The 72,089-nt window shown below is 36.7% G+C and overlaps 1 protein-coding gene and 1 long non-coding RNA gene across 5 annotated transcripts; both read left to right on the forward strand.

Moving 5' to 3' along the window:
• Window positions 1-5,190: 5,190 nt before the first annotated feature.
• Window positions 5,191-45,489, forward strand: FAM241A (family with sequence similarity 241 member A). Of its 4 annotated transcripts, none has more exons than XM_035030287.1 (2): window positions 5,191-5,538; window positions 44,593-45,489. In XM_035030287.1, the coding sequence occupies exons 1-2, from the start codon at window positions 5,377-5,379 to the stop codon at window positions 44,836-44,838; spliced, it is 408 nt and encodes a 135-aa protein (XP_034886178.1). In that variant the 5' UTR covers window positions 5,191-5,376; the 3' UTR covers window positions 44,839-45,489. The 4 variants fall into 4 exon arrangements, 1 of the variants encoding a protein (XP_034886178.1); XR_004683751.1 differs by lacking the exon at window positions 44,593-45,489 and adding an exon at window positions 39,029-40,592 and having other exon boundaries at window positions 5,460-5,538; XR_004683749.1 differs by lacking the exon at window positions 5,191-5,538 and adding an exon at window positions 38,884-39,168 and having other exon boundaries at window positions 44,593-44,740.
• Window positions 15,036-23,324, forward strand: LOC118027098. Its single transcript, XR_004683752.1, has 3 exons — window positions 15,036-15,046; window positions 19,737-19,739; window positions 22,587-23,324. It is a non-coding gene; the product is annotated as an uncharacterized LOC118027098 (long non-coding RNA).
• Window positions 45,490-72,089: the final 26,600 nt, after the last annotated feature.

Consider the following 72,089-nt stretch of genomic DNA (forward strand, 5'->3'; position numbering starts at 1 on the left):
AATATGTATGACCAAAAGAATGTTAGCAGTTTTCTGTGCTACTAGCAATAACTGAGTTTAACAGTTCCTTAAGGCATTGTCCTTATTAGGTTCAATTCAACATTTAAAAAATTTTTGATATATATTTAGTGGTACTTTTTAATTATTTGCTTTGCTTTTTTTTTTTCCCCTCTACTAGTGAGTTGGAATAGCATTCTCAACTTTTTTTTTTTTTTCTTTTTTTAAGCAAAACACAAGTCTTAATCTGCATTTCTACTGTAGGGAGAGAACTCAGCAGTGCATGCAGATCTAAAGTCACACCAAAGGAAGAGAATAAAACAGTGTTAAAGTAACCAAATTAGGCCCTAGTTGGAGCCCATTCATGCTAAGCTCCACGTTAGCAAACCAAAACTTAATTAAGTTTGTATGCCAGGCTCTCCCAGGAAACGAAGGCCTAGCTCAACCAGTCAGCACTTGCCTGCACAACACAAGTTACCTAACCCAGCTCCAAACTTCTCTTTGCTCCAATCAGCAAATGCCCAGTATAACTCCCCTGCTCCTCCTCACTTTGGTCTATAAAACCCTCTCGAATCGAACAATTCTTTGGAGCTCGCTTCTACCTGCTATACTGGATGTTGCTCAATTCATGAATCACTGGACAAAACCAATACGATCCTTAAAATCTACTCAATTGAATTTTGTTCTTTAAAAACAACAAGTATAAAAATTAATTCCAAGAAGAAGGGCAAATCAATTTCTCCTCTGAATCAGAGTGGTCTCTCTGGGAAGGCTAGAGAACATTGAGCAAGCATTGGTTCAACATCTCTCTGATACAGCTTCCTGAAACTGAAGGAATGCTAAAGAAAGTGCAGGTTCTCCAATAAATTCCTTTTCCTTTAAATTCACATATGTTAATCCAGAAACCATACTTTTTCCTGGGATTTGAACAGAAAATTTTAATATATATTTAGTGGTACTTTTTAATTATTTACTTTGCTTTTTTTTTTTTTTTTTTTCCTTAACAAGTGGGTTGGAATACCTTTTTCGACTTTTTTTTTTTTCTTTTTTTAAGCAAAACACAAGTCTTAATCTGCATTTCTACTGTAGGGAGAGAACTCAGCAGTGCATGTAGATTGAACAGATTCCAAACATCTCAAAAATAATTCCCCATACTGAAGGCTCTGCTAAACAGAAAAGCAGATAAAAAATCATATATGAAGCAAAAATTAAAGCACATGAAACATAATAAATTAACATCATAGTATTATGAAAAAAAGCAAATTTTTTTGATTTGCACTTGTTTTTCTAAGATTCGGTTACTAAATGAGTACAGATTGCTCTGATTTGTTCATTTTCCTCTGGAAAGATGTCCAAATAAGAGTGAAAGAACATTAAAAATAAGCTATTAAAGGTGTGAAAGTGAGAGATTAAAAGTTCTTATTCCCACAGCAACTGCACAAGATACACTTGCACTACATAGGCCACTCCTTAGACAGGCATCTATTTCTTACTACTTAACTAATTCCTATGAAAACACAAGGTAAATACACTAATAAAATCACAACTAAACTACGCACAATTTGAGACCAACATGTCATAGTTGCCTAGGTAATAGCAAATATATTTGCCACAGGTAACTAGCAATAATAGCTTTTTATGTATAATATCCATACTGTGCAGCCCAGTGAAAACAGGCCGCCCCTCCCATAAGATGTGGTTGAAAGTGTGTTATCTGGGATGTAACCTGAATAATGTCTTTTTCACAAAATGCTACTATTAGATTTTTTTTTTTTTTTAAGAGGTGATTCCCTAAATCTCCAGGAAAGACCAAAGTCTATGAACAAAAGAATCACAGTTCAAAGAGAAACTCATTCACTAAATGAAAGGTAGACAACACTAAGAAAAGGAAGAAGTTGTGACATCAGTCCTGGCTGAGGACCAGAGGATTCTGGCCACCCTTTGGCGGAAGTTCTTAAATTTTGCCAGATCATCAGATGAGAATTTGAAAGAGAATAAAATGGAAGCTTCTTAAGAGTAGGGACATAGACCTGGGGCTAATGCCTAGTGGTGTTCAATAAATACATGTTAAATGACTGACAACAATTCAGAAGAAGCCTGAATCTCTGAAAGGCCAGAGTATATTCTAGACTAAAGGACTTCTGTAAGACTTGACCACCAAGTTGAACAAAACTAATCTCTATATTACTCTTTTTACCTGCCCTGCTATATATATATTCTGTGCCTTCTGAATCTTCATGTATATAAGCAATTTCTTTTCACTCTGTAGCCTGACTGAAGAGCACGTAACTGCTTGACTTATCAAGTTGTCAGACACAAGCCAAAAGAGGGAGAACTTCAAAATGTGCCTTAAGCTCCATCCAGAGTTGGCAGTAAAAGGCTGATGTTCTCTGTGCCACTATATATAATCATAAAGCTTTTTGTAAAACATTTATAAGGCAACTTTTTATAAGAAACACTATTGAAAGCCAAAGCAAAATTTCAAGAATGAAAATGTTGTCATTAGAGCAAAGCAAAGAGGCCCATCAGGGAATGTTTTTGGCTTCCCATGGTGATATTTGTTTCTGATTATATATATAATATTAAATACTTTCCTCTGGGTTTTAAAAGGCTTTTAAGAAAGGAAATAGGGGCACCTGGGTGGATCAGGTCATTAGGCGTCTGCCTTCAGCTCAGGTCATGATCTCAGGGTCCGGGGATCGAGCCCCACATCGGGCTCCCTGCTCAGCGGGAAGCCTGCTTCTCCCTCTCCCACTCCCCCTGTCCCCTCTCTCGCTGTGTCTCTCTCTGTCAAATAAATCAATAAAATCTTAAAAAAAAAAAAAAAGGAAATAAACCAGATTAATTTTCTTTCTAATATGTGATATCCAAAGACATATCTTCTAGTTTCTATAGTCCTGATTATCAAAAACAGGAAATAGGTCTTTAAAATAAGTCTTTAAGGGGTGCCTGTGTGGCTCAGTCAGTTAAGCATCGGCCTTCAGCTCAAGTCATGATTCCAGGGTCCTGGGATTGAGCCCAGAGCAGGAAGCCTGCTTCCCCCTCTTCCTCTGCCCGCCGCTTCCCCTCCACCAACTGCCCGCCTCCCGCCACCCCCCTGCTTGAGCACTCTCTTTCTCTGTCAAATAAATAAATAAAAATCTCTAAAAAAAAAAGATAAAAACAAGTCTTTAAGTTTCTGTCTATTTTAATTCCCTCTCTGGGCCTGAAGACATTTTAATCAAAGAGTCCAAGTAACTCATTCTTCTCCATACACAGGCATATTTATTTTCCATTGACAAATAGCTTGATATTTTCTCTATACAATAGTCTATAATTTTCTCAAAGAACAGATAAAAGATATAAAAAGTTTTTTTGTTTTTTTTTTTTAAACACTGTCCAACTTCCCTTCAACAAAATGGGTAGGGTAGTTTGATGTGTGTTTTCTAACATCACCAAGCAGTTAACTCAGTTCTGACACTATCCCCTGGAGATAAGATCACAGATCTCACACCTTAAGAGCTCAGCGCCACAGACTGCCCTCCTTCTGATGCCAAGTGCAGGTCCAGGTTGTTACCTGTGCTTCTAACCAACTGGTTCTAAATTGGAGGTTTCCATGACCCCATCCTTGGTTCAGTGAATTTGCTGGAACAGCTCACAGACCTCAGAGAAACTTTTACTAGTTTATATATATAAAGGATAATATAAAGGATACAGATGAATAGCCAGATGTAGAGGTACATAGGACAAGATGTATTGGAAGGAGCACTGAGCTTCCATGTTCTCTGTGCAAATCACTCTGCTTACATGTTCTTGTGTTCACTAACCCAGAAGCTCCAGGAACCTCTGTCCTTTTGGGCTTCCATGGGGGCTTCACTGCATAGACATGATTGATTAAATCATTGACCATCACTGATTGATTCAACTTCCAACACCTCTCTACCCTCCTGGAGTTCAGGCGGTGGGACTAAAAGTTCTAACCCTCTAATCACCAGGCTTATTCTCCTGGCAACTAGTCCCTATCCTTAGTTAACTAGAGACTTTCCAAAAGTATCCTCATCAGCATAACAAAAGACATTTATCGCTCTCCTCCAGTAGGAAATTCCAAGATTCTAGGAGCTCTGTTCCCAGAATGGGATGAAAACCAAATATATGATTGACCCTTGAACAACACAGGTTTGAATTGTGCAGGTCCACTTATACTTGGATTTTTTACGGGACTATTAAGTATTTTCTCTTCCCTACTATTTTTTAGTAGCATATTCTTTTCTCTAGTGTAGTTTATTGTAAGAATACAGTATATAATACGTATAACATACAAAATATGCTAATCAACTATATATGTTATAGCGGTAAGGCTTCCAGTCAACACTAGGCTATTAGTAATTAAGTTTTGGAGGAGTCAAACATTATACACGGATTTTTGATTGTGCAGGTCAGTGCCCCTAACCCTGCATCCTTCAAGGGTCAACTGTATATTTCTTATAAATCACAATATCACAGGTAGTAAGGAAAAGATTCATGAATTAGTTGTATCCCCCTTACCATCCACCGAGAGAGAGAGACATATCCTTGCCCATTTATAGAAATATACACAAAGGCAGATAGATACCCTACCAAATGCTCTCAAGGCTCCAACAACCAACACACACCAGAGGAACACTTAACAAAGACACAAACCTTCAGAGAGACACCAGACAGAAGACAAAAGGGACAAAAGAGACAGAGAAATGTGTATTACTTGCAAAGGATGGACGGCTACTCAGGCAGGCACCCAGCTGCACACCCAGGCACAGCCCCCGTGCCAGGGAAGAACAGAGGTACCCCGCTGGGGTGTAACTGTGTATCACACACACACCCCAGTACACATGCTCTCCTCTCTCCCTCACAAACACACTTTCTTACATACACACAGTCTCTCTCACACACTCCTTTTCTAACACTTTCACACACACAATCTCTTAAAATCTGTTACGTACATAATCACTCTCACGCAACAGTCACACACACACACAATCTCACACACACACTCTCCACATACAATCTCACACACATACATACAGTCTCTCAACGTACATTGTCCTACACACAGTCTCCCAAACGCGCGCGCACACACACATTCGCTCCTCGGTCTCACACACGCCCCCGTTGGCTCCGCCCCCGCCGTCGCCCCGCCCCCGGGCGGGCTCCGCCCCGGAGGCCGGGGCGGGGCGAGCCAGTGACAGGAGAGGCCGGGCCGGGCTGGTACTTCTGGCGCCCTGGCCAGCGGGGCGCGCTCCGGAGGCTCGAGTGTGTGGCAACGCGGCCGATCTCCGGGCGGCCCTCGGGTGGCGGCCGCTGCCTCGCGTTTCACGCTCGGCTCCTCCGGCGGCCGTCCCGGCGGCGGGAGTTGGCGACGGGATGTGCTCGGCCGGGGAGCTGCTTGGCGGCGGCGGCAGCAGCGGTGGGGAGCGCGACGAGGACGGGGACGCGCTGGCGGAGCGGCCGGTGGCGGGGCCAGAGCCGGAGCCCGGGGCGCGCCCGCGCCGACGCGGGCAGCGGCCGCTGGAGGAGCGCGAGCAGGTGAGCGGGGAGAGGCGGCGCGGCCCGGCCGGTTTCCCGAGCCCCACCCGGCGGCGGAGGGAAGTAGGCGGGCGGGCGGAGCCTGCGCTCTGCTCGGCGTGGGGCGCTGGTCGCTGCGGCGTTCGGGAAGCTGCCCCGAGGAGCGGTTAGACGGCGCGCTCGGGGCCGGGCTGCGGGGCCGTGCGTGCGGCGAGGCGAGTGCCCCGGGGCCGCGTGCCTGGCGGGGTCGGCGCGGCCCGTCCCCTGCCGTCGGGCACAGGAGGCTCAGGCCGACACCCGGGGCTCTGTGGCAGTACCTTCCGTAACGGTCACTTACCTAGAGCCTTACATGTAAACACTTTTCTTTCAACTTCAAGTCCATACCCCTGTGCTGTGTTTTGGGGGATAGCTGCTCCCTTCCTGCCCTCCATCTTGGCATTTCCGAACCCACACGTAGCGCCTCTGAAAAGGTGTGGGTGTATTTCCCTAGATAAGCAGTCAATGTCTGAAGGCATGTGTGGGAGCGAGTATTACAATGGATATCTCGACAGGGCCTCTCCAAGAGTAGGTTCTTCACATGAACACAGATGAGATCTAAACTTCATTTTAAAAGTGAAAAAGCAAGAAAATTGCTTTCAGTTAGTAGCAAAGGGAAAGAAGTATTAAGAGGCCAGAGGTAATAAGGGAGAGAAGTTGGGTAATTTTGGAAACTCTCTTTCTTTACAACATATCAAATGTCTTCAAGATTAAGCAAGAAATTTAATAAAAGAAATTGAATTATATGTAGGATGGATTTTCACCAGCAAAAACAGTAATTAGACTCTTGAAAATACCTGAGATCAGCCAACCTTCAGAATCACATTAAGGAGCAGAAATTCAAATGATTATTTGCCTTTGCTCCAGCCTATACTGTTGGGACAATCAGCTGATACCTGTCTCCTTTCATTATTCTCTATCTGTCCTTTTTGTCACAGTTCACAAACTCCAATATCGTCACTAAATGCATTAATAAAGTATAACTTCTAGTATTTCAACATTTTATTTAGAAAACAGAAATACCATTGCATGGCACACACAAAATATGCCTTAGCATTAGGCTGGCTCACCATGTGGAAGTATAATTTTTGACTGAAGCAAATAATTGGTTGCTAGGAGATCTTTCTGATTCCCTTCCTAGTGCCCGCCCCTCCCCCGGCCCCCAACTATACCATGACTCAGTAGCTAAAGGGCTTAGTTTCCTCTTGGTTTAGTTGTTCAACTGGAAAAGTGAAGAAAACAGCAACAGGAACTCCCTGGATGGTGGTGGTGGTGAGGGGGATACATTTGAACCGAGGTTCTCAAAGTAAATTTTCAAATGTTTTAAGGGAGCATGTAAAATATTACTTCATTTACACTTCTGTGGATTTCACATCATCAGTATCTCTGGTCTTACCAAAATTGCTTATGGTACAAAGAAAAAGGATGAAACAAACAAAAATGAAACATATATCCTAGAAAACATATATCCTATCACTTTGCATACCTGCTTCTTTCATTGCCTGTCATGGAAATTTATTTTCCTGTACTCCTTTGAAATGTTTGAAATTTTTTTTTTTATCAGATGATGTATTTATGTACTGTAAGCCTACATAGACAATAATTGAAAATTACACCAGAGATATGCACTTACCCCAAATCCGTACCAAAGAAGAACTTCTTATCAAGAAACCAAAAATGAACAAAAAATTGGGGCAATGCAATCCTTTGGTATAAGAAGCAAGCTTTTGTGATAAATCATTTATTGATAATATTATCACCAAGACTTGTTTTCTTCTTTTTTTTCAAGTCCTGCAAATGAAATTTAAAATTTTTATGCACTCCCTTGCAATGATGGTGACTACAGATATACAAATGCTTGAGGAAGAAGTAAATGAATTTGGTGACTATAAAATACAACCTAAGGATTTGTTTCATCTAGTTTTTCTTTAGGGGATGGTATGTGTTTGTTATTTTAAGAGCGCACCAACTCCAAATTACAAATAGAATATTTTTGAAAACTTGGTTTGCAGACTAGTTATTTAGAATTTAAAGTGAATTTTTTCCACAGAAACAATGACAGAAAGAGAACCAACACTAATTAGCTGGAAATGAGGCAGAGGCTATCTTGCCGGTGTTCTTTCTGCTCAGCACACTCACTTGGTGTTCCACAGTCTTAGCCTTATGGATGTTGAGAGAGAACTGGTGGCATCCATGGGGGCAGCGGCAGCGGCCTCCATAGAGGCTCCTTTATATGTGGATGAAGTTTCTTCAGTTAGCTCACTGGTATGAAACCAGCTCAGAATGTATCTATAGCTTGGTATTTATTTCATGTAAAACTGAAATCGTTATATAGGTATTTTCTTTTCTTTTAAGATTTTATTTATTTATTTGAAAGAGAGAGACACACCAAGAGAGGGAACACAAGCAGGGGAAGTGGGGGAGGGAGAAGCAGGCTTCCCGCTGAGCAGGGAGCCTGGTGCTGGGCTCAATGTGGGGCTCCATGCGGGGCTTGATGCCAGGACCCTGGGATCATGACCTGAGCCGAAGGCAGACACTTAACAACTGAGCCACCCAAGCGCCCCATAGGTATTTTCTTAATAACTAAGATTGTCAGCATCATTTTTTTCTTACTATTTGTTCTTAAATGCTACTCCATCTGAGAGAAAACTAAGGTTCTTTTGTCTCTCCAGGTAGGGTGATTGACAAAGGAGGCCTGGTTAAAATCAAGGATCCTAATAATCTATACCAACAGGAACATTGGGCTGATATGATCCAGATCTATACTCATCTGGGATTATATAGTCCTCCTTGTTTTCATCACTTTGGCCATCTGCATTTTCACTTGTATCTTTGTTGGGATCATCAGCATTCTCAGCAGATTCAGCACCTGGTTCTGTATTTTCCTCATTTTTAATTCCATTTTCCAATGCTGCTTCGTTTTCTTGATCAAGTTCCTCGATCTTGTCCACCTTTTTTAGCTTTTCCTTTGCAGCTGTCGAACTATGTGATACCTAAACCGGGTTTTACTGTAAGCTGTGTTCACTCTTATACAAATGAAGAAGTTGCAAATACTCATTGCAGCAGCCTTCCTCATTATCAGAAATTAAAGAAATTTCTGAATAAATTGGCAGAAGAGTGCAGGCAGAAGAAGGAAGCTTAAGATGTGCAAGAAGCTTAACGATTTCAAAGAAAATAATGGTTCTTTGTTTTTAATGTTAACCTTTTTTAAATACAATACTGATAGAAGAAAACTATTGTACTCTTTTGTTTTAGTGCAAAAATAATAGACGTCTGTTCATGGGTTGAGTTACAGCAAAAAAAAATTAAAAAATTTAAAAAATTTAAAAAAAAAGAGTTACAGCAAAAATACATATACGGTTAAGTTAATGAAGAATTGTTTTTGTTAAGTTAATGAAGAATTGTTTTTGTTTTATCAGAATGGTAACAGACCGAAGTACTTTGTAGAGACTGACTCTCTACTTAAGACAACTTGCACTACTAAGAAAAAAGATGTAGAATCATTCAGAGAAATGAAATTTAGTTCCAAGCTTCAAAGAAATGTCAAAACTTTTGATTCCATTCAATAAAGAACAAAACCAAAAAAAAAAAAAAAATCAAGTATCCTAAGAAAGGAGGACTTGAGGGCACCTGGGTGGCTCAGTTGGTTAAGCGACTGCCTTCAGCTCAGGTCATGATCCTGGAGTCCCGGGATCGAGTCCCGCATCGGGCTCCCTGCTAGCAGGGAGTCTGCTTCTCCCTCTGACCCTCCTCCCTCTCATGCTCTCTGTCTCTCATTCTCTCTCTCTCAAATAAATAAAATCTTTAAAAAAAAAAAAAAAGGAAAGGAGGACTTGAAAGAATAGAACAGGTCCTTTGGATGAAGGAACTGTGTCAAGTTTGAAGTAGGCATCAGGCATCTAAGAGAGATAAGCAAGGGAAAGAGGCAAAATGCCCAAGGGATTGAAGGGAAAGGGCAAAACTATCTCACGTGTGTGTTGTTCATTGTGTGTACGAGAGATGATTCAATTATGTTCATGACTATGAACGTCAGGTGGCTTTATATAAGAGAGTCTCTGATCTACTGCATAACTGAAAAGGCTAAACATCTCTAGTCCTTTTATTATATGCCTACAATGTGAATAGCATCTGCCTAGATGTGGCGGTTCACAACCTGAATAACCTAAGATGGCCTTTCTTACCTCCTAGAGCATTATCCTCAGATTGACTTTAGAATCATTATCTTTAGCTCTAAGATCTTTCTTTATGATTATTGAAGTAATGTACTTTGGAAAATGTAGGAATAAAGAAAACTCTAAGGAAGAAAACAAAAGCATTTGAAATCACACTCCAAGTAACATTCTGTTAAAAAATATCAAACATTTAAAAAAATGTATCTCATACATTTGGTATTAGTACATTCATCTCTCTCTCATATATTACTATACCTGTATATATGTATACACAAATATATTTTAACATTTTTTTTAAAGATTTTATTTATTTATTTGACAGAGAGACACAGTGAGAGAGGGAACACAAGCAGGGGGAGAGGGGGAGGGAGAAGTAGGCTCCCCGCTGAGCAGGGAGCCCAACCCTGGGATCATGACCTGAGCCAAAGGCAGACGCTTAATGACTGAGCCACCCATGCACCCCTATTTTTAACATGTTTTAATGTAATATTGAATTTGCTTCCTTGTTTTAACTACTTAGCATGTTGTGTCATTTTCTTGTGTTACGAAAAATTATTTGTAAAAATTATTTTTACGGCTGCCTAATAGTCCATTTTTCTACTACTGTACATTTACGGTGTTTCAAACTTTCTTTTTAAATAATGCTGTAAGATTGCTTGTAAATCTTCACAGTTCTACCTTGCAGTAGATTCCTAGAAATGAAAGAACTAGGTCAATGAGTCAAACTCATTGAAGCCTCTTGGAACATGCTAAAGGATTGCATTCAAGAAAGGTCACACCAATGTACACTTCCAACATTGGTGTGTGAGAGTGCTGATTGGAAACCATCCGTGCCTGTAATGAATGGTATAATTTATAGATTAATCTTTGCCAATTTAGTGGGTCAAAATTATCTTATGTTGTAAAATATTGCTGGAGAGGTTTACTAAACCTTTCATATATTTATTGAGCATTTGCATTTCTTTTTAATCATGTTCTTTGATCTTTTTTGACACTAAGATGTTAATCCCTTACTTCACATTGATTATAGATATTTTCTCTGCTTGCTATTGACTTTATAATTTTGTTAATGATGTTTTTGATTTAGAAATGCTTTAAATTTTTATTAGCTAAAGGAATTTATTTTGGTTATTTCATTCGCACATATCACACATACACGCATAATATATATACAAATCTATATCTGTTTAGAACATTCTTTCTAACCCTACAATCAGTTAAATATCCTCCAATATTTTCGTGTGTATGTGTGTGTTTATGGTTTTATTATTATTTTTTAAATTCTGTATGTTTAGTCTCTTTAGAATAACTTTATGTATTGTGTGAGGTATGGAACTAATCTGTCTTGTTTTGTTTTGTTTTTTTCCCAATGATTGAATAATCCACTTTCTCCCTGGCTTTACAATCCTTTATAGTAGTTATAAATAGTAAAATCTATATTAAGCTTTTATATTTTTGTTGGTATTGTGAAAGAGATTGTTTCCCCACAAATTATCCTTTTGCTGCTGGTTTCTAGCTACTGGCTTTTATATATTTAGTTTTTAACTAGTTACCTTTCTGAATTGTTTTATTAATTCTAATGCTAGTAACTACCAGCATCTCTTAGACTTGATTCTTATGCATCTTCTTTTGCATCCAGTCTATAGATAAGGTTGACTTTGCTTCCTTTTAAATGGTAATGCTTCATTTCTATTTCTTGCCTTTGTGATACCTAGAACTTTCAGATCAATGCTGGTTCATAGATATGTAGGTGAATAAATGAAGATAGCTTTATAAAAGCATTTGCTTTTGGTCTGGGGTGCCTGGGTGGCTCAGTTGGTCGAGCGTCTGACTCTTGGTTTCACCTCAGGTCTTGATCTCAGAGTCCTGAGATCGAGTTCCCCCTGGCTCTGCACTCAGCGGGGAGTCAGCTGGAGAAATTCTTTCTCTCTCCCTCTCTCTCTGCTCCTCCCACTCATGCATATGCATGCACTCTCTCTTTAAAATAAATAAATTAAAAATAAATAAGCAAAATAAAAGCACTTGCCAGAGTATGTTCCACAGGATTATCTGTTAAAAAAAAAAAAACTGCAGCAAAAGGAAGCCTTAAACTTCCTCTTTGATCTATTAAAAATTTGATCAACAGTATAGATTCTAGATCCAGAACACCTGGGTTTGAGTCCTAACTCTGCACTTACTAACTGTAACTTTGGGCAAGTTAATTAACCTCTCCAGACTTCAGTTTCTTCATCTATATAAAGAGAATAATAATTGTATTACCTTATAGGATTGTTGGGAGGATTACATGAGTGAATAATGTGTGTAAAGTGCTTACAGCAATCCCTCGCACATAATAATCATATAAATGTTAGCTTTGGAGCCTAATTTTCAAACAGAACCGACACTGAAAAGAAATCTAAGAAATACAGTTTTCAGGTTTCCTAGCCTCTGCATTTAGAGAGTCACCATAGGAGGAAGGTGCTCCTCAGTTTTAATGTGCATACAAATCATCTCTTGTTAAGAGCAGATTGTGATTTCCTTGGTCTGGGGTGAGGCCTAAGATTTTGCATCTCTAATAAGCACCCAAGTGATGCTAATCCTATGTCTGTGTACTGTACTTTGAGTGGCAAGGGAATAGAGAGGATAAGGAAGTCAATCCATAGTATCACCATATTTGCCCTTAACATAGTAGATATATGTAGGGAAGTCATTTAACTATTCCCTAGAAGGAGATATTTGAACTCGTGGTGAGGTACAAGAAGCCAACAGTCATTCCTCAAGCCAGTGATTTGTTCTAGGTCCTACAACTAACTAGTCCTGGAGAAAACCAGAACCCAGGTCTCCAAATTCTAGTATATGTGCTGCCGAAGTGAGCACTAGGTCTCCAGATTCTAAAGCCAGTGTTTTTTCATATATGCAAAGAGGCCTCCCACATAATGGGAGAACAGTCCTGACAAAAAGCTGCTGCTCTCCCTTAGACTGTGTAGTTCAAAACTAGATATCTGTTTATACCTACTTCTTTTCACACTTTTATTTATTTTTTATATGTGTATTATTTATCTAATAGAGGAATTCGGTCTGAAGCAATTGTGGGAACTGGTTAAGCAGTCTGTAAATCTGTTGAATTTGGATTTGATTTGAAATCAACCCACTGTTGGAGCTTGAGGTCCCCTGGGCAGGCAGTTAGGAGGAAAGATGGATATAAATAATGGGGAGAATCAGGAGCAGCCTGGAACCCATAAGCATGTGCTGAAACTCCATGAAAACTAACTGGAACCTTGACTTTCACTGCTTCCCAGCTTGCCAGTGTGGATGACCTGCTAGAGCCAGGGCCTTTTCTCAAGTAGCTAAACACATACAGCTGGATGAGGAGTTGGAGAAGCTGGAGGAGGATCCGGGGAAAGGGAAAGCAATTGCAGGCCCAGATGCTGCTTTGTGCTGACCAGGTGAGGCAGCAGATCAGCAAGGACACATGAGCTACAGAGTGGTTACTGCTTCCCTTCCATCCTCCAATCTTCCAAGAATGCCATGGCCACCCTAACTTTGTGTTGTGAAAGAGTCCCTCAATCATGAAGATTTAAAGCCAGGTTCACCACCATGTCTTGCTGAATGGTGTGTTCTAGAAAGTGGTTCAGTCAACTGGGGGGGTGGGGTGATGCTGGGGAAAAGGAAGCCCCAAGGTGGGGATTGAAGAAACTGGATGATGTTTGCCCAAGATTTCCAGGGCCATGAGTCAGAAATCATCACCAAAAAAAAAAAAAAAAAAGTGCCTCTTATTAAAATGCAGGTTCTGATTCAGTAGATCTGGGATGAGGCCTGAGGTGCTTCATTCCTCATAAGCCCCCAGATGATGCTGATGACACTGGTGAAGGGACACCACTTTGAGTAGCAAGATCTGCTCCCTTTCATGTTTTTTTTTTTAGATTTTTATTTATTTATTTATTTGACAGAGAGACAGGGAGAGAGGGAACACAAGCACGGGGAGGGGCAGAGGGAGAGGGAGAAGCAGGCTCCCTGCTGAGCAAGGAGACCTAGGTGGGGCGCGATCCCAGGACCCTAGGATCATGATCTGAGCCTAAGGCAGACACTTAACGACTGAGCCATCCAGGCGCCCCCCCCCCCCTTTCATACTTTTAAAAGCAGTTTCCAAGCAATAACTGTAACAAGTGTTATGAGCTTAGTGAATTCATCCCTAAACTTAACCTCATCTTGTTCCCAAGGACATCCAGTCTTTAGAGTAACTCAGGGAATAATTTTGCATATGGTAGGCATCTTTTGTTTGTTTTTATCGTTATTCAGAGTGAAACCTCTAAATCAGTGGTTCTTTACTGGGGCAGTTTTGTTCACAGGAGACATTGGCAATGGCTAGAGACATTTTTCATTGTGAAAACTAGGGGGATACCACTGGCATCTAATAGAAAGAGTCCAGGGATACTGCTAAACATCCTATAATGCACAGAACAGTCCCTTACAACAAAACATTATTTGGCCCAAATGTCAATAGTGCCAAAGTTGAGAAACCCATCTCAAAATGTATTAGGGTTACAGCAGTTTGAGTTGTCAAGAATAATTACTCTGCTAATAGATATTTCAATGGATAGTAAAAATTGTTTATTTTCTGAAGACTATGTGCCAAACAGGTTGTCCCTCAACTGATCATTTCTCTTATCTCTTCTTCCAACAACATCTCTTAAACAATGTTCTCTATTTTGCTCTCTCTCTCACATCCTTTTTCCTCCCTTCTCTCTCACTACCCATCTCCTTTCTCTCTCTTCCTATCGAGTGTCTCATTCTCCCATTGTCTTTTATTCTTCCCTAACCATCTCAGCTACTTTCTCTTTTTCTCCATGCATCTCTCTACTACCTCCTCTCCTCTGTAGAAGCTAAGCATTATGGAGCAATGAAAAGGAGTTTGGAGTATGACAGTTCTAAGTTTGAATTCTGGCTTTTCAATTCTATAGCCATGTCATTCTAATCACTTAATCCCTCAGAGACTCAATTTCCTCATTGTGACAGATATTTTGCTACCTACTTCTTAAAGTTTGTATGAGGATTCGGTGACATTTTGTATTCAAAATACCTAGCATATAGTAGACTTTCAATGAATATTAGTTCCTTATTTTATCTTTACCTTTCCTCTCATTTTTCCCTCTGGTTCCCTTCTTTTTATTCCTCTCAACTAATCACATCATAAAACTGTATTTTTAGTATATGTAATATTTAGGTTTATATAATAAATATTACTTATGTATTGAATAAAGTATTAAGATTTACTAATCTAAAAACTGTTTAATATTTCTCTAAAAAAAATTAATTCACCAACCTAAATTATGTTGCATTTTGTGGGGATCTTCAGTTGATTATTTTTTCAGTTGTGAGTCACTGATCCTTCCTAGGAAAAAGAATATCCACTTTTCTGTGTACAAGTTATTCTCAATTTCCTATTCAACAAAAGTGGTAAAGCAAGGTTAAAGGGAAAAAAATAAAAGTACCATGACGTTAGCTTGTCCTGAGAGGCCTAAGTAGAAACTCTTTATCTTTATCCCTACCTTCTTTTTTTTTTTTTAATGCTTTATTTATTTATTTATTCATGAGAGTCAGAGGGAGAGATAGAGAGAGGCAGCGGCAGAGGGAGAAGCAGGCTCCCCGCCTACCAGGGAGCCTGATGCGGGACTCGATCCCAGAACTCTGGGATCGTGACCTGAGCCGAAGGCAGACGCTTAACCATCTGAGCCACCCAGGCGCCCCTATCCCAACCTTCCTTAAGCCTCAGGACAACTATCTTCATTTTCTGCCTTCTTCTCTGGAATTGCAATCTTATCTTGCTGTAGCGGCCTTCAAAAACATTAGGAGTCCCTACTGGTCATGTTTTGGTTCATTAAGTGTGTTGTGTGTTTGTGTGTTATGTGTGGGTATATTTAAGGGAAATGCTAAGTCAAGCAAAGACTAGTTTCATTTCAGCAGAGAAACTGAATTTCTAGTTAACTTGATGCAAAAGATATGTTCTGTCTTCTGATCTATTTTTCCCCCATATCCAGTGGGTTTTTTTTTTTTTTTTCCATTTAACCTCTTTGGCAGCTACACCTTATCTTGGCAAAGGAAGAGGAAATTATTGGCTTTATTTGTTGTTGCTGTTTTCTTACAGCATCAACTATAGTTTATCGGTGTTCTGATCAAAGAGAAAGCAGAGTGCAAATGTTTTGAACTTTATGTTCAATATAGGATAAAATTACTATTAATACTTAATATCTAAACACAGTATTAAGAAAAACTTCTATTTGTGGTTTTTACTATATTCTCTTTGATATTTTCTAACATCTCTGAGATTTTTTAATTCTTTTTCAATTAATCTGAAAAAATTGATTTTTTTAATCTGCCTGATCAAAATTTTACTTGAACATATGCAGACCATCTACAGAGGCAGGGAACTTACATTTGATTTCCCATGACCGGCAGATTTCATCAGTCTGATTGAATTCAGAATTCCTTATTTATGGTGCTCAGAAGTAATAACATATAACGGAAGCTATTGTCACTTCCCCAAGTTGAGAGTTAAAAAGGAAAGTCAGGGTGCCTGGGTGGCTCAGTCGGTTAGGCATCCGACTCTTGGTTTTGGCTCAGGTCATGATCTCATGGGTTGTGGCATCAAGCCCCTCATCAGGCTCCATGCTCAGCAGGGGATCTGCTTTGGGATTCTCTCCCTCTGCCCCTCCCCACGGCTCATGCATGCATTGTCTCTCTCTCTTTCAAATAAATAAATCAATCTTTAAAAAAAAAAAAGGAAAGTCATTTTTAAGGAAACATACTTGATTTTGACTACTTTCAATAGATAAGCTATTCCATCTTGTGGTAACATCTAGTGTACCACCCTGCACATGTAAGATACTCAAAGTCACCAGATACTTCATGTCTTAAAAAATATGTAGATTTTAGGAAAAGTACAAAGTGTAGAAATTTTTAACCTACAGTTTGAATTAATCATATTCTTCACTTCATGGCCTAATACTATCTCTCATTAGTTCATGCATAGCCCTTTTTTTCTTATTTAATTATTTTTTCATTATGTAACAATTCTCTTCCTCTACAATAGGCAACTTTTTTTTTTAAGTAATCTCCACCCTCAAGGAGGGGCTTTAACTCATGATCCTGAGATCAAGAGTCACATGCTCTACTGACTGAGCCAGCCAGGCAGCCCATAGGCAAATTTTAAGCATGTTTAATAGCTTTGGCTGAAATTGTGTTATCTTTTGGAATACTTGATGGTTTCATTTGGGTATGTTTGCACATGTGATTTAACACATTGGATCCTAACTCTTAACTACAGAGAACAAACTGATGGTTACCAGAGGGAAGGTGGGTAGGAGATGGGTAAAATAGGTGATGGGGATTAAAGAGTACACTTATCATGATGAGCACTGGGTAATGTATAGAAATGTTAAACCACTATATTGTACACCTGAAACTAATATAACACTGCATGTTAACTACACTGGAATTAAAGTTTTAAAACTTAATAAAATAAATAAAATAAAATATTGGATCCTATTGGTTAAAATGGAAATGAATACAAATTTTCATATTTTTCAGTTTACAATAATTTGACAGACCAATTCAAGAACTAGCCAATAGTACACCTGAAACTAATGTATCAATTATACTTCAATAATAATTTTTTAAAAACAATTTACAGTACTGTATATTAAAAAGGGTTACTTGAACTATATTTAAATTATACTTTAATAAACCAAACCAACTTAAAATAAAACAAACAAAAAGAACTAGCTGATATTCTCATTGATTTTCTCCTCAAAAAGTTTTTTTTTTCCTTTACTGGTTCTATGTAATTTTAGGAGATAAGTGGAAATAAATAATAAATGCTCTAACTTTGCATCTAGTTAGAAATGGCAAACAAGGAGCACCTGGGTGGCTCTTAATTTCTGCTCTTGATTTCAGCTAAGGTCATGATCTCAGGGTCGTGAGATTGAGCCCCACATTGGGCTCCGCACTCAATGGAGAGTCTGCTTCTCTCCCTCTCTCTTTCTCTCTCCCCCTGCCACTCCCCTGCCTCTAAAATAAATAAATAAATCTTAAATAAGAGGAAATAGCAAACAAATATAAATCTAATAATAAACATAAGTTATAATATACAATGCTGTAGTTAGGTGAAGCTTTATATGGTTAGTAAATTTTTATGTTTAACATATTATTTTTGTACATTTTATAGGAAATGAAAACTGCAATTATATTTAATATCCAATGAACAAGAAAAATGTCCAGCCTCACTAGAAATAAAAGAAATGCAAATTAAAACTATTAGGAATTATTTTTCACCCATCCAGTTGTTAAAGATCAAAAAGATAAGTGGTGAGGGTTTAGAGAAATTATATGACATAAGAATACACTACAGTTAAAAGTATAAACTGGTTCTGTGTTTCTGGAGGGAAATCTGGTATAAGATCTCATGAGTACATACTATTATTGCCCCCACTTTAAAGATGTAAAAAATGTAGCACAGAGAAGTTAAGTAATTTACTGAAAGTATCACAGCTAGTAAGTTGTGAAGTTGAGATTCAAACCCATGCTTAAAGCCTGAGTTTTTAACCACCAAGCTAGTGTTGGGCCATGAAACCAATTTAGTGGATTGTGAACAGGATAATATAGATAAAAAGTGTTAGAATGTATCACACATGGTATTAGTGTCATTTTGTAGAACTTTAGTTTATATGTACTGAGTCAAGATATAAAATATATTTCTAATGCAGATCATAGTCAAGATCTCAAGTCAAGATCAAGAAAATAGCCAGCTCCTTTCTGTCTCAAGATTTTTGCCTGGACTCTTTTCCCCAGATCTTCCCTTGATGGATCTTATATCATCAACCTAACTGTTACCTCTCTGAGATCCCAGCTCTGCTTACCACGTAGAAAGAACCTCCAACGCATCCCAACTTCTTCTATTCCACTATTATGTTATATTTTCTTCATAGCTCTTCTCATTATTTGAAATTATCTTAATCATTTGTTTGTTAAAGTATTTATTCTCTGCCACTCTCCACTCCCCCCTCACAGGCTCACAGAAGAACGTGAGAGCAGAGATCACATTTTGTGGCAAATGCTTCAATTATTTTGGCATCTCTGAGGTGCAATATGGAGTCTGTAAAAACTTCTATCCAAAACAACACTGCTGGTAAAAACTCAATTAATGTTTTGGCTGAAGTAATGTGGCTTCCCAGGGGTAATTATGACAAAAATTAGTTTTGAAAGAGAGAGGACTTTGTATATAACAGGAACATTCTCTATTGTCAGAATCAGCAGAAAAGAAACAAGTAGTGTTAGTTGTGAATTGATCTAAGGATCCTTCTAAGATACTTGTAAGAATGTAGGCAAGGATTGTGTTTCTTGATATGCTGTATTTTAAAACCACCCCATTATCGAGAAGGCGAAAGGCTAATGAACATAGGATCTTGAAATACTAACTGGTATTAACTTATGTAATTGGTCTAAATTTGCAAATTTAATTTTTAATTTTTCTTGAGCTCGACATAGAAAAGATAGTAGATAAAACCAAGAGCTAACATAAATTAAAATTCAGATCAGTCATTTTAATAACAGCATTGTTAAAGGATAATTTTCAAGAAGAGGTAAAAGTATAGTGTCATTAAATATAAAATGATCACATGTTAAGGATTTTACTTAACTCATCATTAATGAGGAAACCAAGCAAATGTTACAACTGATTCACAGGTGAAATCAAAAAATCAAAAATGTATATGGGAAAAAGATATGTTAAAGTAAACTTACAAATGTACTCGAAACTGGCTTTTTCCCATAGGCAGGGGAGGGAAGACAATTGAACTCCACTGGAACAGAATTTATTTGTGTGTCTATAGATAAGAATTATTTTTCATTGCTATTGGTTATCTGTAATTATAGATGTAAAATACCTCAAAAGCTATGAAAGCTAAACAATATCCTCAACAAGGCAGAGTTTCCATAATTTTTTTACTTTTTCTTAATTTCCTTATAGTAATAAAGAAAGTAATTTCTAAAATTTGCTACATGGATAGATTAATTTTTGGATAGTGAGGGTACTTGATCTCTCCTATTATAATGTTTCATGCTGCTAGAAAATATTAATTCTATTCTAATCTTTTCCCATTGTAATATTATATGTATATATTCAATGTGCATATAAAAATACATGATTTATATGTATGTGAAAAGCAAGGACTGATTTATATTTGAAGTTCTTTCTGTTGGGTTATATAGCTAAACTTCCCCTGATACTAAGATAACTACTGAAAAATTTTGATGAGAACAGGATTGCTGCTTTCATATCTATGTTGAGTTTTTATTTAGCGCACAAATTCCAATTGCTTGCTTATATCATCCTGGCATGTGTCAAATGGTTATTGGTTTCAAAGACAATTTTGTCAACTCAAGAGTTTCACAGGAATGTAGAGGTACATTAGTTTAAGTTTTTAAATTTAAAGAAGGGTAAGAACAAAGTGATTTCTTCATAGAGAGTTAACCACTTAGTATGACCATCCATGGTATCAAATTACCCAGTGTAATACACTGGAGAATAAATATCTGAAGAAAAAATTAAATACCAAACTTCTTATTTATTCAGTATGTAGGCATAGTCTATTTAACAGTAATATAATTAAAAGGATATAATGATTCTGCTATTTCTGGATAATAATATTTTCCCTTTGGAGTTTAAATGATTAACTATTTGGAAATCTGTCTTTGGACACTTCATACTTAGGCAGTGTTTTAAGACCTCAGTTGCTTTAACAACCTGGCCATAGATTGAAGATATTTTCTTTTTCCATTTGGTTCATACTAAACATGAATTGCTTTAACAACTGATTATCGTTATTGTATTATAGACAGTTTTCTGTATTTGTTTTTCCTTATTTTTCTGTTAAGCATATACTTTCTCGATAGCTTTTTATTCATTCATTCATTCAAAAAATTTATTGAGCTCCTCCTATTTTCCAGGTACTGTTCTATAAACCCAGGATACAAAGAAACAAACAGAAATAGGCCCAAATTGCTTTCCTCATTAAACTTGCATTGTAGTAAGGGGAGAGACAATGAATAAATGAACAAGAAACTGGGTTATAAGTGCTATGGAAAAAAATACAAGGACGGAAGGTGGTAGGGAATGTGGGCATGGCGTAAGGTTGCTGTTGTAAAGAAGGTGATCATGGAAGGCCTCACTAAGGTGATATTTGAGCACAGAACTAAAGGAAATGAGAATTACGTGGCTGTGCCCCTTCTTTTGCTTTGACTTCCTAGGATGGTAGAATCAAATCTGAGGTTTGGTTTTAGTAATTGTGGTAACTTATCTTTCCCCAATCTAAATTCTCAATCTTTCCCACCCATCCCACCTTCCAGTTCTCTGTTTTTTTAATTACTATTTCATTTATTCCTACTGTAAGTAAATTCAATCCTTTGTGGAAAGAAGAGAGGGAAAAGTAAAGGAAATTAATTATGGACTTACAAATTTCATCTCTTAAAAAATACATTTCTTAAGGAGTATCATATAATCACACCTTATAATGAATTTGTTTAAATATTTGCTTTTTAATGACTGGCTCAGTTCTTTTGCACAAAGGTTTGCATCACAGTTTATTAGAAAGAGCTCAGATTTATATTCAGAAGTCTGCCTTCAAATCCTGGCTGGTTCTCTGATTCTGGGGAAGTCACTTGACCTCTAAAGTCTAACAACACCCACATAATGACGTTTTGGAGGACCAAAGGCTTGGAATGTGTGTGTTTAATAAGATTATTGAACAGAGGGGCCTGGGTGGCTCAGTTGTTGAGCGTCTGTCTTCAGCTCGGGTCATGGTCCCAGGGTTCTGGGATCGAGCCCCACATTGGGCTCCCTGCTCCGCAGGCAGCCTGCTTCTCCTTCTCCCACTCCCCCTGCTTGTGTTCGCTCTCTCACTGTGTCTCCATCAAATAAATAAATAAAATCTTAAAAAAAAAAAAAGCTTATTGAACAAATGGCTAATAAGCAAATAAAAATGGGAGGGGATTCCATTTAAAAATGGGGGAAAATAAAATTAAAACTACAGAGATTTTTTTTTTCCTGGAAAGATTAAAAATATTTTGCTAATAGGTTTCTCTTGGCCAGGGTGTGATCTAAAAAGTGAGAGTCTTTAGCATATAAACCACATAAGCAGTAATAAAATCATTAGAGTGCATGAAATCTTCAACGGGAAAGACTATAGAGTAAGAAGAGAAGATGGCCTACAGATAAGTCCCTGAGGAGTTCTAACATAAACTCAGAGGGAAATGAGCCAGCAAAAGTAGACCAAAAAGGACAAAGGAGGTGAAGATATCTAGAATGACTAACGGGTTTCTTGCTTGCACTTTTGGGTTGTGCCATTCTCTGAGGTAAGAGACCCTGGAGGAAGACCAATTTCAGGGCAGATGATTATGAATTTGGTACAGAGCATGTTGATTTTGGGGTTCCTATAAGACATGGAAATGTTGAATATGGAGTTGAGCATACAAGTCTAGAAATCTGAAGAGTTGCCTGAGCTGAGAAGTAATGCTCAGAAAAATTAAAAGAAACTATGAACCTTTTATAAAAGTGCAGGTCATTTTAATTAGTAAGGGAGAGTGCAGCAGTGTTTTAATATGGTGATTTGAGTATATATCCTTCCTTATATATTAAAAACAGCTTAATGGGATGGAATATGGATAATTTATTTTGTGTACCCCATAGCACTTACCTTGCTCATAGTAGGCATTCAATTATTATTTCCTGAATTGAACTAAATTGACTAAAGGGATTATCTTGCGAGGCCAGGCTGTTCTGTGAGTCAAGGATTGTGAATTATTGGAGTTGGAGTTAAGTAATGAGAGGTTAGTGGTACTCAGGGAGGACGTGACACACACCAAGAACCAGAGTGTGGTTTCCTGAAGGTAAGCAGCTGTCGGTCTGGCAAATCAGTCAGGTCTGTGCAGATTTGCCACAAGTAGGGCACAATACATCTTGCATAAAATGCAGGTGCAAAACATGCTAAGAGGAGAGGATCATAACTTTAGAACGTAACTACAGACTTTTTTACAGTGGGCAGAAAACTTATAGTCATTTTCACTATATCACCATTTACCTAACATTAAAACAACTATTATACTTCATTATAAAATAAGGTGGCTTTATGTAGATATACTTTTTTCAAAATATTTCTTCCGGAAGAAACGTAATAGGCCCACATACTTCTCCTTATTTATAAAACTAGATGCCTATAGATTCTTTAGTGCCATAAAAAATAAAGAGCGAACTTTTCCCCCACTTCATCTAAATGGTTGATTAATAATTTAGTAGGCATTTCATTTCAAAAGAATTGCACCATTATGGTTAAATCAGAACTGCAAAGAAAAATATCATCCAAGTCACTGGATTTGACAAAAAGTGCAGTGTATAAAACAAGAAGCTATTATTGTACAAAACACAATAAACAACTCCCAAGCATTGTTATATTAGTGGCATTTTCATAGCTTTTTGAAAAATTGTCGTATTCGTAAGTACTGTTAACTTTGCTATGAGACAAAATCTCATTATAGACCTTAGTAAGAAATTAAAGATAAAGAGTTAACTTTATTTTTTTTTTTTAAGATTTGATTTATTTATTTGAGAGAGAATGAGAGAGAGCACATGAGAGGGGGGAGGGTCAGAGGGAGAAGCAGACTCCCTGCCGAGCAGGGAGCCCGGTGCAGGACTCGATCCAGGGACTCCAGGATCATGACCTGAGCCGAAGGCAGTCGCTCAACCAACTGAGCCACCCAGGCGCCCAAGAGTTAACTTTAAAGGCAACTTAATTCCAATAAGGATGTTTCATATATTTGCATAGTTCTGTTAGACACAACAGTCATGTTTACCTTTAACTCTTCAAATATAATACGGAGAAGATATATAATACCATAAGCAAGTAGAATTTTCAGGTTTTCATAAAGCTATACTTTTGTGGCTTAGGTACACACTTAAACTCCTGTCCTAAAATCTGATTTTCCCCCCTAATGTTTCAAGTTATTTAAATTCTAGTTAGTCAAAATATAGTGTAATACTAGTTTCAGGAGTAGTATTAGTGATTCATCACTTACATATAACACCTAGTGCTCATCACAACAAGTGCCCTCCATAACTGATTTCAGCTCAGGTTATGATCTCAGTGTTGTGGGATTGCCCCGTGTCAGACTCCATGCTCAGCACCGAGGTGGCTTGAGATTCTTTCCGTCTGCCCCTCCCAACCCCCATGTGCGCACGCTCACGTGTGCTCTCTCTCTCTCTCAAATAAGTAAATCTTTAAAAAAAAAAAAAAAAAAATCTCTGGGCGCCTGGGTGGCTCAGTTGGTTAAGCGACTGCCTTCGGCTCAGGTCATGATCCTGGAGTCCTGGGATCAAGTCCCGCATCGGGCTCCCTGCTCGGCAGGGAGTCTGCTTCTCCCTCTGGCCCTCCCCCCTCTCATGTGCTCTCTCTCATTCTCTCTCTCTCAAATAAATAAATAAAATCTTTTAAAAAATAAAAAAAATTAAAATAAAAAAAATCTCTTATGGTTTGCCTCCCTCTCTCCCTTTTTTTTCTTTCCCCTGTGTTCATCTGTTTTCTTCCTTAAATTCCACATATGAGTGAAATCATATGGTATTTATCCTTCCTTGACTGGCTTATTTTGCTTAGCATAATATCCTCTAGCTCCATCCACATTGTTGCAATGGCAAGATTTCATTCTTTTAAAATCTAATTTAAAAGAGGTATTCACAAAGTCATAAATGTTGATAATTCTTTTTTTTAAGTTTTATTTATTTATTTGAGAGAATAAGAGAAAGAGAGCATGGCGGGGGGGGGAGTCAGAGGGAGAAGCAGACTCCCTGCTGGGCAGGGAGCCCGATGCGATGCGGGACTCGATCCTGGGAATCCAGGATCATGACCTGAGTTGAAAGCAGTCTTTTAACCAACTGAGCCACCCAGGTGCCCATAAATGTTGATGATTCTTTCAATAGAATCAAGCAACCAGAACAGTGGCCTTCACTAATAGACCTGGTACTTTAAAGAATCCATCTTCATCTAGTTGGTGCTTTAGATTCTGACCAGTGCCTCTAATTTTGTAATATCTTTGCCTTTCTTGGTTTTGTTTTTAAAGGACGTGTGACTTGCCTAATACATAAGTGGTACAATTCCAATCAGTATCTCTACTTTGCTTCTTTTGTTTTAGGAGTAAAAATGTGTGTTACAGTATAAAATCCATTTTTGTACTTAGATGTATGGGTGAGAGCATTTGGAATTATGAATATAGGTTAACCTTAAAAGCAAATAGCAATACCTCTAAGGAAAGAGAAGAGAGAAGAGTGGGAAAGATTTGGAACAATAAATATGAAAAATTGGATTAACAGTTAGCAAGAAGTAGCTGCAAGGACTTGAGAGTATGGAAGGAGTACCAGGAACACTGAATCAACATGGTTTTATAACAAGGCATCTGAGCACAATTTTTACCTTAACACTTAGCAGCCTAGAAAAAGGAGCAGGGAAATTGGAGGCTACTGAAAGTTAGGGAGTGGGAGAGAACATGAGACTATGAATTCATAGTTGAAATAGTAGGCAGTGGATTCTAAACTGCAAGGAGAAAGTAAAAGCCAAAAGGGCTAAATCTGTAACTAACCCAGAAGTTTTTTTTTGTTTGTTTGTTTTTGGGGCTTTTTTTTATAATTTATAATTACTACTTTCTTAATATATGTTTTCATGTATTTGTTTATCATATGATACTGTGTCTTATTGGTGTTTTAGGAATGTGAGACTCCTGCCCTTTTGAAAGAAAGTAACAAGATCTTTTTTTAAAAAAAAAAGTCTTTCTTTTAGAGGCTAAGTGGGACAGTGGAGTGGATTGAGTGAAAAATAATTACAGTGTTTGGAAGTGAGGGGAGAATTTTCAGTCTAAAATGCCTCTGAAACTGACTCCCAGCTTGTTTCTATCATTGTTCTTCTTCCTTCATTTTTATCTCTCCATAATTATATTTATTCAAAAATTATGTTATTTATAAAGGCAGCCTTCCTATGATAACTGGAGCACATTCTACTATGTTAGGACTGTTGTTTATACTACTAAGGCAAGACAATTGCAAGGGGGGGGAATAAAAGGTGGTTATTTTCTGTCCAAATAAGATACATTTTTCTTTTTTAACTGAATATAGTTGAAAAAATGAAACCCAAAGAATCTGTAGAGTGAACCCAAGGTAAATACCACAAAACCATTTTTAAATAATTTAACATTCTTGCTGAATATAAATGAATCCAGACAAGTGTGACTGTTTGAACAGCTGTTAAAAACTGATATATTAAAACAAATAGAATGTGAATATTTACAAGATTGATTTTTTTATTTATAAGAAAGCATATAGTGTAGGGCTTTAGAACATGGACTTTAGAGCAGAATGCCTGAATGTATGTCTTCACTCCACCAATTACTAGGTGATCTTGACAAAATTACATAATCTCTCTTCCTCAGTTTCCATTATGTTTTGAAGATCAAAGTACTTAAAACACTGCCCAGCACATAATATTCAGTAAATGTTAAGATTTTTTAAATTAATAAATATGTTGTGAAATTCATTAAAAACTTCACTTAAACATTATTTAGTTGTTGTTTATAAGGCTTATACATCTCTACATAGGGCCAGCCTTTAATATGAAGAGAAATAAAAAACAAAAATGAGTCTTTGCGGGTGATTAAATGCTGAAGTAAAGATATTTTTGATAACCACAGAATCAGTTTATAGTACATCAGCTATAACAACTGTTCTATTATATAACAAGACAAAAGCAGTTAAACACACCATATCATTTTTTTTAACATCATTTAACTAAATATTTGAAAGCATTATGTTAATGATTGTTTTTGGTGGTGGTGGTGGTGGGTTTTTTGCCAACTCTCCTGATTTAATTTTTTGACAAAAGTGACCTTTTTTGAACTAAAGGCCAGGCATTTTGCAACTCTTACACACATATTTAGCCTTAAAATATACTTATTTTTACATAAATATTAACCTCCTTAGTAAATTTTTTTAACTTTTTAAAGTTAAGGATATAGTCTTATTTATCTAATACATTACAGGCACCAGAAAAATGTTTGTTTTTTGTTTGGGGGTGGTTTTTTTTTTAAAGATTTTTTTATTTATTTGAGAGAGAGAGCGCATGCATGTAAGTGGAGGGAAGGAAGATGGGGAGAGGGAAAAAATATCAAGCAGGCTCCATGCTGAGCACAGAACCCATTTCAGGACTCAATCCCACAACCCTGAGATCATGACCTGAGCCGAAACCAAGAATCAGATGCTCAACCAACTGAGCCACCCAGGTGCCCCCAGAAAAATGTTTGTTGAATTGAATTGGTTCTATAAATAAAAGTGTTTTTACAGCAAAATTATAGAGCAATTTTACATACAGCAATTATAAATGTTATATTGAATATGCATGATAACTTAAAGTAGTTTTATTCTTATATGTATTTGGGATATTTTCTTCTTTGCTTATTATTTTCTTTTTGGGCTGCCAGGGATTTAATGTGGGGAGGAGGAAGAAGACAGTGATTTTAATGCTCAAAGCATTTTTTTTTTCTTAGAGAGAGGGGGTGGGAGAGGGAGAAGGAAAAAGAGAATCTTAAGCAGGCTCCATGATTAGCAGGGAACCTGATGTGGGGACATGGGCCTGATCTCACAACCCTGAGATCATGACCTTAGCCAAAGTCAAGAGTCAGACACTTAACTGACTGAGCCACTCAGGCGCCCCAATGTTCAGAGAATTCTTGATTTACTCCTGACATTTCTGCACCTTTTAAAAACTTTTTCAGGTGTTATAAATACTAATAAAAAATATTTTAATTATGCTAAAAATTATCTTAGAAAACAGATTTGGGTGTGACATTTAATGTATTGATAGCAACTAAGGGAAAAACAAGACTATTCTGAGATTTTAATTTCTGAATATAAGAACAGTCTTTGGGAATTACTTTAGGCTTACTTTAAAAAATTAGTTAAATCAGCTAAAGTACTTGCTAGACTCTGCTGAGCAAAGAAGGAAAATTGCCTCTTTAATGTTGGTGTGAGAGGAACTGAGAAAGGAAGAAAAGAAACACATTGATTTTTATTTGCTTAAACTTTAAGTAAACAAAGACTTTTTTAAGTGTTAGTAGAAAAACCATTTGATTAAATGGATCCTCGAAAGTTGAGTTTTTATACTCAGAATTTGACCATTATAGGACATATGAAAAATAATAAATACTCTTCAAAGGCTTAAGATCCCAGGACTGAATGAAAAAAAACTAGCCGTCAGGTCATGATCTCAGGGTTATGAGATCAAGCCCTGCATCGGGCTTCACGCTGGGCATGGAGCCTGCTGACAATTCTCTCTCTCTCCCCCCCTCTCCTTCACCTCCCCCACCCTGCTCTCTTGCTCTCTCTTTATAAAAAACAAACAAAACAGAACAAAACAAAACAAAAAACCCCCAACCATCCACCATCCAGGATCATCCAATTCACTCTTACAGGAATTGTACCTCAATTCATCATCAAAAACAATTAATGTCCAGAAACAACCAAGGTAGGATTTCCAGAACAATGAAGTAAGGAACTCAGTGGGCTTTTCCCCCAGCAAAACAACAATTTTACTGGTGAAAATTATTTAAAAACAACAATTACTCAGTCTTTGGGAATTATTCTAAGGGCATACAGCAAATCAAGAAACATCCATTAAAGGAAATCTACTAAAGGAAATATCAGAAGGTGAGTTTTTATGGCATTTGAGCCACAACCCATTACTTCTTCCTCATAATGTCCCCCTCACAGGGCTCCAACCCCAGCATGTTAGCCAAGAAGCCAAGAAGATGGGGTTTCTTCTCTCCCTAACCCCAGCTGTCTAGAGCTACAGTTTGACCATAGAGGAGTAGGCATCTGGTGTTTCTCATCTCCCTGGGCCCCCCATCAACTCCATATTACAGGAATTCTATTCCACGTAGGCATGACTGAGAGGACCAACTCTCTCTTCAACCAGCCCCTACTCTCAGCAGAGCAAGCTGAGAACACTGTGGCCGATTACCCTGCCCTAACTCACCACAGGGTAGAGGTTCCACATGAATTGAGACAAGCCAAGACCAGAGCTGCTCCCCGACTTTCAGTGTATACTTGTAGAGTAGGGTTGTCACTGGAAAAAGAGGGTCTCTGTCCCCAACTCCAGTGCATTGGTGCAGATGTTCTGCCCAGGGTTAAAGGCAGATCATACAGGTAAACAGCTCCACAGATCTGACTGACAAGACTGACTTTATTTGTAAGAAAGAGTGTAGAATTCCATGCCTAAGGGTGTACAAAACAAATCTTGTTGGGGAGCCATTAAGAGGAGGCTGGTAGCTCCATAATGCATCAAACCAACAGAGCAGCCAAAAGTTTTAAAGAAAGAACCAGGGAAAGAGTCAGCCAAGAATAGCCCTCCTGGCATCATAATCAACTGTGATGATCAGGAAGGTAATGTGCATGTGCAAGCCTGCACGCACTCAGCAGCAATCAGAGCAGGATGTGGGGCAGACTTGAAAGCATTCCCCAAGCTGCACACAGACCCATCAACACAGGGCAGAAGCCTCACAGGAACAAGGGGCTTCAACACAACCTGTGATCAAACACTTACTGAGCAATAGTAAGTTACTCTGACCCAGAGGTAACTCCTAGGAAGCAAGGCCCACAAATAATATCACAATCACTCCTGGCATTCTGAAAAACTGTGCACATGCCCAAGGCTGTGCCCTCTCAGGAGCAGTCAGAGTGGGAACTTCCAAGCTACTAGTCCCTGGTGAATGTGGGGCAAACAAGTAAAATCACTGAACTAGAATAGCAATGTCTAACCTACAGATACAGCCAATAGTAGAGAGTAAAATTGACTGGCAAAGGAGGCTTGAACACAACCTTTAACCAATGGCTTGTGCTAACTCAGGAGCAACCCCTAAATAATAAGCCTAAAAGATAAAAAATAGTGGGGAAAAATATGAGTAGAAACATCAGAAGCTGCAAGCTGCAGGGAAACAGACTTTGCAGAATTCGTTCAGGCAAGTCACAAAGCAAATAAACAATCAAGCAAACAACAGCAACCACCTCTAGGGTCGGGTAGGAGATCAGTATCTAGTGTTGCTAAAATATATTATCTACAGTGCCCAATTATCAACACAAAATTATGAGACATGGAAAGAAATAGGAAAGTATTACCCATAAACGGGGGGGGGGGGGGGGGAAGGAAGTAGAAAATGCCTTTGATGGGTCCCAGATAATGTACTTAGCAGACAAAGACTTTAAAACAGTAATATAAATACATTCAAAGAACTTAAAGGAAACCAAGCTTAAAGAATGAAAGGAAAGTATGACCATGTCTCATCAAACAGTGAATATTTTTTTTAATTAAGTGGAAATTGTGGAATTAAAAAATATAGTAAACCAAGTAAAAATTATTTGAGCTGGCAAAAGATAAAAATCCGTGAATTTGAAGATAGATTAATAGAGATTACATGATCGGAAGAACAGAGAAAAACAATGGAAAAAAATGAGTAAAACTTTAGAGAATTGTGGGACATGATTAAGCAAACCAATGTATAAATAATGGGAATAACAAATAGAGGAGAGAAAAGGAGAGAGTAAAAGTATTCTAAGATCTAATAGCTGAAATTATTTTCGAATTTAATGAAAAGCACTAAGTCAGACATCCAGGAAATTCGATAAAGTCCAAATAGAATAAACACAAAGCAGTCCACTTCCAGACACATCATAGTCAAAACGTTGAAAGATAGAGAGAAAAAGAAAATCTTGAAAGCAGTACAGGAAAACAACTCATCACGTACAAGGGAACCCCAGTAAGATTAATAGTTGACTTCTCATCAGAAATACTGGAGAATAGAAGGCAGTAGGGTAACACATTCAAAGTGCTGAAAGTAAAAACGTATCAATGAATGATCTTATATCCAGCAAAATTATCTTTCATAAATGAAGGTGAAACACATTCCCAGATAAACAAAAGCTGAGAATTTTTTGCCAGCAGATCTGTCTTACAAGAACTATCAAAGAAAGTTAGGAGGATGAAAGCATGTAACACCAGAGAGTACTTTGAATCCACACACACAAAAACAAAGAGCACTTGTAAAGGTAATTATGTAGATAATTCCAAAAGAGTATAATTACATATATCTTCTCAACTGATTTAAAAAGCAATTGCATAAAACAATATGTATATAATTGTATTGTTGAGTCTAAAACATATTGAAATGTAGTACACTTGATAATATCAACACAAGAAAGGTAGTGGTATTGTTGTGAGAGCTTGTATTAGAGTGAGGAAATGACACCAAATAGTAACTCAAATCCACAGGAAGAAATGAAGAGAACCAGAAAGGGAGAGATGTTGAAAAGACAGATTTCATACCAGCCAAAGAACAAGAGATATTTAAAAATATATAAATGCTTATTCTTTTATCTTCTTTTGAGACACTTCCTCTTAATTGCTTATGACTAGGAACTGTACCTTTTCCCGACTTATAAAAGTTCACTTACAAAGACAAAGGGCAAGATTTAGAATGAAAGACAATGGGTGTGCCCGTGCACATTTGTGTGTGTGTGTGTATGTGTGTGTGTTGGGGGAAGGCGCATACAAGCTAAAATAAGCCTCTTGAACCATTATAGTACATAATCTTGCCAGGTGCTCTGGTTAATGCAGTAAGGAAAAACATTATTCTAGGATTTAATCTTTTAATTAATTGGTAAAGTACTATTTATTAGTGTTCTTCATATTGATTTTCCTGGAATGCAGTAATTGGGATCTTCATTATTATTTGTTTGGTTACATCTTGCCTATTTTCAATATTCATGCATTAAACTTCTTGGAGAGGAAGTCTTCTCCATTTAAGAGGCTATCCTTGACCCTGTCCCCAAATTTTCTGTCTTATCTAAAAATTTAGGTTTTGGCTTTATAAATGCTCAGTGCATACTTTATGGCCAAGCTATACAGAAACGTTTACATACTGAGGTTTAAAATGGGAATAGTATTACCTAACTGGTAGAGTGCCATAGTTCTGGAATCAGTCCAAGATTCAATCTTGGTTCTTCCATATACTATTTATATATTATGTATCTCTTTTTGAGTGAGTAGTCTCAGACACATAATACACCTTCCCCATGAGGTTATTTTGGATATTAAATAGAATAACATAGGAAACAGGCATATAGCAGGTATTTAATACAATGTTTGTTACCTTAAGCCATAAATGTGAGTGGGGAGGATGCAGAGAACAGAGGGATGTGACCAGAATAGAATTTATTTTAGGGGAGAGTTAGAAAGTAGGCTGAATTAGTAGATTGGTTACATAGAATACTTCGTAAGGTCTTATAATCTAGATGGAAATGTCTAAAATATGGCAGACACTGAGAATAAAAAAGTTAAGAGGGAAAAACATGATTTTTGCTGATTTGCTACTTACAGCCCATTGAGAAAGAAAAACATAAATTAGATAATCACACAAACAAAACACAAAATTCATCTGATGTAAGGATAGCTATGTGGTATGACAAGAGCATTTAACAAGGAGATTTTTCTAGCAGAGGTCAGGACTGACTTTCTTGAGATCTGAAGAATGAATAGGAGTTATTAGATGAAAAGAAGAAGGTAGAACATACCGGGCAGAGGAAATAACTTTTAAAAAACTTTGGGTCAAGAAAAGCAAGCAAGTATGAGAGATGCAAATTAGGACAGGGAGGGGAAAGTAAAGAAAGTGAAGGAGGGAACAAAGTATAAGATGAGGCTGAGTGAGAAAAGCAAGTAGAATCATGCAGGAAGAATTAGGTAGATTAGGGAGAAATGGATTCAGATGTCAGAATCAACAGGACCTACTGATAAATTGGATGTAGGAAATGAGGAAAAGCATTTTGCAGATCATTCCGAGGGTTCTGGCCTGTAGAAACTAAGGATGGATTTCATTCCTGACAATCTGTTCATTGAATGAAGGCCAGTTTTGAGGAGGGAAATCATGTGTTTGGCCTTGGATGTGTTGAATATTGAAGTATATTCAAGATATTCAAGTGTAAATGTCAAGAAGGCAGTTGAATATATGGGTCTAATGTGCAAAAGAAAGGTCTGAGTTGGACATAATATTTAATTGATTTATTGATAGTAAATATAACTAATTTTTAGGGAAAAATGTGGAGTGAAAAGAGATGAGGGCTTGGACCAGAGATTGATGGCAATATTTAATAGCTGTGTTGAGGATGATGAACCCACAAAGGAGACAAAGGCATAACCAGATGGAGTAAAGTAGAACCAGGAGAATGTGATATCATAAAATGCAAAAGAAGAGAAAAAATGGTCATCATAAATGCTACTTAGGAATGGAATAAATGAGAACTGAAAAATGCCTATTTAATTTATTGATATGACAGTTTATTGGCAACCTTTTCAAGAGCTGTTTTGGTGGTGTAATGGGGACAGAGCCAGACTGGAATAGGATGAGATGTGAATGGATAGAGTAATTATCCATGGATCTCTTGACCTAAGAGCTTTTGCTCAGGACTGTTTTTTCAAGGGTATTTGTTGTTAAGTGAACAGACTTGGAAGATAGGGACACTGTCTCCTTCTGGAACAGAGAGCAAATTTGTTTGCTGTCCAGTGTAATAAAGATAATGTCTCCCTCTGGGACAAAGGTCCGGCAGGTTTGCCTGTAGCCCATAATAGAAGATTAGAGTCCTCAAAATTCACATTTCCTCAGCTGTGTACAAACTCGCTGCCTGCAGCATCTACCTGTGCCACTCTGTGTCACCCTGTGGGACTTAGGAGGAAAGGGGAACCAACATCAATATGAAACTCATGCCGCTTCATGTGGCCTGAGTAATAAAGTCCTTTGCCTCTAACCCAAACATCTTATGTCTTCTGCCAGCATCCATGAAACTGTGATAGGCTAATTAGTTAACTTGGAAGTAGGATAAAATATCAGTCTCTTAGAGGTCTTGGTAACCATGAAAAAAAAATGGAAACAAGCCAAGTGAATTGTTTCAAACAGTTGGGCTATGAACAAGAAGAAAAGACAAGGCAGAATTAATAGAGGATGTGGCATGGAGGGAGTCTTGTATTAAAGAGTAAAGATCTAAGCATGTAGAAATACTGATGAAGGGCCAGTTGAGAGGGAGAGATTGAATATACATGAGACAGAGGATAATGGTAAAGGGATAATCTAAGGTAGGAAAAGAGCCTACATATAGGTAAGAGGAATTGGGACAAAGAAGGGGAACACTTCCTTGTTTCTTTATGTGTAACAAAAAAGAATACAGAGAAGAGGGACATAAACTGAAGTAGGTTGTTACATTTAGTATCACAAACTTAAGGAAGCTCTTTTCTGACTGCTTTTCTTTTCCCTGAGAAGTAGGCGCTCAGGTAATTTGCTGGAGGAGGGGGATAGAGAAAGAGAGAAGCAGAGGTTTGAAAGAGAGAAGAGGTCTGAAAGTCTGTGAAGGGAGCAGAAAAAATGAGCTGAGCAGAGAAATGAAGTAGGAATGCAGGGTATTTGAAGATCTGTTGGGGGCTAGTGGTCAAAAACTAGTGGTACCAATATACCCAATGTTATGACTTTCTCTAGCACCACCCAGGTGCGGGCAGAGAAAATAGTTACGTTCCTCTAAAAGTAAGGTTTTGCCCAATAAGACAATGGAGTTGAAAACTTTATTGAAATTCTGGGCCATAGAACTCAAGCTGAATGAGGATAAAGAAGAAGGGAATGGACTCGGCTAGTGGATGGAGGGAAGTTAGAGATCAGTGGACTACAAGCCCAATGAGGTTGAAAAAATAGTCAGTGGGAGTAGTTGAATAAGCAAGGTAAAAGGAGAAAAGGTTGTAGCGAGAAGATTTAGGAGTTGTTCATTCATTCATTAGTTCTGTCATTCATTCAATAAAAACCTCAATTCACAGACTAGTATGTACTATCTAAAAATTACTTTCCTCTTCCTTGGTATGCACCTTGAGATGTATACTTGAGATGTATAAATTTACCTCCCCAGTTATGATTTCCTTAGGTTTGCTTTATTGTGACTGGCTGTCCTTGATAGCTACGGAAGACCAACCAAAAGTAGCAAGGAAAAATCAGCATTTTAGTTTTTACCCTATATTTTCTTGTGTTGTCTGAATATGTATAATAACCATTTATCCATGTGTTCAAATGTAGTTTTTAAGACAACTTTTAGAAAGTTATATCTAAAAATGCCCACTTGGATAACCCCCATTAATTGCTGTTTTTAATATTATCAATACATTTATCATATTAGTTATTGCTAGTAACAATAAATCCACATTAATGAGGAAGTAGTTGAGCACTATTGTGAAGAACACAGGCTTTGGAATTAACAATACTTACTGTAAAAATGGAGATTAAATGCCATAAAGAATGTAAAGTACTTAACACAATATCCAGTATATAGTACACATTCAGTTAATAATAGCTATTATTTTTATTGTCATCATCATCATCATCATCATCCATAGTTAGAACTCTTGATTCCAAGTGACAAAATTCAACTCCCCTAAATTTTGCAAAATAGGAATTTACTGGCTCATGTAACTAAAGACCAGAGGTAGATGCACTAGCTAGAGTCTGGTGTTGAAACTATATCGACGATATCATTTCTTGGCTTTACTTTATATTGGCTTCATTTATAGCAAGCTTTCTCCTCATGGTAATAAGATGCCCTGCATCTTACCAGCTAACCAACAGGAGTGAAAGAAAAATGTCTCTTTTTTAATAGTTGCAGCAAAAGTCTTGGGTAGAGGTGTTTCGTTGGCCTATCTTGGGTTACATGCTCATTCCTTAACTAATCATATGTCCAAGGAAATGGAATATTCTGATTGGCCAGGCCTCGAACAGGGGAAGTGGAACCTCTTCAACCAAGACACAGGGACTAAGAGCGGATGGGGGATGGTTTCTCCAAAGTTAAATCAAGGGGCTGCTAGCAGGAAAAGGTGGAGTAAATACCAGGCAGGCAAAAACAGCAGATTTCCAATACTGTACATGTAATACTGTGCAGTAATACAAATGTTATACTGCAAACAGGAAAACAGTTGAAAGTGCATTTTCAATTGTCACGCACTCAGCAAAAGCCTGTTTACAGAATGTAGCCTATACTCTTCTTAAAGTGAATAAACAGAGGTCTTGCCATACTCGTGTGCACAGATTGTGCCATAGGAAACATCCCACCTCAACTTCTATATAATTAAATTGTCATAACACTTGAAGAAAAATACAACTGAATTTAATTATCATGAGAAAGATGATCACTAAGGTATTAATGATCTCAAGCAACACAGTACAATAGAAAGAGAAGTAAAAATCACAAGATATAAGGCTACCAAAAATATAGTAGTAATAATAGTTACCATATGTTAATGATTAGTATGTGTATTCTAAAGGCTTTTTACCCATTTCTTCATTTTAGTATCACAACTCTCTTGAGTTAGGTATTACTGTGTTCCTTTTATACATGGGGAAACTGAGGGTCAGTGGTTAAGTAATTTACCTTCTATGTGTGCAGAGCAACATTTGAATCTGTCCTAGTTGCTTCTAAAGCCTGCTGTCATTAATAAGCTGAGTGACTTAACCTCTTACTCCTTATTTCTTAAAGTAGATTTTGTTTTAATTATCTTTAAGGATACTTCTCTCTTAAAAATCCTATGATTATGTAAGGGTTCACCTTTAATTTCTCATCATTAATTTTGTGTGTCTTATAAGAAGGTTTTGAATCAATTATAATGCCTCTTTATTTTTATGTATGTCTTTAATCATGGACGAAAAAATAATAATATCACTATCTTGGTAAGAACACTTCAGTGTGCATGTCATAGCATTATTGTATGATCATGAAGGAAACTGCGCTTTTGACAAATGTTCTTTCATCAGGACCTCAAATACAAAGAATAAAATCTGGCAAATACACAAAGTGACTGATGTTAGAACAGAGGGAAAAGCACCATCTGAATTTCTGCACTGGTGTACCACTTTCTGTATGAAGTGTTTTGTGTGGTTGGCTTTTTGGGTTTTGTTGTTGTTGTTGCCACATTGCATTTCTGCCAAGTATATCTCCTCATACTTGTTTGGAATCTTTTTTTCCACATTTGAATCTGAATTCTAGTCAATACTGAAAGGGCTATGAAAAATCCACTCAACTGTTGCATGGTTTACATTTTTATATAAGATTAAAATTTGAGTAATTTTTTGCTTGATAAACTCACTTTCAATATACTGTAAACTGTAGAAAAGATGTAAAGCAAAAAAAGATGCCAATGTTCATTTCACTTTGTTAAATGTATTCATTCTGTGAAAAATGAAAACGTGTTTACATAGCGCTTTTTTTTGCAGTTCAAATATGTAAAATTTACTCTGAAAACTAAGTAGCATTAGACAGAGGCTAGCTATTAATATAATAATAACTGGAGGGAGTATAGTATAGGGATTAATGGAATGGTCTCTGGAGTAAGAGCTCCTCCATTTACTAAGAATAAGTCAATGGCCAGACATTTAATACCTGTGAAATTTAGTTACCTTATCTGCAAATGAGGGAAAATAATAATGCTTCCACAGCTTGTGGAAAGATCAAACAAGATAAAGTTTGTAAAGCCAGTACCTAGCCCATAGTAGGCACGCAGTTTTAGCTTTTCTACCATATCATTGATAATACCACCACTTATTACTATTACTCTGAAAATTACAAACGTGAGAGTCAAGGACTCAAGATCTCCTCTGTTTATATTACTCTCTACTCTTCAAATACAATGGTTTAGAAATTGAGCTGAGCATGTAAATTTTTTTAATTTTGTTTAATTTTATTATATTATGTTAATCACCATACATTACATCATTAGTTTTGATGTAGTGTTCCATGATTCATCGTTTGCATATAACACCCAGTGCTCCATTCAATACGTGCCCTCTTTAATACCCATCACCGGGCTAACCCATCCCCCCACCCCCCTAATTTTTTTTTTTTTTTTTTTAGAGAGAGAGTGGTGGGGGAAGGGGCAGAAGAAGAGGAAGAGATAATCCAAGCAGGCTCCATGCCCAGCATGGATTTAGGGGGCAGGCTCGATCTCGCAACCTGAGATCATGACCTGAGTCAAAACTGAGTCAGATCCTTAACCAAGTGAGCCACCCAGGCGCCCCAAGCATGTACATTTCAGCTAGCAGCTACCATATCTTGTAATCTAGTCTAGAATCTATTTATAAATATTTGAACAAATTCACATCTGTACTCATGGAGGAACAAAATATTTGATGTTACATGTAACTTTTGTTTATTTTTTGTGGGTTTTTTGTTTTGTTTTGTTGCCTAACGTGTTATTATTGTAAAATACTTCTATTGTTCATTCAACAAATACTTATTATGAACCTACAATAGGCCAGGCACAGTGCGATATACTAAGTATTAATGTTAAAATTTATAAGACATGGGGCTCCTGGGTGGCTCAGTCGTTAAGCATCTGCCTTTGGCTCAGGTCATGATCCCAGGGTCCTGGGATCGAGCCCCGCATCGGGCTCCCTGCTCCACAGGAAGCCTGCTTCTCCCTCTCCCACTCCCCCTGCTTGTGCTCCCTCTCTGGCTGTGTCTCTCTCTGTCAAATAAATAAATAAAATCCTTAAAAAAAAAAAATTGTAAGACATGGTTCTAGCCATTAATGGCCTTGCCCTTCCTATCAAAGCTGGTGACAGGAAATAGATATATAAAGAAATAATTTTTATAATAAAATATTGTGGTAGGCAGAATAATGCCTCCCCAGAAATGTCCATATTTTAGTCCTTAGAATTTGTGAATGTGATACCTTAAATGGCAAAAGGGATTTTGCAGATGGGATTAAATTTAAGGACTTTTGAGATGGGGAGATTATCTGGATTATCCCATTAGGCTAGATCTAATCACATGGGTCCTTAACCACCGAGAAAGCAGAGAACCTTTCCCTGCTGTGGTCAGAGAGAAAAGTTAACTAAGAATGGTCAGAAGAGCTGCAACATTGCTGGCTTTGAAGATGGAGGAAGGGGGCCAGGAGCCAAGGAATATGGACAGCCATTAGGAGCTAGTAAAGGTAGGCAAATAGATTCTCTCCTAGAGCCTCTAAAAAGAAATGCAATCCTGCTGACATGACTTCTAACCTACAGAACAATAAGGTGATAATTTTTTGTTGTTCTAAGCCACTAAGTTTATCGTAATTTCTTATATCAGGAGTAGAAAACTGATAAAAAATACAATAAATTGTCTTTACTTAAAGGATTGTATGTGGAGAAATAGAAGAAGATAAGGATCACTTTCCAAAGTTGTGTCAGAAGAGCTAGGAAGACTTTTCCAAGAAGACCTACAAAAGTCATTGTTCCAAAGTGGATCACATGCACTTTCCAAAGCCAGCTTCTGGTAAAGAGAAGTTTATTACTCTTAAGACTTGTCATTTCTGGAGCTGTAGGTGGGGTCTGCCTCACCTGAGGAATGTGGGCTGGAATAGGTTCTAATAAGAAAGAGGAAAGAGGGAATGGATGCTTAATAATTTCCCAAACAGAAATACTGCTAACCTCATTAAAATCTATACATTGCTTTGAAATTACTATAATAAAAATACTTGGAAAAAAAAGATCATCTTTTGTTTGGCAAGAAGTGAGCAAGGTAGAAAACCTATCAAGATATTGCTCCAGTGCTTGCCAGACACATGATAAATTTTCTCCATTTATTCAACAAATATTTATTGAGTGCCTTCTATATGCTGCTATTCCCAACACAGCCCCTGCTACATACTGATACTAGAGGATAAGTGGTCAGCAAAAATAGATATTGTCCGTATCCTCATGTACAGTGAGTGATAGAGACATTCATCAAATAATCACACACACATCTACACTGATTTAGAATACACTGAAAGAGCATTATATGGTGCTATGAGATTGAGTTGAGGCTTAGGCTGAGGCTAAATGAGGAGCAGGCATTAACTGAGCAAGGGAGGGAGGAGAGTGTTGTTAGGCAGAGAAAACAGCACGTGCAAATCTTCGGCAGACAAAAGCATGGACTGTTCAAGATGTTAGAGATCTGTGTGGCTGAAACACAAAAAGGCAGAGGGAGGCTGATGACAGGAAGAGGCCAGAGACCCAGGGAGAACCCAGACTAAACAGGGCCTCCTAGGTCATGTAAAAATTTTGGCCTTAATCCTAAAAGCAGGGTGGAGTGATTGGATTTGCATTTTAAAGGATCACTTTGGCTGCTGTGTGGTAGTTTATAGGGGAACCAAGGAATATGTGCAAGAGCAGTTAGGAAACTACTAGAATAGTCAAGGCAAGAGATGTTAATAGATTATTTTGGGATTACAGCAGCAGATGGAATAGCAATATACACAATAAGGAAATATTTAGAAGGTAAAATAGAGAGGATATGTTGATGAGCTAGATGTAACGGGGAGGGATGTGGGAGGAGTCATGAAGGCCTCAGGTTTCTGGCCTTTGGATCTGGCATATGGATGGTGGTATCATTCGTGTAGCTAGAGAGCATTGAAGGAGCACTACTTCCTCACAAACCATCCAGGCTTTTAAAATTTTATTGTAAATAAGAATTTATAAAAATTATTGAATTGAATGCACTTTTGATATCTGCATGAGGCAGACCAGAAAAAGCAAAATTCTGTTAATTGTGGTAGTTTTGTAGCATTACATGTATTTCATTTTATCTACCCTATCCACTACTCAAATCATAATATATTTTTAATACAACTTTCCTAATTTCAATATACTGTATTGCAGTAGTTCTATTTAGCTATCCCACCTATTAACTTTGTAAACTCAAAAAAAAAAAAAAAAGCCTTAAATGCACTAATTGATCGAAAGAAGGGAGAGATCAAACTAATCAATTATAAGCATGCAGGTCTTTATCTCAACTACTGTACCTACAGTGGAGTACTGATGGCAGCCCCTACCAGAGCTCAAGAGCCAATTGTTAAATTTCCAGGAACCTTGCAAGCTGGTTGTAAGTAGCCTGAAATTGAGCACAGCAGAAGGACTGGCTACAGAAACTGGAAAAAACTATGGAATTGGCAAACAATTCAAATCAGAGATCCACCCACCCCAACTCCCACCCTGGACAAAGCCTACTGCTAAACACTTACCAGCGTACCAATGTTTGTACCTTTTAGAATTATGGTATTTGGGGTGGATGTTATGGATATAGAAAATACTGTAATAAAACTGACTATAATCTCACTGATTTAAAAATATTGCCTATTTTTTTTTTCCATGTGCTTAAATGTCTTTCCTTTAGGATTGTTTGAAACCTATCTAATTCTTTGCTGGATATTTTGGATGTTTCCACAGAACTTCATTTGTATATAGGCCACTTTTAGGCATTCTTCTAATGATTTTTACTTTTTCCTCTCCTTTAGATTGCCCAGATTAAGAAGTGCTGCAGTCAAGTGGCAAAATTTTAGTAATTATTGAATCTGATTATAGGTATATAGGGGATCATTGTATTTATTTTTCTCTAATTTTGTGTGTGCTTGAAGTTTTTCATATTAAAAAACGAAGCAGGCTGGAGCAGCCACATCTTGCCCAGACCAGCCCTTCCTGGGTCTTCCACTTCTAGTCTCAATCCCAGCAGGTATTCTCAGATCTAAGATGATGTGATCCATTGCTGCCTCCTCGCTTGGCCTCTAGGAGTTAACTAATTCCTTGTTTTGATTTAAGTCTTGCAATACCTACTTCTTCCCTGAAAAACCCACAAGCAGTCTGTAGAAAAATTTAAAGTGAATCTTCAGAAGGAACCATATCAGATTAGGGTACTTTCTTTGTACTACAACCACAAAAATACTGAAAGAAAAAAGTCTTAAAATTCTTCAGTAACAACAGAAAACCCCAAAGTACAATGAGTGCATAGATTAAAAGAAATTGGACAAGGAAAAAAGAAAACAAAAAACTTTAATAAAAAGTAAAAAAAAAAAAAAGGAGGCCAGAAATGATTATCAACAATACAAGACACTGGAGGAGTAGAGAGAAGTGAGGCACTGGAAGAATTACAAACTAAATCAAGTAGTCTTCAAGTTCTGTCCTGAAGAAGAGAAGGGCTTGATCTCAGGCAAGAACAAGATTTTTTTTTCTTTTATAATGTAGAATATCATCATGGAACACATAAAAGTATGAGAAGCTGAGAAACATAAAATTCACCCAATCACAGCACATCGGTGAGGAATAAACTAGTTTAGAAATGAAACACAAATATTGAGGAAAGGTTAACAAGTAAATTATAATTCAAGAGAAAATTATCATTATCAAAAGGAATCATGTAAATACATTTTATGGATTAGAAAACTGAAGCTCACGAAAGTGATTTGGTCAAGGTCACTCAGTTTAAGTGTTAGAGCCTGGATTTTTAACTCTCTGGATTTCAACTCCCTCTACCTCATTTTGTTTTTTCCACTCTTTTTTTTTCTTTTTTTTTTTTGGTAGAAATGCAAGTTCAAAACTAATTTTAAAATTATATGTAAATATAATTCAAAAATAATTCTGGCTTAAAATATACTTAACAATGATGCCCCAATAAGTTTCATTTTTCTACTACTTCATCAATGACACTCTGTTCTACATAAATTGTTGTTATAAGGGGAAAGATCACTTTAAAGTCCTATTGAAAATCATTTTATCTGCTATTGCAAATAAAAATTAGATTTTTTTCACTCCCTCTTTCCTTAAATATATACTTTAAATTGTATATATTTAGACTAGATAATAAGGCATTTTTAAAATGAAAAAATATTTTTATTTACATATTGATGGCTGAAATGATCAAGCTTTGGTTTCTACTAAAGGAATCTAAGTTTGATTCATGTATTTGAAGAGTGCCTCAAAACTTGCTCCAATTCATTGGCTCTTTTTGGCAGGTGACTTTTGTCTTCTAAGTTTACTTTCCTCTGGTATAGACAGCATACCTAATGGTATTTTACTACTTTTTACTATGTCAAACCCTATACCTAAAAATTTTTTGTTATATGAATAATTCTCCATCTTGCACCTACTAGTAGGTGCACCTAGCTAGTAGGTATTCAGTAAATAATTACTGATTTGAATCATGACTCCTAAATGCAATTAGGTTTAATAAATTACCAGACAATTATGTCACCTACATGACATAGTTTTTCTTTTGTGACTGTATTAGGGTCTAGTGAGGAGAAATTATATCAATGATTTCAACAAAGATAATTTAAAGAATTATTAATTAGGTGTTTAAGAATGGAAAAGGCAGAAACAGAACAGTAAGGCAGTGATTTCTCGAATGATGGTCACCAGGCAGGCATCATAATCATCATCTGGAAACTTATTAGAAACGCAAATTCTGACTCCAACCCCTAGCCCTGGTTTATGAATCAGAAACCCTGGTGATAGGCCCAACAGTCTGTGCTGTAACAAGCCCTCCAGGGGATTACAAAGTATGCTAAAATTTAAAAATCATGTAGGTAACAACAACTGGAAGCAGCCCCCACTCCTAGGCCTGGCCTGGGGCAGCAAAGAAAGGGGTAGAATTACTAAAACCGAGAAGATTGGGGAAAGGCCCTGTGGAGCTGAAACTCAGACTTTCAAGAACCCATCATTGCTCGCCCAGTTCTGGTGTCTCTGTACTCAGAGCGGGGGATCCCACAGAACTAAGAACAAGATAGCTGAGGAATAGGCACCCACAAGTTGGATCTGGTGTCTCAAGAGGCACATTGAGATTGGTTCTGCAAGTGTTGGGAAATCCCCAAATTGAGATCAGTGGCTGCTACTGGAAGAAATTTCTACTACCAGACTGAAGAACTGTTGCTAGAGCAAAACTGACACACCAACAAACCCATCAGGAGCAAATGAGAGCAAATCCCTTTCCTCCTCCAGCTGCGTAATGTCTCATTCACCCCTCTATTGGCAGAGACTAACACGGAGCCAAATATGTTCTAGAATTACAAGGAGTGGTTTCAAGCTGAGAGACAGTAGCTCAATAACTGGCATGAAGGCCTTACTTGTAACAAGAGGTAATAGAAATAGTAAACATTTTTTGATATGCATATTGGGTACACGTGGACGTTTTCTTAGGAGCTGATTTCTAGGTGGACTTTTGGACATATCGTACAAAATTATTCCTATGTGAAAACTCTTTGTCTCTCCTGATGGGATTAATAAGATGCACTTAGGACATTTCTAGAATTTGGACAAGAAACCATGCAAGGGCCTACACGGAGGTCTCCTTAGCCAAAGCTAAGACTGAAAGATCACAGCAATGATGGCTGAGGAATGCTCAATGGTAGCAACAAGATTTGCTCAAGTCAGCTGAGGCTAGGTTTCTTAAAGTCTCAGTGTCAAGGGAATGGACGAAAAAGCTTACTTACACAAGACAGAGCAATCTGGGTCCCTGCCTCAAAACAGGAAGTTGGTAGAAAAGTTATTTTAAAATCATGGTAAAGAATAAGGACAATGCAAACATGATTCCTCATTTAAGCAGCTGTCTTTTATAATCCCAAGAAACTAGAAAATAAATGGAAATGAATCAGCTCCTTCCTTAATCTTATAAATCAGTGTTCTGATAGTTGAGAGTCCAGTGTTGATGCTACAGAAATCAATAAATCAGTGCTTTCCATATTCTTGAAAGGTGGGCACAGACATAGTTGTTCTATATGTTAATCAAAAGGAACATTCCCAAATATTTACTGAATGATTATCAGAATTATGCCCCATACTTTGGGAGAATGATGAGATAGTCGTTATTCTTATGGACCTTCCCCTATTTCTCATTTTATGTTTATGTTTTGTTTTCTGTTTCTTTGTTTTTGTTTTTGTTATAAAGGATATTGAAGAATCACAAAACCACACTGGCGAACCTGTTGGAGATGACTACAAAAAGATGGGAACGCTTTTTGGTGAATTGAACAAAAGCCTCATCGACATGGGCTTCACAAGGATGTATTTTGGAGAACAAATTGTGGAACCAGTAATAGTCATTTTCTTTTGGATTATGCTGTGGTTCCTTGGCTTACAAGCCCTTGGACTAGTTTCTGTTCTTTGCCTTGTCATTATTTATGTGCAACAGTAAAATACGGCTGAATAAGCTGTTGTTTCACATTTGGTAGTCATATATGTGATTGGTGAAGTTATATATTTCACTATATGAAAGCCGAAAAGTTTGCCTTGTTTCAAATTGTGTGCTGTTTTGTAATTAAATTTATAAGTGGATGTCGTTTCAAATTAAACTCAACTCTTGATTATAACAGGGTTGAATATACATTTTGTAGCTTATTCAAAAGTCTTGTTTTACTACTGTGATCTGTGCCCACTTTTAAACACCCCACCCTATACCCAAGCCAAATCTTAACACCACCAAAAAGTGAGCAGGGAAAATAACAGGATATGGAATTCAAACCAGGTTGTAGAGAATTCAAATAAAACATTTTAGAAGAAAAAGGATGAAACGAGCTAAAACAAAGTTTTAATGGGAGAATTGTCCCCATCCATATCCACCAAATAACCCCTTATTATTTGGGAAATAACTTGGATATCTACTGTTCCTGATCAGCCCAAACCAATATAAATGATAATTACTATACACTACCTTAATATTGTGATAAAAATCAGTAAAGCTAGCACATTTTCTAAAGATTGAAAAGGATATATTTATTATGGCTGATGAAAGTTAAATGTAACTTTTTTATAATGTAATATTTGGGCCTGGAATCACTTCAGTATATCATTTGAAGTTTTAGACAATTTTGGTGCTAATTACCTTTTGTGAATTTTTTAAGTCTCATAAGCCACGTCCATTGCTGGCTGCACCCCATGGTAATGCTATATTTTCTTGTATCTAACAAGTTGTGTATTTTTTTTCTAGAGAGACATTTTCCATGTATTTTTTTCCAGAAATTTACATTTTATAGTTCTTTTATAACAATTATTCTAAGATTTTAAAAAATCTATTTCCTATCTTGGCATGGATTTTTTTCCCCCAAAATTGATTTGTATTATGGCTAAAATATTTTACTATGCCTTTAAGGAAAAAAAAAAATCAGCTCATTTTCTTTGATATCTGTATAGGAAAGTACAGTATTACAGTATAAAACCAAACGCTTAAGTTCGAAATTTAACAGCCAATTGTAATAATATTCCTCTAAGGCTAAAGCCAAGTCAGTAATTGGCCAGTGATGTTATTAATGTGTTTTAATTCAGCACTTTGGGGTTTTATATTGAAACAAGCATTTCTTTAAATACACTTTGAAAACAGAAAATGGCTTAGTGGTATTTTGGATTTTGTTGAAGAACCTAAAATCTGTACACTTGTGTCTCAGAGACCTTCTATACAGATAAAGGAGGGGTACTAAAGATAATTATCTAGAAATTCAAATTAAATAAGAGGGAAATGGGACAATGGGGTATTTTTATCTTTGGCAGGGTAGTAACTAAAGCGTATAAAGTGTTTAATATTCTGCTTTGTAAAGTTTTTACCCAATCCTGTTTAAAAATTTTATTCTATGAGTTCTCAGTGTCTTCCATGCTGAAGCAGAAAACTGATGAAAAATGTTCAACTTAGATTTCTAAAATCAGATAATCCTGAACAAAAATACCAATCAGAGGGCACTAAAAGGTACTGTGGATTTGTATAAATACAGCCCTTTTAAAGTTTGACAAAAAAGAAAAGACTTTGTACTATATCATTGTGTTTTTATTGGGTTTGAAATATTTTTATAAAAACATTTATGAATTTGGCATAAGGCCAAATTATTTGAAAAGGTGTCTTCATTTGTACACAGTAGAATTGTGAGGCTTTTAATAGAAGTCATGAGATTTTGTATATCTGCATTAAATATTTAAAAGTACATTCTTTTCTAGTGCTACCAAGAATTTTAATTTTCCTTTGGAATATAAAAAAGATACAGTATGCATAATAATAGCTCTAATTCCACCAGTGCTAATATTGAAAAAAAAAAACTTAAAGTAAGTTTGAATAGTAATTATTTAAAGTATACTGTCAATACTATGTATCTGCACACTGCTGTTAATAGGGTATATATTAAATCACATAAAGAGATATTTTGCTGCTATTCTTTCTGAATTTTTTATTGGTTACAGCAGTATACCATCAAATTGTTTGCTTTGATAGGGAAAAAACAAACTTTGCTTATTTGATGGAAATAGTATATTTTCTTTTATGAAATATATTAGAATGTAGATTATACTTGTACCCTGAAATGAAAAGAAACTGGTCATTTCTTTGGTTCACAGTATAAGGAATTAAATGGAAAATGGTTCTCAATCATTTCAGTGTCGGATACAAGCCAATTACAGAAACTGTTATTCCTTATGAATAAGGACATAGAAGTTATATTGCTAAGGTTATTAGATTATTAATGTATACATCATTCATACCACAGCTCTCAATTCAAATGGAAAAGGTTAAAACCTACAAATAAACTGGCCAGAGATGAATAAGTCAATTTTCCTCAAAGCGGAAACTAAGTGTCTTGCAGAATTCAGTCCTCTCATATCTTAAGCTGTGATATGCAAGGTACTTTCCCCTTCCTGGTCACCAGTCAAATCATACTTGGTCCAGTACTTGCCAGAGCCAGCTTGCACTGACTTGCAGAAATCAATTGTATACCTTTTTCTCCCAGTCCGCCTTCAGTGGCATCAGTTGGTAGCCTGAAATTGTCTATGAGGGGAGTATTTACACTATCAAAATTGGCAAGCACAACAAATCGGGGCTCTTTTCTCCTGGCAAGCCAGTTGTTAAACATATGTCAGCATGCCACCTATTAACCACCCTAGAGGTCACATCCCCATTTCAACTTCCATAGATCGAAAAGGAAGCATATTGAGGCAAATCCCCATCAACCCATCCAAAACTGTATTTGGATCTTTTCCATGTGGCAATTATGAATTATGGTTGTCTTCTGACCAACACATCTCTACATAATCACATGTTTTGATCAGAGAAAATCTCTCTGGGCTATCACTGAGCTGCATATCGATTGATCCAGATGATCAGGAAACAAACAGTTACAGAACTGATGGAAGGCAAATAATAGCATAAGTGAAGATTTGTTGTAAAGTGGAAAGCTCAAAATAGTCAAAGCTAGATATTGAGCAATTAAGGGCTGTTTGTATGGTTTGTAGATTATATTTAACCATTATTTTACAAATGTTTACTGATTTCAGGTTATTTTAAATGTTTTTATTGTCAATTCATGGCTTCAAAAGGTCAAAGAAGAGAAAACAATAAGACTTTCATACCTGTTGATACTTCTAGTAATAGACTTGGCCAAGGAGAATATAAGGAGAACACAGCCTACTCTCTCACCACCCTGCACATTGCCTTGGACACGATGTGTCCACTCCCATGGTTTCCGTTACCATTTCATACAAACAACTCTGCAATCGGTATCTCCAGTTCAGAGCACTGTACAGAATATAAAATCCATACATTCAGTTGCTTGCCCAACATTTGTACTTGCTTATCCCTTAGTACCTCAGGTTCGGTATATGCAAAATAAAAAAGAACTCAGCATCCTTCTCCCAAACCTTTTTTTTCTTACGATGTTTCCAATCTCAGCAAATGACAGTTGTCTCCTACACTGCCCACTTATAACCAGTCACTGAGTTCTGTCTAACTTCCTAAAAGATGTCTTTAATCTTTACACTTCTCTTGATTCCCAGTATCACTAACTTAGTTCAAACCACCATCATCTCCCTAGATTGCTATCACGGAATGCTAATTTGTCTCCCCTGCCTTCATTTTTCCCTCTACAGTCAGAATAATCTTTCTAAATCATAACTCTGATCTCGTGGGCCTAAATCTTTTTTTTTTTTTTTCGTGGGCCTAAATCTTTTCAGTGGCTTCCTGTTGCCATTATGAAAAAGTGTTTACTCCTTACTATGTTTTACAAGGCCCCTCAAGAACTGGTTCTTGTGTACCTCATCTCTTTGTGCTACTACTGTCCCTTTCCAGCACTCAGCTTTACTGAATTTGTTTTTTCAGTTCCTTGTGAGAGACATGCTTACTCACTTTCAGAACTCTGTACATGCTTTAGCTTCTCTCTTTAGCCCCTTCCCACCAACCCGACCAACACATCCACAGCTTTAAGACCTTTAGACATAATGTTCCCCAGGAAGATGTCTCTGTTAAATCCAGTTTTGACATTTTATGTGCTTTCAGAGAACTCTGCACTTCCCCTATCAGTACTTGTCATGCTATATTGCAATAGCTTATTTGTCAGCTTCTTCCTTTAAAAAAAAAAAAAGATTTATTCATTTATTTGAGAGAGATTGAGAGCGCACAAGCACCCACTCAAGTAGGGAGGGGTAAGGGGAGAGGGAGAGAAAGAATCCCAAGCAGGCTCCGTGCTGAACACAAGCCCGAGGCTGGGCTGGATCCCTCCAACCCAAAATCACTACCCTAGCTGAAACCAAGGGTCCACTGACCAACCTACCAAAGCCACACAGGCAGCCCTGTCAGCTTCTTCCCTTAGACAATAGGCTTCACAAAGACGGAGAACATATCTGTCTGGTTCATACATTGCATTGTCTAACATAATGCCTGGCACATAATATATGCTCAAAATATTTAGCAAATTAATAAATCAACTTCATTTATTCGTGTACTCCCTATAGTGCATTAACAAAGACTTAGCATTGGTTGTATTTTAGAGTTCTTTCACTCCAAAAGTATGCTTATAATGCATAAAGAAAGTGAATTGATGTATACGTTATCATTTATAAAGTTTATTCACTTTTGATGGAAGAATATTGCTATTATTTGTATATACAGTATTACTACCATACACTTGCATATTTTTAGGAGACTGTATATATTTTCAGTGTTGTACTTGATGAAATCACTATTTGTCCAGAAAGGATATTTTAGAACACATGTGGTCATTGATGCTACCTAAATTCCATATTTTTCCAGTATTTTTCAATAGACTTTTATCTACTCAATTTTAATTTTTTAAAAAAAAACTCAGAAGTTGTGATCAGGAATTCTCAAGTATCTAAGCTTGGGTATTTCAGGCTACAGAATAAATCCACCGCTAGAATGTTCTAGTCACCCAGATCATATATATTAAATAACATGTATATAAAGTACTTTATTTTTTTCCAATAAATAATAGTCTTTCACAACCCTGCATCCTGAGCCTCTCTCCTGACTCTCTATATCATGTTCTATATATCAGTTAATTGCTGCCACACCAAGTTTGGAAATTGCCAAAGCAACACCATACCTGAGAGTGAATCATCCCTAATGCTGCAACAGAAAGCTAAGGCCTGATGTGTGTATGGCTTTCCAGGCGATAGAGAAGTAGGAAAACCTAGCTCAGGATCAACCTCTGCATCCAAACTGTCTTTCTCCTTTGTTGCCTTGACTATTGTGTAAGTTAGAATTATTGAATGAGCTCTGCCGGGACCTGCTAAGATCCAGAACTTAATCATACACATGCTTATTAAATTTGAGTTATCTTTTCAGCAGTTAAAGTCATTTAACCTTTCAGCAACTTAATTATTTGGAAATTTCCTTGATAGCTTTCCAATGCACCACAGAATACAATGAATTTTATCATAAGACCACAGTCCTTTTTTGTTATTGGTTTACTCCTTTATTACAAGAGGCTAGTTGATGGTATATTTTTTCATGTGAGTTTTTTTTTTAACAGAAGAATGAAAATTCTATATACAATACCCTTATTTATACCATAGCTGTTTTAGGTCAAAATCTTAAAAGAGTTATTTTTTGAGGGTAGGGGACAGGATATGTAAAAAACTCTATCAGTATTTGAGTATATATGCCATCTACTGAATGCCCTTCTCTGGTCTGCTACAGTTGCTTCTGTTGTATCGCTTCTTCGTTTTACATATGTAATATGAAAAATATTTTTTTTCATTATTTAATGTATTTTCAGCTTTAACAAGCACATGAGTATGTATGTAAATGCAACATACAAATAAAGGCTAAGAAGAAACAATTACAAAAGGAGAAAACACTGCTTAGTTGTTGGTTTGGAAGGATTAACGTAAATAAATTGGTCTTGCACAAAACTGTAAGGATGATTTTTCATATAAGATGAAGCATTTGTTTAAACATTAGATCAGTGGCTTTCAAAGATTTTTAGTTTGGTTTGCCCTAAGTGAAATCTTACATGGATAGTCAATATTTATAAACGATAAAAGCAGAGCTGCTTTAATTGATTTTGCTGTAGGTCAGTTCTGGAAACAGACTCAGAAGCAATTAGCATGTAGGAAGTTTATTAGGGAGTGCTCTGGGATCAGCAACTGTGAAGGAAGTAAAAGAAACAGGATTAGACAAAGGGAGGTATGCAATAGAGTCACAGCAAGGCCTCAGCGACTCTATGGGGTGCCCTCAAACAGAAACAGCCCTTAAGCATTGACCTGTGTTGGGACAGGGGAGCTCTTCAGCCAAAAGCAATCCCCAGAGAGAGCTGACAGCTGGGGCTTGTCATCTGGCAGCACTCCCAGCAGTTAACAGAGTAAATCCTTTGGCTCGGAAGAGAGGATCTGAGCTGCCCAAAACAGGACCCACTATCGACCCTTTTGTTCTCACCTTGCCCTCCATGATACCTGAGGCAGTTCCAAAAGCCCCACTCTTTAGAGTAAAATATGAAGGTGACTAATTTAAATCAGAAACTCATTGGTCAAAATGGATTTTAAAAAAATAGGGGTAGAGCCTTTAGTCTTTGTGTTGCCTGCTTCTACTGTGAGATTCAGTTCTTCAATTATGATAAAGTTTTAGTTGACTAAACATTATGCCCAGGAGTCAGCAAAGGCTTGAAGCTACTAGGAACAGGTGAAAAAATGATTGACAGAAAAGCCCATTACTTAAAACTAAGAGTAGGAAATCCATGAGATTTTGTATATGTAAACTGCTTACTTAGATCAACTATAAGTTCAGATAGGGCCTCGCAAGATATCAGGACAAACCATCTTTGGGTGTGTCTTGGAGGCTGGGTATGTTCAAGCCTAGACATAGGTAAGTCTGCTTTGTGCTTTCTGGCCTCTTTTCTAAGTTCCAAAGCAGTTTTAATTCTCAAATTTTTGGAGCATATTTAAAATAAAATTTTCAACGGCAAAGCAGAACTCATTTGTAAAGAAACCCCATATCTTCCCCAACCCCAACACACTATTGTGACTGATTTATTATGACTTGGATTTTGGCCCTAATCATGACTTTCCTATTTAATTTTAGCACAGAAGTTCACAGCAACTGGAATTGGTAATTGAGTAGGCACTTGAAAAGAGCTTTCTCCAGTCTTGGCCCAGAATATTTTGGGGGCCCCTAAGTATAATTTTAGCTGCTATTTTTATCCCTGGAATCTTAGGAGGTGGCAAGATCAAGCAAGACAGTGGCCGTCAGTCAGTTACATATTAAAACTATAGCAGTGTTTAGGCATGATTTCCCCCTTTGGTTGTATGAAAATATTAGAACAACATGCAAACCAACTTTCAGATAAAAAGATCTCTTTATGTCAGACCTGAATTCAAGACTTGGTTCTGCTATTGACGGACTGTACAGTTTGTATAAGTCATACCCACATCTCTTTAAACTCCAAGATCCTCATCTGTAAAATGGGGGAACTGTTATGATTAAATAAATTATTGCATATCTTTTTGTTGTGCCTTCACATAGCAAGCTTTCAATAAATACTGGTCATTATTATTAAATATAAACAGTCACATGTAAGCGAGGACATTCTTCACTATCCGTGGAAAGCTCATACATTGAAAGCCATAAAAGGCCTGATCTATTTTATTGTTGGCAAAAGATTGATAAATACAAGGAAATTCTATGCTGTGATCCCAATTCCTCATGATTGAAATCTTTTTGAGTTCTCTTATTAGTGTCAACTATTAGTGCTTCATGAATCAAAATGATCATAAAAAGAAGGAAGACCCTAAAGAGTTGAGGTGAATAGAAATGAAACGTGCTCTGTGCAACCACACCTTCTTTAATGAGATACTATGTTTTCTTTAAACATCTACTTACTACAATACCCTGCATTTTCTATTGCTCCTTTGCCTTAGTAAACTTAGGTGCACAATTACATTCACCAATGCATGAACAATTCTGCTGTGGATTTGAACAATTCACAAAACGAAATCAATTCCAAAAATACTTTCTGTTCTATTCTAATTGCATTAGGCCAAGAGTATTAAGCTATGTTTATAGAATCACAAACATTATCTTGCTTTGATTTCGAGGTGAAATTTCAGACTAATCTGTTGGTCTGTTATGTCATTTTTCAATACACACTAAAAATGTTTCACCACGATAAATGTAATTGTATATTAGTACTGTCACATAAAAAATCCTGTCCCTACAAATACACATGGATACATTCTGTGTATAGCTAGATAGTATAAGCTAGTAAACATTATTAATTTGTAGTGCTTACAAGAATATTAATATGTTCATAAAGTCTTGTCTTTTTAGTCTGTGAAAACATGCTAAAAGCATAGTATGATCTTAACTAATCTTTGTTTTAGCAAGTCTTCAATTACATCGTTCCATCGTGGGTTCCTCTTTCTTATTTCCTTCCCTTTCAAACAATCCTCTCTACCTGAAAAGTGGAAGTTTCTCAAATCAGATGTTTACAGACATGAATGTTTTATAATAAGCTATGGCATATCTTTAGTGCCATCTCCTAATGCATTTCAAAACTGGTTCTCCCACATTTTCCTTAACTGTCAATTTATGCTTTCAGATATTTTTATAAGATGCTCAGATAGAGCTGATGTTGGCCAAATACAGTTGTCCTCAGGCGTTTCTTCCTTTTTCGAGTTGTAAGAAACATTTCTTGAGAGCTCCACGCCTGGCTACCTGATCATCACAATCGCCTCCTGCTGTAATGGAAATATACTGTGCTTTTTCTTCCCTCCCCATATCACTGACACCCAAGTTTGATGGCATGGGTTTTTTTTTCCCCACTAACTTGGCTTGCAAAGGCCCTAGGCTAACAAAGAAGACATTATTTTTGCAATGCAGAAAGTAAAAAGGCCTGAGCTTTCCTACTTGTTTTAAATTACAGGCACCTTACTGATACCATTTACTAGTGCTAGGTGCTCCTGCTTCATCCCTGCCAAGTCAAGTAAGACAAACTGCTACTAAAACTACCTCGACCAGGTGAGTCACTTCTCTTCATCAGTGACTGTCAGAAATGTTCATACCAGGAGAAATAACAATGCTGATGCCTCACAGTATATCCATATTTGATATTTCATATCTCCGTTGGCATCTAGTCAAAGAACAAGACTGTTGCACCACCTGCCTGCCTCTTCTATTTCCCCTAACGTCTACTGCACTTCCAGTCCGATGAAGCTCTTTCTTCCTAGCAGCGCATGCTTTTCAATGCCATCTGATCTTCAGACGGGGCCCAGAGAATGGACAATGATTTTTTGAGTAGATTTGGCACATACAATCAGAGCAAGACTGAAATAAAACTTGCTGTGAGACACCATCTGTTGCCAACTTTTTCCTTTAAATACCGAACAAGGGACATCAGTATGAACTCATGTTCAGTTTAATATAGATACAGATTTTAAAAAGCATGGAAATAAGTATAGACATGTGTATATGTATATAAGGCACTTGTATTGAAGTTCATGACATGCCACCCCAAAATATGCCACTTTGGTACATTGATTATTTTGAACTGAAGACACTTGAAACATAACAAATGCAGGGAAAGGCTTTTTCTGAACTCCCCTTACCCGCCTAAAGACAGATCCTCCAAAAGGAACTCGATTGTCATAACCTGCTTGGGAGTCTCATCAACCAGGGAACATTAATTCTTATCACAAGAGAGGAGACTAGAAGTTGACATCACACCCAAACAAACTTTGTCGTAAATCATCATACCTCCCTCCTATCTATTCTTCAAAGAGTCCCTGTAAAGATCATGTACTGCCTCCTAAATCCCTACATCCCACTCCCCTTCCCCTATCAGATAGTATATAAGTTCTCAAATCTCACTGATCTGGGGAAGTATTCACTTTTTTTTCCTGTGATACTGCTGTGCATATAATAACAATAAATTTGTGTACCTTTTCTCCTGTTGATCTGCCTACTGTCAGTTTATTTCACAGACCCAGCTAATTAAACCTAGGAGGGTAGATGGTCTTTCTCCCTACAATACACAATCATGTATTTTCAAGTGGAGATCCCTTACAAATAACACACCCCATTAGTACCCAGCACACCAGCACCAGACCTTTCTGTCTAATACCATTATCCAATAAAAGGAACCCAAGGTCCCTGGAAAAATGGCCAATTCTAAAGCTGGGCAGGGAATATACAAGATGAGCTTAGGATAGCTTGTAGTGCCAGAAAGAAAGGAAGGCCTAAAATCACACACACATACACACATACTCATACGCACACACGATATAAGAGCCAACTGAAAGGGTTCCCAATAACCAAAGCTGGAACAATTTGAGCAAGAAAATACATAAAGTAGTATTGGATTATAACCCAAAGTATAAAATACATATCCATGAGTTCATCCTGATATAAATAAATGATTACATCAATAAATTAATGGGAAAGAATAGACAAATCTCCTGTAGAGGAAAAATTCCAAATAATTTATGAGGATAATGCCCCTTCAAGAAAGTGGAGCATGACTCCCCACACCTTAAATATGAGTTTTTATTTTCTAAAGAGTACAGTATGGAACAGAGTAGGGGGAGTAACTTTATATTGAAGAAGCCTGACAAACACTACCTCAACCAGGTCATCAAGCTTAATGCCATCAGTGATAAGTCATGTTGACAGCATATGCCCTTGAGAGGATATGATGAGAATGTCACTTTACATTTGTGGTCTTCCTCTCAAGAAACTATAACTCTGGGCTGCCTGTGAGAATAATATCTGACAAACCCAAACTGGGGATCATCCTACAAAATATCTGACTAGTACTCCTCAAAACTGTCCAGGTCATCAAAAACAAAGAAAGTCTGAAACACTGTCCCAGACAAGTGGAGACTAAGGACACATGATGATTAAATGTAATGTGGTATCTTGGAAAGGATTCTGGAACAGAAAAAAGACATTAGGGAAAACTAAGGAATTTTGAATAAAATATGGGCTTAATTAATAATAGTGTATCAATACTGGCTCAATAGTTGTGCCAAATGTAATATACTGTAAGTATAAATATTAATGTAAGATGTTAACAATAGGAGAAACATGCTGGATATAGAAGATCCCTACATATAATTTTTGCAACTTTTCCATAAATCTAAAACTTCTAAAATTAAAAGTTTAGGGGCACCTGGGTGGCTCAGTCAGTTAAGTGTCTGCCTTCGGCTCAGGTCATAATCGCAGGGTCCTGGCCCTGCATCGGGCTCCCTGCTCAGCAGGGAGTCTGCTCCTCCCTCTCCCTCTCCCTCTGTGCTTTCTCTCTCTCAGTCAAATAAATAAAGTCTTTAACAACAACAAAATAATAATAATAAAAGTTTATTTTTTTTAAAAGTAATTTAACAAATTCCTACTGAACTCTTAGTCATGTCAGTAACTACATATTATCCCCTTTACAATAAATATAATTTGTGTTATCAGACAACATGAGTTTCTAATGACTTCTGCTTTTTTTACTTTCCTTTTTATAGATTATTTTATAGCAGCAATATAAAATTCACTCTAACTTACTCTCCTTTGTAAAATCATTGATCTGTAATTTTCCATGTGGCATCTGATCAATGTTTAATAATTTTCCCCCGGGGAGTGGGGTGAGAAATAATAGGAATCTACTTGTTGTAATACAAAAGCAATTAGCTCACACCCGAGAGAGTCTTTGGGTAGGATATATACTCCCATACTTCTAGAGTTTCCTACTAGGTATGGGGTGCGCCTCCAGAACACCCTGGATGTGGGCGGGCCAGAAGAGTGACAGAGTCTATTGGCTTAGAGGGCCTGAAGAGCCTCACCATTGTTGAGTATTCTCTGCTCAGGACAACGCTGTACGGGAACACCAACTCCTTCCCCCCGCAATGCTCCAAGAACAGCCTTAGTCTCAGAGACAGTCTACCCATAAGAGAGTTCAGAGGCCCCAAAATATTTTAAAAAGCCTTTTAGGTCAGCTTCCCAGGGTTGATATCAATGTAGCTCTGTGGCCTTACAGGACCCCGGAGAGGAAGCATGTAGGGAGAGGTCCTGTGAGCCTGGCAATCCCATGTGCACTGCTGCCTAGCCATGGGGCATCCTCACTGAGAGGCACTGCATCTCACTGAGAGACACTCTCAGGAGGAAATAACCAGTACTGGGTACTCTCTGGAGTGTAAGTCTTACAAGATTTGATAACTGCTGCTGACAATAACACCTGTTTTCTTCTTATTCAGAGACTTCTGGCTTATGAGAATTTGAAAACATTTCTGCCTAAATATCTCCAGTATACTCTATCGTATTTTGAAGGTCAGCTACTCTAATTATCCAATGGTGATTATGAAGACTATATGTACACTGAACAGGTTACATGACGGAGAAAAAGAACTGCCCTTACTATGTATTCTTAACTCCTGCCCTCTAGGAATCAGACTGTGTCTTGTCTTTTCTATTTGTAAATGCCAATTTGATCTAACTCTCAAAGAGGCAAAACATTATCAGATTAGGTTTAAAAACCGTCTTGAGTTGGGTTAAATATTAAATTTAAATTAATTTGGTTATAGTTATATATCAAATTTATATATATTTATTATGAATGTTTATCATATTTATTTTATTTTTTAAAAACATTTTCTAGGAATATAGTTGGGTGCTAATAGTGGTGATCTCCGAGTGGTAGGCATGTTTTTATTTAATATTTTTTGTTTAATTTATCTTCTACACTACATGTACGCTAGTAATACACTAATGCAGTACATGTACACTAACAATAAAAAGTTATTGTCTTTAATATATGCTAATTTATGCATTCAGTGCATTAAATTTCTCTATTTTCTACCTGTTCCCTGCCTGGCAGAAAAGTGGTTTTTAAAAGGATAATCTATCTAATGAAATAGAAAAGCTACAAAAATACATACTAAGAATGTTAATACACTGAGTTTCTATTAATAAATAAAATGCTTCTCAAAGTTTTCCATGAGGTGTTGGCCTTCAAGATGGAAATTTCCAAACTATTTTCACTTGCTACTATAAAAATTGCATGAGTGGTCAGGCTTAAACCCAGATGGGAGCACTTGGTGATGCCTGGATGACAAAAAGGATAATAAGGGCCAGATGCTGAGCTGTTTTCTTTACACTGCACCCGGTCTATGGGGGCCCAAAGTGCCCCAAAGGTGATGGCATAATTGGTTGTTGAGAAGATGAACTTAATGTCATGGAAAGGTCAGTCGTAACCCTGAAAACTATTTGAACTGCGAACCGATTACTGACAATCACTTTGAACCTAATTTTTATAGTTATTTCTCCAACTGTTGGCATGCCGGGGATCAGTTTAAATTCTGGAACCACTGAAAACATGTTTCATAAACTTCCCTACTTCTGCTGCTTATTCACTCCTACCGTAACAGAATACCAGGAAGGAAAGGAATAATTCCAAACCAAGGCCAAGAGAAGTTCCTTTTGAAGTCCTCTTGGGTCATCTGCTGGAGCAGTCTGGTTTTACCCTCAAGTCAGCAATAATGCCTATTTTAATCTAACTGATCAAAGAAATAGCCGGCGAAACTCTTATTTCTTTCATCTTAATTATTTCCTCTGTGATACTCAAAGTGCCTTGCAGACCTGCTCAACCTGGCTTTCCCATACTCTGAATTGCCTGGGAGTTAGGCATAGCAGCTGGAACCAAATAATGTCGTCCAGCTCACAAGTGATTTGCTTATCTATGGACACTTCATTGTCTATCCACCAAGCCCTACCACTGCTTTCCTCATTTCCTTTCATGTAAAATTATATAGAACTTAAACACTGCAAAGGTAAAAATCAAATCTAAATAGAGATTTTTAAAAGGTTTTATTACTTCTTTCAACATTTTCTCAAAACAATGGTCAAAGTGAAAATTTCCTACCTGTATGTTATCCAGACATTTGCATAGAGAAGAGAACTCTTTGGAATCAGTTTGTAACTCTAGTTGGCATTTGCTTCTGTACTGAGATTTTTGTTCTGTTTTGTTTTGTTTTGTTTTTTTGCCAAGGTTTTGGAGGTGTGCTTTTTCTTTTGATTCATTCAATCCACAAACACTTACTAAACACCTACAATCTGCAAAGCAATACAGACATTGCATGCTATAAGAAATACAAATTATAAGGCCTACTACTTACTATGACAGAGTTTATAATCTAGCTGAAGAAATCAGAAATAAATGTGAAAGTTTTAATAGCAACAGCAAGAGACAAAAATAGATTATAAATCCAATTCTCTGGTTGAATATGATAAAGTTAGAATACTATTAGGTGGGAGAGTGACATCAGCAAAATGGTGGCAGAGGAATTTCTGGTGCTTTTACAGAGCATACTGTAGGAGTAAACTTTCTTAGGAATACCATTTATAAAAATTCAATACTTATAGTGAATTTGGAACATACACAAAGTGATAATCCTGCAAAATAATAGGTAAAGAATAAGATCAATAGAAATGGAACAAGCAAAAAGTAAAAGAAACTATATTGGACCAGAAAAGAAACCATTGTCTTAAACTATCCATGATTTAGAACTTTCCCCAATACCTTAGAGAGGGGGAATTTAGAACACTTATGTGTGTATGTATTATGTATATGTGTGTAATATCTCTGGAAGATTATACCAGATACTGATAATAGAGGTTGCTTCTCTGTAGAAAAACTGGAACACAGGGTAGAAAGAGAGACTTAACATTTCACTGTGCACCCTATTGAACCTTTTTATTTTGTTCTATGCGTATGCATTAACCAGTTTAAAAAAACAAGCAAACAATTTTTAAATGCATGCATATAACCTCTAAAAGGATTCATACCAACATGTTAATACTGGTTGTTTTTCTTTTCTCTTTTGTATTTTATAGTTTTCAAAGTTTCTACAATAAATGTGTATTTAATTTACAATCACAAAAATATACATTTTTAAAAACATGGAAAAATAGTGAATAGCAAACGAGTCAAAATAAATAAAATTAGTAATATCAATATTCCAACTGTATAGTATTCCTAGTTGTTGCATATAATTTCACTTAACAATATAGAAAACTAAACATAGTTCCCATTAAACAATATTCATTTTCAACTAACCCCTTTTGTTTTCTTCACTAATTCTACATCTTAAGGACCCTATCAGGTATTGTTACAGATTCTTGAATTAAGTGGTCCCTGCCCCTGGATATTTAGGTGCCTGGGAAGTACAAAATCGGATAAGCAGCACTCCAAACATGCTTTAACATGGCTAATTCCTATATATTACCTACTCAAGACCTGTCCTAGAGAAGCAGATGCAGCTAACAAAGAGTAATTTATAAATTAAGTGTTCATATATAAAATGTCTTTAAAACTTTTATACCCAGACCTATTCATGTCTTGGATTAATGGGTGACATGAGAAAGTTTTCATTATGACATTTCTCCAAAGAAAATATACAAATGGACAAACAATAAGTTCTGACATGATACTCAACGTCATTAGTCATTAGGAAATAAAAATGAAAACCACAAGATCCTAGTTCATCCACAAGGATGACGGTAACACATGTTGGCAAGGATGCAGAGAAATTGGAACCCTCATACATTGTTGATGGGAATGTAAAATCATGCAGCTGCTTTGGAAAACAGTTTAGTAGTTCCTCAAAAAGTTAAACTTAGAATTTCCATATGACCCACTAGTTCCCCTTCTACATATAAACGCAAGAGAAATGAAAACACATAACCACAAAAAAATTGTACATATTCACAGCAGTATTACTATAAACAAAACGTGGAAACAACCCAAATGTCCATCAGCTGATGAATGGCTAAACAAAATGTATATCCATACAATAGAATATTATTTACCACAAAAAGGAATGAAGTACTAATAAATGCTACAACATGAATGAACCTCAAAAATATTATGCTTAAGTGAAAGAAGCCAAACACAGAAGACCACATGTTATTGCATGATAACATTTATATGAAATGTCCAGAGACAGAAAGTGGATTAGCATTTGCCAGGAGCAGAGGGGAGGAGAGAACTGGGAGTGACCACTGATGGATACAGAGTTTCTTTTAGAGGTGATGAGGATGTTCTGGAATTAGAACAATCTAGTGGTGATGGTGCTAAAAACTATTGTATTGTACATTTTCATGGAGTGAGTTTTATGATACGTGATTTTTTAAAATTTCATTATGAGCTCAATGCCCAAAATCAGGGTATCAACCTGAGTATCAACCTAAGTTTATTGACCCAATGGCATAAGCATCATAAGGGCAGATTCTTTGGGAGACCATAATGATATTATTACTTATTAACCAGCATATTTAAACTAATGCAATACAGACCATATTTAAAATCTCTTCAGGGATAAACTAAGTCTTAAAGTTTACCTTGGAACTGATTGCTAAAAGAAAAGTAATACAACACACAAATAAAAAGCAAATTTGCTTTTTTCCCCACAAACTTTTACTTTAATAACATAGTGGTTCCGCTTGCTTTTTTTTTTTTTTTAAGATTTTATTTATTTATTTGAGAGAGAGGATGAGAGGAGAGAGAGAGCACATGAGAGGGGGGAGGGTCAGAGGGAGAAGCAGACTCCCTGCCGAGCAGGGAGCCCAATGTGGGACTCGACCCCAGGACTCCAGGATCATGACCTGAGCCGAAGGCAGTCACTTAACCAACTGAGCCACCCAGGTGCCCCGGTTCCACTTGCTTTTAGAGTTCTTATCATCAAGGTTGAACTACCACACAGAGAAAATTGACAACAGTAGGGCCTCAAATATCGAATTGGACTTATTACAGCAAGTGTTTGACAGCATATATGAATATGACCAAAGTCTGACTTCTAATATTCATCAATATATTTCCTTCTATATTATACACAAAGATTATGCAATCTGTGTTTTCATTAACATAAACTAAACATTATTATGACTGATTTTAAAATTAGAATCATTTTCTAATATTGAGAGTATATTATAGTTATTCAACTTATATGTATTTTGACTATTTCAATGAAAACATCTAAATTCTCTTGGTTTGTCTCCTGAGTTATTTGGTAATTTGTTTTTTCTTCTTTTCTTTTTTTTTTTTTTTAAAGATTTATTTATTTGACAGAGAGAACGACAGCGAGAGCAGGAACACAAGCAGGGGGAAGTGGGAGAGGAAGAAGCAGGCTTCCCACGGAGCAGGGAGCCAGATGTAGGGCTTGATCCCAGGACCCCGGGATCATGATCTGAGCCGAAGGCAGATGCCTAACAACTGAGCCACCCAGGCGCCGCTTGGTAATTTGTTAATCTAACATTGTAAGAGGACAAAAAAAAAAAAAAAAAAAAAAAAATAGCTGAATGACTGTTATCAACCCCTCATTTCCCTCTTCCTCCCCTATACACATGGAGTACTCAAGTTTTACTTAAAAGTGCTACTTAAAACATTTTTATTTAGCATTTCATTAGAAAATTTTTTATAAACCAATAAAGTGGGACTTTATTTTATGATGCTGAATTAGCTATTTACTGCTGCATAACGGATTACCCCAAATCATAGTGACTTAAAACAAAAGCATTTATTACCTCACAATTTTTGTTTTGGAATTTCATAGCATCTCAGTTGGGTGCCTTAGGTTCAGAAGTTCCCATAAAATTGTTGGAGCTACATTCATCCCAAGGCATAACTGAGACTAGAAGATCCACTTCTACAATAGCTCACCTACGTGGCTGTTGGCAAGGACCTCAATTCCTCACTGCATGTACATAGAGCTATTTAATGTATCTTCAAAGCCTGTCAACTGGCTTCCCCCACAGTCAGTGACCCAAAAGAGAGAGCAAGGAAGAAGTCATGATGCTTTTTATGATCTAGTCTTGAAAATTACATATCACCATTTCCACCATATTCTATTAATAAATAAAGTGAGTCCAGCCCACACTCGAAGAGATGAATTAGGCTGCACCTTTAGAAGAGAGGAATGGCAAAGAATTTATGGACATAATTTTAAATCTCCACAAGCCCTTTAAAATCAATTGATTAGCATGAGTATAATTAATACATTGAAAATAAACCTCATATATGTATTAATTTGGCTCCAAATTTCAGTTGACTAATTTTAGAAATTCTACAATAGGACTCTAATTCTTTTGTTTGGAAAAATTTTCCTCTATTTCATATATCACTATTCTCTGAAACAAAAAGTCAAGGAATAACAATAAAAACAATGTGACAGAGATTATTAATTCTCATCAAACATACCTGTGCTTCTGTAAATTTCATAGCCTTCCCTACAGTTTGGTTGGGATCATGTAACGGATTCTGAACAATAAAGTGTAAGTAGAAGTGATGAATGTCACATTCATGCTGAGACAGATAAGGCTGAGTTGCCTTTTTATAAGCCCTTTTTCCCTCCGTTGGCAACCATGAAGAACACATGTTCCAGTTGGTGGATCTACAAGAAGGAAGATGTCCCAATTGCTATTGGACTCGGTTGTGAATGAAAAGTAATCATTTATTATGTTAAGCCACTAAAATGTGGGGATTAATTTTTTATCCAGCATAGCAGAGCATAGTGACTAATTCATACTGCTAACACTTCAGTTAAATATTTAAAAGTACAATTCTCATATGTCCTAAACAAATGTTCTTATCCTTACTGAAAATTAAGATGTTCCCTTTCAAAAATAAATAAAAACTGTATGGAGGTTCCTCAAAAAGTTGAAAATAGAGCTACCATATGATCCAGCAATTGCACTACTGGGTATTTACCCCAAAGATACAAAAGTAGGGATCCGAAGGGGTACGTGCACCCCAATGTTTATAGCAGCAATGTCCACAATAGCCAAACTGTGGAAAGAGCCAAGATGTCCATCGACAGATGAATGGATAAAGAAGATGTGGTATATATACACAATGGAATATTATGCAGCCCTCAAAAGGAATGAGATCTTGCCATTTGCAACGACGTGGATGGAACTGGAGGGTGTTATGTTGAGTGAAATAAGTCAAACAGAGAAAGACATGTATCATATGATCTCACTGATATGAGGAAATCTTAATCGCAGGAAACAAACTGAGGGTTGCTGGAGTAGGGGGTGGGGTGGGAAGGATGGAGTGACTGGGTGATAGACACTGGGGAGGGTATGTGCTCTGGTAAGCGCCGTGAATTGTGCAAGACTGTTGAATCTCAGATCTGTACCTCTGAAACAAATAATGCAATATATGTTAAGAAAAAAAGAAGAAGAAGAAGGTAGCGGGAGGGGAAGAATGAAGCGGGGGAAATCAGAGGGGTAGACGAACCATGAGAGACGATGGACTCTGAAAAACAAACTGAGGGTTCTAGAGGGGAGGGGGGTGGGAGGATGGGTTAGCCTGGTGGTGGGTATTGAGGAGGGCACATTCTGCATGGAGCACTGGGTGTTATGCACAAACAATGAATCATGGAACACTTCATCTAAAACTAATGATGTAATGTATGGGGATTAACATAAGAATAAAAAAAATAACTTACAGTGGAAATAAATAAATAAATAAATAAATAAATAAATAAATAAATAAATAAATAAAAGCAACTGATACCAGAATATTTAAATCCAGTCAATGGAGCGTCATCCTGAATCCCAGTTAACTATGATCTAATTGTAGACATAAAGAAAAATAGCCTCAAGAACAAAGAAACCTTGAGGAAGAATTAAGAATGGCAATTCAATCTCAGCAAAACAGAGATTAAGAGAAACGATGAAAGTTCATGCTTTTATGTTGAATTCACTCCAATCCTTCTTAAAGCTGAATCTAAGACTTAAAAAATAATTCATGGACAAACGGAGGGGAAAAAAAGTTAAATAAGCATATTCTTAATCTTTGGAGACTAATATCTAAGATAAGTTATTGTTTTACATGTCACAAAACCTAGGGCTATTTTCATAGCTAAATAATCTAAAATTAAATTCTTAAATCCAATCACTATTGTTTAGAAATCTTGTCATAGGTGTCTTTTGGTGTACCAGAAAATAGATTAAGGGAGGTGAAGAGGATGATGTTGTTCAAAAGAACAAGTGAGAATTGGGAATTAAGAAAACTAGCAACAAAGGAAAAGCAGGAAAGACCAGTAAATCAGTGGAAGAAAGAGAGAGCCAGATTATTTTAAATTAAGAAAAACAGGTACTGATAATGAATTCAATTTCATTTAAAAAGAAAAAAGGACTAGTGATTTGTTATTTTATTTTTTGCCTGCAGGTGGCAGCTCCTGCTAAATATATAATAGGAATGTTTCTGAATAGTTTCTACACTATCAAGTCAGGCTCTCACTTTAAAAAGGGGTGGGGGCGGGGGGAGGGATCCAAAATTGTAATTTCAGTTAGTCTCATATAAAACCAAAGTAGCAGTTTTTCAAAATAGCTTTAATTCTCAAAAAATATAAAACAAATACCTTCCTGGGATATATTAGAAACAAAATAACAAATATATGTACATTTCTTCCAATGTAGCAATTCTCAGTTATTTCTTAAGCCTTTGGGATTGTGTCTTGTTTTGTTGTTTTTGTAAATTTTGAATTGTTAGAACTTATTGGTGTACTCTAGCTCAGATCATGAAATGCCAGGATTGGGTGGATGGGACAAGCACTATACATTATACTCACTATATTCATTACATTAAAAAATGATAAATATACACAAAGACCACTGTTTATTTTTTTCAAGGGTACATATATTTCTAAATAAGTATCAGGAGAGTGTATTGGAAGAGCATATATTGCATGCACTAATTCTAGTGTCTAGGGAGGAAAGGGGGTTGGGGACAGAAAATGAAAGGGAAAAGGGGCTCACGGGTGGCTCAGTTGGTTAAGCATCTGCCTTCTGCTCAGGTCATGATCTCAGGGTCCTGGGATCAAGCCCTTTGTTGGGTTCCCTGCTCAGCGTGGAGTCTGCTTCTCCCTCTCCTTCTGCCCCTCCCCCCACAACTCATGCTGTCTCTCTCTCTCTCCCTCAAATAAATAAAATCTTTAGGAAAAAAAAAGAAAAGGAAAGGAAAAAAATTAAGTATATTTAAATTTATTCCTAAGTAGTTCATGGCTTTGTTGCTTTGGTAAATAGCATGTCATTTATTTCATTTTTCCAATCACTTGTTTTTAGTATATATAGAAATATATTTCATTTTTATATATTGATCTTATATCCTGAAATTTTGCTAAATTCACTTATTGGCATTACTATGCTTTTTGTAAATTCATTGGGATTTTCTATGTAGATGATTGTGTCATTTGTGAATAAAAACAAAGAATGCCTATTGCCAATCTGCATTACAATTATTTCTTTTTCTTGCCTTATTTCACTGTCTAGAACTTTCAGGTTAATAGAAATGGTGAGAGCGATATCCTTGCCTGATTCTTGATCTTAGCAAGAAAATATTCCCTCTTTCATCATTAAATATGATAATGGTTGTAGGTATTTAATAGACTCCATTTATCAGATTGAGAAAGTACCCTTGTATTCCTAGTTTGCTGAAAATTTTTATCGTTCATGGATGTTAAATGTTGTCAAATACATTTTTCTGCATCTAGTGAGAAGATCATATGTATTTTTCTTTTTAGTCTATTGATATGTGGAATTACATTAATTACTGAACCTGAACCAAGTTTACATTCTTGGGATAGTCCAATTAGGTTATAATGTATTATCCTTTGTTTATATTACTAAATTTGATTAGCTAATATTTTGCTGAAGATATTTACATCTATGTTTAAAAGAGTTTGTATAAAATTGGTATATTTCTTGAAATGTTTGGTTGAATTCACTAATGAAGCCATCTAAGCCTGGAATTTTCCATGTGGGAAGGAGGTTTTTAACTACTAATTCAATTTCTTTAATAGATATAGGACTACTTGACCTATCTCTTCTTGAGTGAACTTTGGTATTTTGCATATTTCAAGGGATTTTTCCATTTCTTTGAAATTATCAAATTTATTGGCATAAAGTTGTTCACACAGTAGCTTATTTTCCTTTTAATGTTTGTGAGATCTGTAGTGATAGTGTTTATTTCACTTTGAATATTTGTGATTTGTCTTCTCTATTTTTTTATTAGTCAAGCTAGTAGTTTAACATTTTGTTCATCCTTTCAAGAAAACAGCTTTTTATTTTATTGACTTTCTTTGTATTTCTTTATTTCCTATCTCACGAATTTCTGTTCTTATTATTTTCTTCCTTCTGCTTATTTTGCTCATCTTTTCTAGTTTCTTAAGGTAAAAATTGAGGTCATTATTTGTGAATTCCTTCCTTTTTGATATAGACATTTGATGTTATACATTTCTCTCTTAACTGCACCAGATGTCCAACAAGTTTTGATATGCTGTGCTTTCACCTTTATTCAACTCAAAATATTCTCTAATTTTCTTTATAATTTCCTTTTGATCCAAGGAACTCATTTAGAATTGTGTTCTTTCATTTTCCAATATTGCAGAATCTTTCCATATACCTTTCTGCTACTGATTTCTAGTTTACTTCTTTTGTAGTTGAAGAATATAGTTTTATGACTGCAATAATTTTAAATTTGTAGAGATTTCTATAAACAGTCTACTTTGGTGAATATTTTATCTGTACTTAAAAAGAATATATTTTGCTGTTATTGAATGGAATACTCTATAAATATCAATTAGATCAGTTGATTGCTTAGGTTTTCTAGATCCATAACTGATTTTTGGTCTACTTTTTCTATCAAATACTAAGATAGGAAATATTGAAATTCCAATTATTTTTGTGGATTTGTCTACTTTCAGTTCTATCAGTTTCTGTTTTTCAAATTGTGTTATTAGGTGTGTAGATATTTAGGATTGTTATATTTTTTGATACATTGATCTCTTTATCATTATGTAATATTTCTCTTTATCTCAGGTAAAATTTCTTGCCCTAAGGTCTACTTTCTCTGATATGAATACATCCCCTCAAACTTACTTTTATTTAGATAATGCAAGGTTTATTTTTGTGCAACCTTTTTTTCTTTTAGCTAGTCTATGTCTTCAAATTTAAATTACACTTATTTTAGGCAAAATATACTTGGGTCTTGTTTTTATATTCAGTCTAACAAAGCATGCCATCTACCTGGGTGGTTGAAGCATTTATATTTGATGTAATTATTTATACAATTGAATTTAAATCTACCACTTTGCTATTTGTTTCCTTTTTCCCCAGCACTAGACTGTCATTGCTTATTACTTGATGGGCAGCTCACAGGACAGACAGGGTTCTCATTTCTCCTGTCCATCCTCAGCTTTAGGCAGGCCAAGAGTTCCCAGGACCTTGATTATGAGTTTTTTCAGTATTTCTGCCTCTCCTCTGCCCAGGAATCAAACTCTTGGTAGTTGGGCTGGCAGAGAGTTTTCTGCCACTCCTCCAGACCCCCTTTCCTATTTACTCAATGCAAGGCTCATGGTAGCAGAAGGGTTTCCTGTTCTAATTTTAGTGGCAAATGGCTTTTGCTTCTACCCTTCCCTCAGCAGAACTATATCTTTGCCTAGATCCAACACCCCCCACTCCCCCACCCCCACCCCAACACACACACACACACACACACACTGAGGCAATAGATCTTGGACTGGGTCCTAGGAGTAGAATGGTTTCATGGCCCTCCCCCAGAGGTTTACAACTTTTGTTTTGCATATGAGAAAAGTCTAGAAAGTAGACAGATTTTGATGTCTGTGTGGCACCAAGGGACATGCTCTCAGATTTCCCTACTCGCACCCAATCTTTCTTGTAAAGACCAAGTAGAGGCAATGGAAAAGCAATAACAAATGAATGAGGACTCCAGAACTCCCAAAGATCCTAACCTGTCATACAATTGTTTCACCTTTGGCAGAGCACAAAAGGAAGAGGTTGCTGCCGTAAGAAAAAGGAAACAGGGGAGCCTGGCTGGCTCAGTTGTTAAGCATCTGCCTTTGGCTCAGGTCATGATCCCAGGGTCCTGGGATCAAGCCCCACATCAGGCTCCCTGCTCGGCAGGAAGCCTGCTTCTCCCTCTCCCACTCCCCCTGCTTGTGTTCACTCTCTCACTGTGTCTCTCTCTGTCAAATAAATAAATAAAATCTTTAAAAAAAAAAAAAAAGGAAAGGAAACAGTTAACATACAGTGTTATATTAGTTTCAGGTATACAATATAGTAATTTAACAGCTCCATACAACACCCGGTGCTCATCATAAGTGCACCCCCTAATCCTCATCACCTATTTAACCCATCTACCCTCCCAACTCCCCTCTGGTAACCATCAGATTGTTCTCTGTAATTAAAACTCTGTTTCCTTCTTTCTATTTTTTCCCCTTGCTTGTTTGTTTTGTTTCTTAAATTCCACATAGAAGTGAAATCATACAGTATTTGTCTTTCTCTGACTGATTTATTTCACTTAGCTTTATACTATCTAGCTCCATCCATGTCGTTGCAAATGACAAGATTTCATTCTTTTTATGGCTGAATAATATTCCATTGTGTATAAATACCACATCTTTTCTATCCATTAATCTACCGATGGACACTTGGGCTCTCTCCATATCTTGGCTCTTATAAATAATGCCTCTGTAAACATAGAGGTGCATGTATCCCTTTGAATTAGTGTTCTTATATTTTGGGGGTAAATATCCAGTAGTACAATTCCTAGATGGTAAGGTAGTTCAATTTTTAACTTTTTGAGAAACATCCATACTGTTTTCCATAGTGGTTGCACCAGTTTGTATTCCCACCCAAAGTGCATGAGTGTTCCTTTTTCTCCACATCCACATCAACACATATTGTCGCTTGGGTTGTTGATCTTAGCTATTCTTACAGGTGTAAGGTGATTTCTTGCTGCAGTTTTTTTTTTTTTTTTTAATTTTATTTATTTCTTTGACAGAGATAGAGAGTGGCAGGCAGAGGGAGAGTGAGAAGCAGGCTCCCCTCTGAGCAGGGAGCCCGACGTGGAGCTCAATCCCAAGACCCTGGGATCATGACCTGAGCCGAAGGCAGACACTTAACCAACTGAGCCACTCAGGCGCCCCTTCTCGCTGCAGTTTTGATTTGCATTTCCCTGAAGATGAGTGATGATGAATATCTTTTCATGTGTCTATTCACCATCTGGATGTCTTCTTTGGAGAAATGTCTGTTCATGTCTTCTGCTCATTTCTAATTGGATTATTTGTTTTTTGCCTGTTGAGTTTTATAAGTCCTTTATATATTTGGATACTAGCCTTTATTGAATATGTCATCTGCAAATATCTTCTCCCATTCTGTAAGTTGCTTTTTAGTTCTGTTGATTGTTTCCTTTGCTGTGCACAAGCTATTTATTTTGATGTAGTCCCAGTGTTTTATTTTTGCTTTTGTTTCCCTTGCCTCAGGAGACATATCTAGAAAGAAGTTGTTATAGCTGATGTCAGAGAAGTTACTGCCTGTGTTCTCTTCTAGGATTTTTATGGTTTCAGGTCTCACATTTAGGTCTTTTGGAATTTATTTTTGTGTATGGTGTAAGAAAGTGGTTCAGTTTCCTTCTTTTGCATATAGTTGTCCATTTTTCCCAACACCATTTGTTGGTAAGATTGTCTTTTTCCCATTGGATATTCTTGCCTGCTTTGTCGAAAATTAATTGACAATATAATTGTGGGTTTATTTCTAGATTTTCTATTCTGTTTCATTGATCTATGTGTCTATTTTTGTGTCAGTACCATACTGTTTTGATCACTACAAGTCTGTAATATGACATGAGGTCTGGAATTGTGATACCTCTAGCTTTGCTTTTCTTTTTCAAGGTTGCTTTAGTTATTTGGGGTCTTTTGTGGTTTCATACAAATTTTAGGATTATTTGTTTCAGTTTTGTGAAAAATGCTGTTGGTATTTTGATAGCTATTGCATTAAATGTGTAGATTGCTTTGGGTAGTATAGACATTTTAACAACATTTGTCCTTCCAACCCATGAGCATAGAATGTCTTTCCCCTTCTTTGGGTCTTCTTGAATTTCTTACATTAATGTTATAATTTTCAGAGTACAGGTCTTTCACCTCTTTGATTAGGGTTAATCATAGGTATCTTATTTTTGTGCAATTGTAAATGGGATTATTTTTCTTAATTTATCTTTCTGCTGCTTCACTATTAGTATATAGAAATACAACAGATTTCTGTACACTGATTTTGTATCCTAAGACTTTACTGATCTTGTATCCTAAGACTTTCTTGAATTTGTTTTGTATCCTAAGACTTTACTCAGTTCTACCAGTTTTTTGGTAGAGTCTACATATAGTATCCTGCCATCTGAAAATAGTGCAAGTTTTACTTCCTCTTTACTGATTTGGAGTCTTTTTATTTCTTTTTGTTGTCTGATTTCTGTGGCTATGACTTCCAGTACTATGTTCAATAAAAGTAGTGAGAGTGGACATCCTTACCTTGTTCCTGGCCTTAGGAGAAAAGCTCTCAGTTTTTCCCCATTAAGGATGATGTTAGCTATGGGTAATTTTCATAGATAGCCTTTATTATGTTGAGGTATGTTCCCTCTAATCCTATTTTGTTGAGGGTTTTTATCATGAATGAATGTTATACTTTGTCAAATGCTTTTTCTGCATCTATTGAAGTGATTATATGGTTTTTTTATCCTTTCTCTTCTTTATGTGATATATCACATTGATCGATTTGCAAATGTTGAACCACCCTTGCAGCCTGGCAATAAATCCCACCTGATCGTGGTGATTGATTTTTTTAATGGATTGTTGAATTTGGTTTGCTAGTATTGTATTGAGAATTTTTGTGTCTATGCTCATCAGGGAAATTCACCTGTAGGTTTTTTTAGGGTGTCATTATCTGGTTTCAGTATCAGGGTAATGCTGGCCTCATAGAATGAATTTGGAAGTTTTCCTTCTTTTCCTATTTTTTGAAATGGTTTGAGAAGACTAGGTATTAACTCTTCTTTAAATGTTTGGTAGAATTCACCTGTGAAGCTGTTTAGTCCTGAACTGTTTTCCTTTGGCAGTTTTTTGATTACTGATCCAACTTCTTCGCTGATTATTGGTCTGTTCAAATTTTCTATTTCCTCCTGTATCAGTTTTGGTAGTTTTTTATGTTTCTACGGATTTATCCATTTCTTCTAAGTTGTCCAGTTTGTTGGCTTATAGTTTTTCATAATACTCTCTTATAATTGTTTGTATTTCTGTGGTGTTGGTTGTTATTTCTCCTCTCTCATTTGTGATTTAATTTATTTGAGCTCTTTCTCT

Source organism: Mirounga leonina, unplaced genomic scaffold (assembly GCF_011800145.1).
Source record: "Mirounga leonina isolate KUSES-001 unplaced genomic scaffold, KU_Mleo_1.0 Mir_357, whole genome shotgun sequence".
NCBI lineage: Eukaryota > Metazoa > Chordata > Mammalia > Carnivora > Phocidae > Mirounga > Mirounga leonina.

Excerpts from the sequence above, each read along its gene's own strand:
- FAM241A (XM_035030287.1), top strand. The coding sequence starts at position 5,377 with ATGTGCTCGGCCGGGGAGCTGCTTGGCGGCGGCGGCAGCAGCGGTGGG. Across the intron at positions 5,539-44,592 it reads CGCTGGAGGAGCGCGAGCAG|GATATTGAAGAATCACAAAA; the intron begins GTGAGCGGGGAG and ends TTTGTTATAAAG.